This window comes from Mytilus edulis, chromosome 8 (genome assembly GCF_963676685.1).
Source record: "Mytilus edulis chromosome 8, xbMytEdul2.2, whole genome shotgun sequence".
Lineage (NCBI taxonomy): Eukaryota > Metazoa > Mollusca > Bivalvia > Mytilida > Mytilidae > Mytilus > Mytilus edulis.
Window position 1 is genome coordinate 41,159,463 of NC_092351.1, and position 72,089 is coordinate 41,231,551.

The 72,089-nt window shown below is 30.6% G+C and overlaps 2 protein-coding genes across 2 annotated transcripts; one reads left to right on the plus strand and one right to left on the minus strand.

Moving 5' to 3' along the window:
* Positions 1-14,614: 14,614 nt before the first annotated feature.
* LOC139484089 (von Willebrand factor D and EGF domain-containing protein-like) lies at positions 14,615-51,435 on the minus strand. The gene is made up of 12 exons (XM_071267815.1): positions 51,430-51,435; positions 47,528-47,634; positions 45,989-46,298; positions 45,539-45,624; positions 44,393-44,471; positions 29,534-29,731; positions 23,619-23,830; positions 21,390-21,735; positions 20,166-20,324; positions 16,463-16,658; positions 16,148-16,335; positions 14,615-14,884 (listed from the first exon to the last, which is right to left on the minus strand). Exons 1-12 carry the CDS (start codon positions 51,433-51,435, stop codon positions 14,615-14,617), a joined length of 2,157 nt encoding a protein of 718 aa, XP_071123916.1.
* Positions 51,436-56,266: 4,831 nt separating this feature from the next.
* On the plus strand, positions 56,267-58,549 carry LOC139484090 (uncharacterized). The gene has a single exon (XM_071267816.1). The coding sequence runs from the start codon at positions 56,267-56,269 to the stop codon at positions 58,547-58,549; it is 2,283 nt and encodes a 760-aa protein (XP_071123917.1).
* Positions 58,550-72,089: the final 13,540 nt, after the last annotated feature.

Here is a 72,089-nt window from a genome sequence, read left to right on the forward strand (position 1 = left end):
TTTCTTACCGTCGTCGCTGACCGTTAAATTTTACAAAAATCAACTCCTCTGAATAAACTCATCATAGATATCAAGATTGAAATTTTGTATTTGCGCTAGATTTTCATATACAGGATCTTTTTGAAAGTGTGTGATCTATCAATAGTATGATCACTATTTTGCGAGTCATATTTGCATTTAACCGTCCACTCACTATTCGCATTAACATATTTTTACCAATGTAAGGCTTTGACTGCAAATAGTTTTACATCATTTGCCTCAATAGAAATAACATTCAAGTTGCGCTACTGTCGATTAATTGATAGTTGGTTGGTTAACGTTCAGTCGCAAATATTTCATGGATTTTTACTTGAAGTGTAGAGAGCCTGGCATCTCTCAACAAGAGGCATCGGATTAAACTTCTCCACTCTGATCATCGGACGTGACTGCGTACTAGTACATCCCGCAAAAACAAACAGACTCCCGATTTTGGCAAAGGCTTGACTGCCGAGATCGGAACCAGACCTAGAGTGACGATATTTTTATTCCCCCGATCACTTTTTAGGGTTACTGTCAGGCGAGTGCGAGACCAAAGAAACAGTGATGGGTATGAAAGAAACTTATACATGCACGTGTAATAATCAAAGCATTTGCAACTATATTGTGTGGTCTTAAGATAACGCGTCCATGATAATAATTATTTCCATGTTCAGTTTACCATTTAATCCGGGTAAAACTAATTGTTATATAATTTAAACGTTTGATGGTTCAAACAGACCGAAAAACGGACAGATGCATAGACCAGTAAATATGATATTCCCTAGCTATCATAAGTTGGTCATAAAACTCAAATGATCTTTCTACTTAACAAAACTTCAATCAAATTATTCAGGTCATGTCCGTTATTTTCATACGTATTTGCATAATTTAAACCCTTTAGAAAAAAAACCTTGAGAGCGATTACGTTAATACAGGCTTTTCCTAGAATCCATACATCATTATTATTAATGATAAAATGTAAAAGAAAAAAAAAAGAAATGATTCACTGAAGTGAAATCGTATTTTTTCTTTAAGATGCTACGATTCCCGTTTCAAAAAATTCTTAGGAAAAATAACAATTTACTATCAGAAAGATGTTTCAGTATTCTGATTGATTACTTTTTGACATTTTCATCATGCATACGTTATACAAGTATGTATAAAAAAAAAAGAAGAAAAACAAGTCGTGTACAGCTTTTATCATTCCGGCGTGTTTGAAACTCTTGTTTAAATCTCATAAATTGTAAATAAATTTTGAGATTATGATCTTGCTTCAGATTCCATCATTTTTAATTTTTTAAATCCGAATTTCGATTTAGAAGTTTCAGATGATAAATATATTGGTTAAGGGAAATGACGAAGTGATGATTGGTGCATTTGATTACTGGTATCTGAATTAATTGCTTCCTTTTTAAAGGTTTTTGTCAACGAAATCAACCCAAATTTAAGTATAAAGGTTAAGAATTAAAATAGTAGCTTGTGCTTATCTAAAAATATAGATTCCAACAAAGTACATTTAATCTGGGACTATTATACTACAATAGTCTCAGATGTTAACTATAAACCAAAAATTCATAAAGTCTATTCTTCCTTCGTCATCTTTAAATCAATGTTTAATGCACAAACGGAAAGAATACCATTGAGTCGATTTGAAAATAACCTGATGTTTTGTTTTGCTACCCAAATGCTATTATCTGGATTGAATGATACAGTGTGTTAAACCTCGAAGATATACATTATAAAAGGACAAGGTATAGTTGCCAATCATTAAAAAAAACATCAAATCAAATATTCCAAATGACATACTGCATACGTTTCATAACACATAAGACTATCAATCATCTGTTTTAATGTCTAAATTTTAACATTTTGTTAACTTATTTGCTTTATGTCTATTTTTGGCATATACCGCTTATGTTAGTAAAATAGATCTTTTGTACAAAAGCGAAAATGGACCTGGTAAAATAACAATACATACCAAAGCAATATGCAGATGTACAACCTACTGTCGGTCGGAGGTAATATACATAGTAACATCCACAATTCTTTATCATTATCTCTATTTCATTCATACAACAGTTTCCATTGATATGTGCAATGCAACACGTCCTGTTTACTGTTTTATCAGGAACAGGGTAGATTGGTTCCCCATTGGTGTTTTCTATTCAAAGATATAAAAATGACGATTTATATTGTATACATTTTATTCTCCATTTGGGAGAACAGAATATAAGAAATCAATGAATCACAACCTAATACTTTCTTTCAGGGTTCCTTTTTGAGATAAATTAAACAAGTTTGTTTATTTTTTTTATCGTATATAGCATGAATAGGATTTTGTTACTAGCTGATATAATGATACATTCGACATATGTGATGCCTTTAATAAAAGTTTGATATAGGAATAGTTTCAATTTGGCATAAGTCACACATCCACACATCCACACACACACACACAAACACACACACACACACACACATTCGGATAGAATTTGATTCTTGTCATATGACCAGTCCAGTAGCCAGTAAATCAGTACTGGCATGACACTTCTGCTATTTAAATGATAACTGTATTGTATTGTAAGCTCCGACGACATCAATTGGTGGTTTGATGGTCGCAAATTTAGTTTACTGAATGAACGTTACAAACGATGTTGCATTAGAATGTTTCATTAACTAGAACAGTTATAAAAATTAGAAATAATTTTTAATCAAGGTTGTCCGGATTAAGCTATCTTTCTTATAATTTATTTGGTTTAATCAAATCTTAACGTATCTATTAGGTTTGGATTATAAAAAAAATTGACCTTATGCATCACTTTTTTTTACAATAATTGCGAAACATGCATCTGGTGCATTTACATTGGTACTGTTTATTGTTTTTTTAGAGGAACGAAACTGCGCCTTACGTCAGGCATGATATATTTTTACGAATATACAGTGGGATGAATATCAGCTCTTTTTAAAAGTATTATACATCAAACTTTAGATCGTTCAATTGGTTGGGCGACATCACATGCTCACTACACTGTTTGACATGTTATCGTTCTTAATACTGGTACACGATACAAGATGGCACTGTTTAATGGGTATCGCATGCAAAGCAGTAGACGATTTCCCTTCGACGACAACGTTCTCGCTGCTAAATAGTTATCCGAACTACCAGGATTATAATTTAGTACGCCAGACGCGCGTTTCGTCTACATAAGACTCATCAGTGACGCTCACATCAAAATAGTTATAAAGCCAAACAAGTACAAAGTTGAAGAGCATAGAGGATCCAAAATTCCAAAACGTTGTACCAAATACGGCTATGGTAATCTATTCCTGGGACAAGAAAATACTTAGTTTTTCGAAAAATTCAAAGTTTTGTATCAGGAAATTTATAAAAATGACCACATAATTGATATTCATGTCAACACCGAAGTGCTGACTACTGGGCTAGTGATACCCTCGGGGACGAAACGTGCGCCAGTCTAAAAGAGGGACGAAAGATACCAAAGGGACAGTCAAACTCATAAATCTAAAACAAACTGACAACGCCCTGGCTAAACATGTAGGACACTAATCAAATTAAGATGTATACACTCATAATTTCTCAGTGTCATATAGTCTATAGTAACGAAAATTTCTGCAGTCCACTGGTGATCTAATTATTATATAATAAAGCACTGTGTGAAATTCATTTGCATAGGTATACGTTTTGTAAATTAGTTAAATAGCAGCTTGCAGACATAAATATAATCTCAACGAACAGGTAGTAACCATTATGATTAATAAATAAATGCACGTGTCTGACTGACACTAGATAAAAACATGTGTGCAGTAGATATTTATCTGAACAGTAAATGCTTATATTCGATATTCAAGGTTGCACAGTACAAATGAAAGTCAATTTATCAAAAATTTGTTTTAGTTGTTTTTGCAACCTTTAATATTTCAAAACCACTGAAGAAATATATTTTCATATCATTCACTGTTAATCACTTTTGGTGATAATAAGTTTTAGTTACAAAAACACGCAAATGTCCGACTAATACAATAAAAATATATGTGGGCCGTTCTATTTTGTTAAACAGTAGAATCATATGATAGCTTTAAGACCAAAGCAACAAAAATTATAGTTATACAAAATGAGATGTTCACTGTGAGCCAATGCTCCGTGTAAAACGCCATACTTTGACCTATAATGGTTAAATGCATAGGATGTGCATTTCTTTATATCAGTTTGTTACTTAAGTTTAGCATTGTACTTTTTATAAATGTAAAATAAAAACACTTACTATTTGTAAGCCATATAGGAGATATGGTGCCACACTTTAATCCCTGTACTGTACACTGTGTGGGCATCTTTTCCCCTGCACAAGAAGTAACCCTGTACCAACCTTCTTTTAAAGTCGAATCACAGAGATCAAATGTAGCATTATAAGACACAGATCGATTTTCGTTATTCAAATGCTTGTCGGTAAAACAAGGATCTAAAATGAGAATAATTGTAAATTGTAATTATTAAATGGTTTTATCCAACCTTACCTTTCTTTGGTTTTAAATAATGTATCCTAATGTAAACTAGGAATTAAAAAAACCAACAGACACGGCTTTGTCTGTCTCATTTTAGACGTTAGCTCAAATTTACCAAGACCATGTAAATAAATATTCCGTATCACATTCACAGATAATACACGAGGGTCTCAAAGTATAGATTCTATGTACTGACGTTGTTTATAATCTTCATTACGTTTAATAGTGACCATTCAGTCGTCTTTGTAAATTGTATTTTATACTGTTTAGTCTTTTTTTGATAATATTCTATTGATGGGTCTCGGTACTTGTACATCACGTAATTGTGTTATTTTTTTTTTAAACTTTTTTCCTAATGTGCTTTGCCAATATAGCTTTTTATTTTTTCTTTCTGGACATATTTGTTTGTTTTTATTTTGATTAAGATTATAACACAAAGAGGACTCCGTTACCCCAATTTTAGACATTATTACCTTTTATGTCTATTGGTTTTGTTCATATATTATTTACATATAATGGAATTTTATGTAACTGTCATACAAGTGAGAGGTTTGAGGGACCAGTCATTTTTATCTACAGGGGTCGGCAATATGTGAATTTTGAATGACAAACAATAATTGACCCTCCTTTTCAAACTTGGATAAAAAAAATACCACCCACCCTTCTACTGTAAATAATAGCAGTAACATTGCCTTATCTTGACTATTTAATTTAATTTTATAGTTTAGTATCTCACAAATGATTATTGTTAAAGCCTGCAATCTCCAACTGATTTGATGGTCTAGGAGATTATCACAGTAAAAAAAATGGACAATAGATGTTGTGTCATAAAAAAGAATGGCCAACTTAGATACAAGTATCTTGTCTTAGGGAGGGATAAATCATACTTTGTAAAGAATCACTCTGATTCAAACAAAAAATTCTCTGAAACCGATATTATCAAGATGCTTGATTTCTTGATTAACAACATATTTGTAACGTTCGGAGGACGTGTTTTTCAACAGACTGTGGGCATCCCAATGGGAACAAACTGTGCCCCTCTACTTGCCGACTTGTTTCTTTATCATTATGAGGCTCACTTCATGCAGGAACTTCTTAGGAAGAAAGATAAGAAGTTAGCAATATCCTTTAACTCTACTTACCGCTATATAGATGACGTTCTTTCACTAAACAATTTAAAATTTAGTGACTATGTGGAACGCATCTATCCCATCGAATTGGAGATAAAGGATACTACAGATACAGTTAAGTCGGCTTCATATCTTGACTTACATCTAGAAATTGACAATGATGATCTGTTGAAAACAAAACTTTACGACAAAAGAGATGATTTCAGCTTTCCAATTGTGAACTTTCCATTTCTAAGTAGCAACATTCCAGCAGCACCTGCATACGGGGTATATATCACCCAATTGATACGATATTCCCGTGCTTGCATTTCCTATCATGATTTTCTTGATAGAGGGTTACTGCTCACAAGGAAGCTATTAAACCAAGAGTTCCAAATGGTGAAGTTGAAATCATCCCTTCGTAAATTTTACGGACGCCATCACGAGTTGGTTGACCGTTATGGAAGAACCGTTTCACAAATGATATCGGATATGTTCCTTACGTCGTAACTACAATCCCCTTCCCTTTCATGAATGTGACCTACCGAATTAGACTATTTACCGGATTTGTAATCACATAAGCAACACGACGGGGGCCACATGTGGAGCAGGATCTGCTTACCCTTCCGGAGCACCTGAGATCACCCCTAGTGTTTGGTGGGGTTCGTGTTGTTTATTCTTTAGTTTTCTATGTTGTGTCATGTGTACTATTGTTTTTCTGTTTGTCTTTTTCATTTTTAGCCATGGCGTTGTCAGTTTGTTTTAGATTTATGAGTTTGACTGTCCCTTTGGTATCTTTCGTCCCTCTTTTGTAAAAAGTAGAATCACAAAAATACTGAACTCAGATGAAAATCTAATCGGAAAGGTCACAATCACATGGCAAAATCAATGACAAAACACATAAAAAACGAATGGACAAGAACTGTCATATCCCTGACTTTGTACAGGCAATTTCAAATGTACAAAATGGTGGATTCAACCTGGTTTTATAGCGCTAAACCTCTCACTTTGTTGAGTCTCATCAAATTCCGTTATATTTACAATGATGCGTGAACTAAACAGACATAATAAATAGAATAGTCAAAATATGGGTACAGCTGTCATCATCGTGTAACAATTTTAAAAGGAACAATTTAACAGAACACGAAAAAAATAAACTTTTTTGCATTCTTTTAACTACATGAAAACGTTTGACCCTCCTGAATATCATTGATTCAATCTTCATAATATGTTGCTTATAATTCTATCAACATGTAATATAACTCAAAGGACATTAAATTAAGGTATTTTGAAAAAAAAACATACACAGAGACATGCATTGGGGACAAAAAAAGCAACCGATAGAAGGATATCCTGATACTTGTTTTAATAAGCTCAACACCTTTGCGGAAACAGTGTCAATATTTTTTGTCATAAATGCAATGTACTATAATATTGAAAAAATATTTTTAAACAGTAGTTCCATAATAATCCCAAATCAGCATTATGATTGCTTTTTAAATACACATTTTGTATATCAGAAAACCCCTTTAATATAATAAAATTGCATATAATAAAACAAAACCATGAGACAGTATATCATATAGTGCAAATATTATTAAGTTAAACAAAATATTCATTTAAAGTGAAGATTCCAACACCAAAATTAAATCATTGAAATGAATACAGCCTTGGACTAAAAGTATTTCCAAAATGTCAAAATTTCTTATACATTAAATACAAAACCAGATTTTAAAAGTAACAAATTTAGCTCTTGCTTCATTATTATGCATATGTTTTTTTATAACAAAACGGCTTGTTTTTATTATAAAACTTATATACATATACTTTTTTCTCAACAAAAATCTATAATTAGTTCAAATTTAGGAGAAGTTTCCAATTTTTTAATTGCTTGATAAGCAAACATTTCGCCGATATGTTTTCCGTATGCAGCGTGACCTTTTTCGTAAAAATCAGGTGATCGCAATTCGCAAGAACGAATGGAAAACTTGACGTTAAATCGCTCCGTCATCAAAATAAACTTCATCTTATTGTACCTGTAATACACGTGCTTACCTGAATATCCATGCTTCTTTGTTGTTTGTTTACAAACGGGTTACAATCGTTAAACTTCGGATTGAAAACCCGACCATTAATTAGTTGCCATATTTTCACAAAAACACTGACCGATTGATTATTTTTTTGACGATTATATAAAATTTATGCGACAAAAAAGATAAAATCGTGCACAGTGTATAAATAGTGAATTATCGGACTGTATATGTTATATACATGCTTAATATCCATGATTCTTTGTTGATTGTTTACTATAAGGTGACAATCGGTAAACTACGGCTTCAAAAAACGACAATTTATGAGCGCCCACAATTTCAATTCACAACAGACAGAGAGAGAAAAAAAATACGATTATGTATAATATGAGCAACACAACGGGTGCTACATGTGGAGTAGGGTCTGCTTACACTTCCGGAGCACCTGAGATCACCCTTAGTTTTTGGTGGGGTTCGTGTTGCTTATTCTTTAGTTTTCTATGTTGTGTCATGTGTACTATTGTTTGTCTACTTGTCTTTTTAATTTTAAGCCATGGCCTTGTCAGTTTGTTTTCGATTTATGAGTTTTACTGTCCTTCTGGTATCTTTCGTCCCTCTTTTATACGATATTTATGCGTAAAAAAAGATAAAATCGTGCACAGAAGACTAAGTTTATGATATATACATGCATTGGTTCAAGAATTGGATGAACATCATTTTTCACCAGTCACTCGTTTCATATGACTTATAATCCAATGAAAAAAATATCATAAGCCCAATTCTATGAAATACATTTCTTTTCTAAATAAATTTTCCGGAAATAGTCTAAAAATATTTTTCATCGGAAATTTAAATATGAAACTCAAAATTATCGACAAGGAAATCTTAGGAGGGGTGTTTGTGAAATACATCCCGCTATTGTGTTATTGTGCAATGGTCAGTGTCAAATTATTGTCTTTTATGTTTGCCTATGTACTTTGTCTGTATGCCACTTATGTATTCCCCATTATGTATGTTTTTTTTTGCTCACACGTTATTGTCAATATAACTGTTTTCAATGCGATGTTTTTGAAAGTATGTATAGGTCTTTACATTTCGTGCAATACATTATTTGGTGTTAACAGCTATTACAAAATAAATTAAATACTTTTATCACCCTTTATCGGTTTTTTTCTCAGCCGCCCCGTGTCAATTACATGCACTGCCTCGAATGCGGTGTTCTGCACGGTTAATATGGTTATAATTGTTGCTATAAGCTTACCTGTGTATGTCGATCCTTTAGCTTCAACGCAGTTTCTCAATAAACTTGTAACTGTAAATATTATTCCGAAAAATAACACTGTGTTCATTCTGTTCTTTAAAGCTTCAATTTCGAAATAGATTACGAATATTCTTGTCCTGCGTCTGTCACCTTTACTGTTTTACGAGAGTGAGTACGTGGGTTTATATTCCACGAATTGAAGATAACAGACTTTTATGTTTTCTACCTGTTATATTGAAACATACTAATTGTGGAGACAGTATAATTTATTATATCACATGAGCAAAGAATTTAACAGGAAAAGATTTAATTTTAGTAACACAGTATGCTAGTGACCAAATACGATTTCAATAAGGTCAGTAAATTCTAGATAAGGACGAGAGTGACTAAGACTAGAGGCTCTAAAGATCCTGTGTCGCCCACCTTGGTCTATGTGCATATTCAACAACGGACACTTTCCAACATTGTTGAGAAATAGAATTCATTAAAAAAGTCAGTTAAAATGGTCTTGTATTGTTTATCATTCTGGTACCTTTGATAACTATTATCATTAAGTCTATTTAGTTTCTTTCTTTTTACTTAAATTTTGCTCACTTTTTTTTTTTTCTAAATTAAACAAAATCTATTTAGATATTTCGTGGAAGGGCAGACTTTTATGATTGTTAAATTTAAACTGGATATCAGCCTGTTAAAGGTCGAAATTTCTATACGCGGATTTGTGTACTGCGCTCGCCACCTTTACTCTGTGATCACGGAACGTGTGGTTTTATTCCACTACGACTGACCTTTAAGATTTCTTCCTGTCATATTGATATGTATACTGAGGATTGGAAATACTTCATTTTCAGATATATGATTTTCCTGACCAGTTGATTATTCTTTACTAATCTATGTTTGTTTGTTAGATCTCAATTCTTCATGATTCGAAATTAAATTATGACGTCAAATGTACTCGTTTTCCTATGAGTTTCCTATTGAGATGTCAAGAAAAAAGGCAACAATGTTTGATGACTTTCCTTATTCGCAGATTTGTGAAAGAAAGATTAACTTTGTCTCAATATCTTTTTAAAGGATGAAATTAGGTGAAATTAAAAAAAAAAATCTTGAATCTAAAATTGATACTATTTATAAGTCAGAAGAACATTAATTAAGTAAATCAAAACAAGTTTAAATTATTGATTGGTTATGAGGCTCCAATCGATATGTTTTCTAATTATTCTTAAATGCAGGGAAAAGGCTTTTTGAACCAAAACATGTTTTCGGAGGTGCCGTCTTTTTCAAAAAGTCTACAACAAGCGTCTTAGTGGTTTTTTTAGTTGAAAAGAAAAATTATTGAATCGTCAAAACTATTTGCTGCTACAACTTATTATGTTACTCAACCGGAGGGACAGTAGCAAAATGAATGATTTTTGTGTTTGCCAAGTGAATATGTTTTTACCATGTATGGAGAGGATTAAAGACGATAAAACAAAATCCGCCTTAAACAGATAAAAGAAAAACAGTACAATTTGAAGAATAAAGGCGAAATCTCTAAACTTAAACATTAACTTTTGAAGTATTCTTGCTTTAGTTGATGAGGTCTTGCAGTCATAGCTGAATGCTGATATTTCAGTCTTTTCTACAAACTCGACCCGGTATTAATATTCTGACGAAAGTTGTAGTTTTGAAGAAAAAAAATTAGTGCCGCCGCCAACATGAGTCAAAAAATTCTTGTCTTAGTTGACAAACCCCGTGTGTATGCAATCCTTTTTACTATTTTTTTACTGTGGCTCACGTTGACAAAGGACTTTAATTCCAAAAATCAAGTCTTAGATTTTTCTATCTTTTGACGTATATAAAAGAACTTTAAGCAACAAGAAATCAGGTTTTCTGCTTAAATAAAAGACAAAGTATACATGAACTTCTGACGAACCACCAGGTATATGCAAATCTATTCCGATGCAAAGTTCGTTCATGTTCACATAAAAAAAAAACGATATGTCTATCTATTAATGTTTTTGCACTTGTTGTTATGCTGATTAATATTAGAGAAATATATCCCTTGAAATTTCTCTTGGGAGTAAAGGTATGACAAAATCAAATATACATCATGCAGAATAATGTCAGTTATGGTAATTTTAAGTGTTTGTTCTTCATTATAAATATCTTGCTACTTATGAAGTAACTGTTTTACTGTTTCGATGTAAAATAGTATCAAATAAACTCATCATAGATACCAGGACTAAATTTAGTATATATGACAGACGCGCGTTTCGTCTACAAAAGACTCATCAGTGACGCTCGAATCCAAAATAGTTAAAAATGCCAAATAAAGTACGAAGTTGAAGAGCATTGAGATCCAAAATTCCTAAAAGTTTTGCCAAATACAGCTAAGGTAATCTATGCCTTCAACATTCATCTTCCAGATATCACAACAGAATTCTAGACCAAACAAATCATGTATTCCACATCATGTATTAAATAATTTATTATAAATCTGTTTTATATATTTTTCTATTTATCTTTACATCATTTATGGCAATTCATGAATTATGTCATTTATGACAAAACATTTATTAAATTTATGTATCACTAATTTTATCTATATTATTTCTCACAATTTTTGTTATCAAAATATATATCACAAGCCATGTTTATCATTGATCACAAGTTTTGAATTATAATATATATTCTAAATCATCTTTTAATTCATTCATCACAAATTTTCTATTATTTTATTTTTAACAAATCATGTTTCATTTCATGGATCACAAATTTTGTATTTAATATCCAGTGTCACACATCTTATTTTAATACGGTTTGTTCATTTTAAATCACATTTTATTTTTTCTTGATAGTTTATTCTTATTCTCGATCCTTTTGTCTTATCTATTTTCTGACGTACTCGTACTCGTTGCTGACGTATCCAGATACAGCAGTTTGCTTTCCGTTTGAATGTATGTTGTTAAGCGTCAGGGTTGAATCCCGAATGGAAGACTTCCTGAAATATTGATAGACAAAATCATTAAATTACTTAATCATTCAGAGTATAAATGCATGCACATGCATATTTCAACTTGCAATTTGTTCTTTTATTGTCATCTTTTCAACAATTATATTTTAGATTCTTTTTTGGGGGGGGGGGGGGGGAAATGTTAAAAGTATACATCGGTATAAACTGAAAATACGAATTCAATGCAAACGTTTCTAGGTGTAAGAATGATTTTCAAAAGAGCTTAGCATGCTACCGGCATAGAGAAGTACAATAAGAAAAGTTAAGATATATATGATTTGTCTTCTGGAATGTTTTTAATAATCATAATGTAATACTATTTTAAGATAATTAATTTGTATATTTTTATAAATTAGATTCGTTTAGGGATAGTCACATGTTAAACTATATTTTCGTAGGTAGAGAAGAATAGCATATTGCACGGTTATATTTTAAATATCTAAAAACCGATATACTTTGTGACGTCCTCAGTCAATATACTTCTTTCATGTCAATATATCCTTGTATTGACCTCATATAAAGGCTATATTTGTATATTATTCAATGGAATAATAGATTTTATACAATCTGCCTTTTTCATTGCAAAATATGTCATTACTAATGCTTCCTATTAACTATCTTACCTTTTTGTCAGACTTTTTATCACTATCAAAATAACAATCACTAAAATAACTGCTCCAACGAGACCCCCAAATGCACTTCCTATATATAAGGCAATACTATTCTGTTCTTCCATGTTTCCTGAAATGTGTAGTTTGTATCTTTATCTTTTAAATAAAAGAAATACGTAAATACCTCTTCAAATGAAATTGAAAATGAAAACGGAGAATGTGTAAAAGACACAACGACGCGACCAAAGAGAAGAAAACAGCCGACGGGTAATAACACAAATCTGCAAATTTCAAGACATATTTGCAATTTATTAGTTATACTGTGTATTTATATAAAGAATAATCAGTAATTTAATGCATTATCCAAAATGTTTCAACAAATACCAAATATTTATATTTTTCAGAATCACATTTTTTTTTTAAATTATGTTTCATTGATTTTTTTTAATGCACAAAACTGTGTTTTATCATGAACAATTTAAGCAAAGTTGGGCAATTATTAACGACTCATGGTGATCTATACTTTTTATTATATTAAAAAAAAGCATAGTAAAATCTTCATTTTGACAAAGTAACAAAATATTCTATCAGAGGAAACATATACCAATGATCTGTCTTCATATGTTGACACTTGTGACAAAATGGAGATCTAGATATAGTAAGATGTGGTATGAGGGTCAAGTAGACAACTCTCTATTCAAGTAACAATATGTAAAAGTAAATCATTATTATCTAGTTCAATATTGAAGATTTCAATGTGTATCCTTTAGCAGTCATGGTAATTGTGTATTGGAAAACGGCTTTTGTCATTTTCTTTTTCAAAAACTTTCTATAAATGGTTTTCAATTGGTAATGTATTGTTACGGATCATAAAAAAATTGAGGTCCAGTTCAATATTGATGAACTTTTATCGTTCGAGAATAATCAAGCTTGAGCTAAGAATACAAAAGGTACAGTCAGGTCTTTTTAAAGATTTTCACTATTGCTGTCCAGAAGTTATTGTACTTAACAAATCAAAAATGGTACCTTTCCGTACAAATACTGAATTACCGTTCTTATGATGCTTTCAAAATTCTGTTGACAAATGATTGTCCAGTTTTAGTGCGATAACTTTCAATTTTGTCTTTCGGAATTTATGGTCCTTGATACATCAGAAAATAGGCAATTGAAAAAGACTTGATTAAAGCACTTTTTAATATACATCAAACCCAATTTTGCTGTCAAATTGACAGCTCATTCCATTAAGTTTTGTCATATAGAGAAAAGTATGAAATTGTATACCTTTCTCATGGATGCGATTGAAATCAAGTCTACTTACTCGCTTTATTTGGACACGTGCTCTGTAAAAAAGTACATAAAAACAAATATTTTTTCTGGCGATAACATAATAAGTTTTCGAACATATTTATATATAAAATAAAAAAAAACCAAAAAAAAACCAAAAAAAAACCAACCCAGAAACCTCATAAGACAAAAAGAATCTGGTCAAAATTTACCACAATAGTAAAATCATAAGCAACTGTAACATATACATTTTGAGTGGTCTAGATATATAAATCAAGGCGTTGTTTCTTTTTGATTTATGGTATTGTTATTTTATTTTTTGTATTTACTTTCAAAATAAACATATTAAATTTTTTGCTCTTATGATTGTATCATTTTTTTATATATATTTTTTAGAGTGTGCTAGAGATTTTAGTTCAGGAATTGACTTTGTTTTAATCTTAATTTTGTGTTTTTTTCAGTTTAGATTTTGCCTGAAATTCATAATATGTAAAGAATTAAATGATACTGTCGGTCTTTAAATGAAAAAAATATTTATTCGCTGATTTCGCTGATTTATTTTTTGTTCAAGAATTAGCTTCAAATCACATTGCAAATACCAAACTACTGTAGGTTAGCCTCGATTATAAACCAAAGGAATGGTACTAAATTATTTTTTTCTTTTTGTCGAATAAATAAATTTTTTAACGTAGTTCATTTATATATATATCTTTTTTGTTTTTGGTATATCCCTTGATTAAACAATGTTGACAAGCTTACATTGATTAAGTGTCTCATATAATTCTATTTCAACTTACAAGTTCTTCACATTCAAATGTTGTGCTATTACAACTGTAACATAAAGAGTCATAGATAAGCATGCTGAGTTGATCTGTAAAGTCTTTCCCATTATTTGATATTGAAATGTGGAAACCTGTTGCCAAAACCTCAATGTCTATGGAACGCTTACTTCTGGCAGCTGGTAATTCACATAACATGAAGAACGAACTTTTATAGGTTCCAGAATTAATAAAGCTTTCGCCTTCAATGGTGACTGTTGTATTTTCACTTTTTTTAACCTATAATAGATTGTATTATCCTTTATCATATTGTAATCCTTATACGGGACAAAACTATACACAAACGTTGTAGACCTTCATCTTAAAGTAATCTAAGAAAAAAATTACTTATTCTGTTACATGTTATATTTCATAACTGTATCAATTTTAATCTAATCAATCGTGCTCATAAGTTCTTGTGTTTGATTTAAACATACTAACTTGAAACTATAAGAAAGTATTTGTCAAACTATGTTCTATGCAAATTTTATAATTTGAAATTGATATTTAGGAAGTTCCAAAATTACGCCCGAACAAACATTAAATTTGAATATATAATAGCGGTAAATGTATAGGCAACAGAATTTATTATTTTATTTGTATCAATAACAACTTAGTTTGAAAAGGTTGTATCTCTATCTTTGTTCTCTTCATACACATATATATTAATGTCCTCGACGAGGATGCATTGGATTCATTGTGGTTGCATTTACGATTGCTCTCAATTCCATTTCGTTTGTTTATGCTTTGGGCTATGCTATATTACCTGACTATCTATATAAATTGAACAATACTCCAAAGGAGTAGGTTCGGTAAGACCTCTTTTTGGCCCCAAAATATAGCAGTTTTACAAAATTGTTAAAATGTAAACCTTTAGTTATTTATAGGACAGTAGAATGCTTCTGCTAAATAAATATGGGCTGTTTTTGACAATACAATGCACATATATCCGGTACTAGCACCATTAAGTCATGCTAAATTACTGAAATCCTCATAATTCTAGCATTTTAGTTAAATTTTAGACGGTTTCCGTGTAAAACGAAAGTGGCCGCATTCGTGTTCATCCCTAATATTGAAATGTAAGTTGTATTTTATGATAATGCATAACATATATAAAGGTTGAGGATGAACACGGATGCGGCCACTTTCATTTTTACCAAAAACCATCTGAAAAGTGACATTTTAGGTAGATTTTTCATATTTGAGCTTGAATCGGATCGTTTTTAATGACTAAATCTGTTAAAATCTTTCACATAAACTAATTAATTCAAATAAAATAGACACTTAAATGTTTAAAAAGTGGTCAAAATCTTTCGTCAGATGAACCTGAAATTTGAGGCCAAAATCGGTCCTTAGCGGACCTACTCCTTTTGTTTCAATCAATAATACATCCATTTGTAGAAAAATCGTAAACTGAAGTCAATCGTTATTTGTCAGAATAAATATTTAGTTAATTGTAGATATCGTACATATTCCGACTTTGCTTATGCTTCTTTTACTTACAGAAAAAGGAACAAATTTGCAGGACAGACTATTTCTGAAGAAATCATATCCTGGTATGATAAACTTCCTGCATGCTTTCTGTGAACTGTCACATTCTCCTTCAAATGCTTCCTTTTCTAAGAGGGGAGGATTATTTTTGTCAGTAGAACAATCATCACCCGAATAACTTGTATAACAATGACATTCGCCTACAACAAATAAAAACTTTAATGCGATTCATGCATCAAGCAAAATATTACTCAAGACTAAGAACAAAAAAACATAATGTTATAAGTATCTTGTTTTATGCCTTTTAACACTATATAATAAGGTTACCTTCTGAACATATTCCGTGACCAGAACAGTTTCCCGGACAAGTTGTCTCCTCAATGATTGAAAGTATAGATTTTTCAGCACCAGTCGAATTTGTACTGTTTGTTAAACTGAAAATTTCTGTCCTTATTGCTTCTTGTTTACAGGCACTGGCAAAGTTATCAATGGTTGCCCTTAGCCAGATGTCACTTCCTGAAGACTAAAAATGAAGCAGATTGTTATGTTTTATTATTATTACTTCTTTAATACCACTTTAGTTTAGTATTACGTGTTTGTGAACTCATTCATATTGAATATGTTCTGTTTTAAAATTACAAACATTACTGAATCGAATATTTGCGTTCAATCGTTTGTTTTTGAGTTTTCGCAATTATTATGATCGGACTATATTATGTTTTGATACGATAGATACGTTTTGAGTATTTTTTTTATAGTTATTCTGTTATACAGAATAATTATACATGTGTAAGTATTATAGCGAAATAAACAAAATTCAAGCTGATTTGAGAAAAATATACCTATTTTATTAATTTCCGCTCCACCCAAAAACGTTTGCATGATCCTTCTCCCCAAACAGCATGATAGGGAATAACCAGGGTCAGGTCTATTATTCCACCCAATACCACGTGAGGCTAATTGTTGTCCCTTGTAGGAACGTCGACGACGTCAGTTGAAAATTAACTATCTATTAAAGGATAGTATATAGAATAGAAGATGACTGCAAATGAGACAACTCTCCACAAAAGACCAAAAATGACACACAGTTCAACAAATGTAATGTTTTGTGTGCAATATCGCCAGTGATAAATATTCAACCTTTCAAAGTATAAATTTCTGCCCTTCCTCCTATGATTATTCCCCCGGAAAATCGATCGGAAAATTGTTAAAGGTTGACAAAAGATATTAAATAGATATAAAAAGATGTAGTATGAGTGCCAATAAGACAACTCTCCATCCAAGTAACAATTTATAAAAATAAATCATTATACTAGTCGGTCAAAGTACGGTCTTTAGTACGAAGCTTTAACTAACACCGAACAGCAAGATGGAATAAGCTCTATTTAAACATTTGTACAATTAGATGAGGAGTAAAAATTTTTTTCAAAGTTTCAATCTGGATTTACTGTTCATCAGATAATCGAAATACATCATGAAATTATTAGTTGGGTAGTGGGAGGGATGTAAGGTTTGTTTTTTGTGATGTATCTAGAGAACACTTTTTGTGCAAACTCTAATCACCCTGTGAAGTATAACCAATAGTTCTTATTCATTTGCCCTTGGTACAATGACGTAACACAGATCCTACTTGATTCCATTTACTCCAAAGGTGATAATGTTAACCTACATATTGAATTATAACTTTTTGGAAACAGATTATTTCATATGATATGCATATTGCTATTTTCAAACCTGTTCAGGAATATATCAGTGACACTTACAATGTAACTTGTTGTTTAAGAAAAATTCTACACTTCTCCACTTCAACATTAATTCATTTATTCCACTAAGCAAGCTTAGTGTCTCTTTCAAGCCATATATATATATTTCTAATGACTTATAAAGGATATTTGCATGTTTCAAGGAACTTAAATAAACGATTAGTAATTGCCTATATACTATAATACATACTTGACATTTGATAAGTAACACTGTAAACATATATGTGCTCATGTGTGCTCATGCCTGTTCCATTATATTACATTGTTTTAAATACAGTTGTTAATAATTGAGTTAAACCTTGTACATACAATATGGAGAGAGCTTATGTTTAAAATAAGAAAAAATAAAACAGCAAGCTATAAAGGGCCCCAAAACATTGCTAGTGTGAAACCATTCAAACAAGAAAACCAACGGTATAATCTATATAAATAAACAATAACCGAGAAGCACTTATTAACCACATCAACAAACGACAACTACTGAACATCAGATTCCTGACTTAGAACCGGTGCAAACAATTGCATCGGGTTAAAAAGGTGTTTAATGGTACCAAATCATCTCCCTTATCTGAAACAATAGTGTAACATCACACCATATGAAGTCCAATAAAAGAAAGAAGAGAAAGATACAACAGGGACATTCAAACTCATAAATCAAAAATAATCTGACAACGTCATGGCTAAAATTGATGCTTAATAGCTTATAGATGCACTGGTTTTTAATGGCCAATTTTAAAACCCTTTCATTTCAACATAACACACAAATGGTAGAACATATTGGAAAGACTTCGATAAGACAGCAATAAATTGACATACATAAATTATCTGAGAAATGTATATCTCAAGGTTACGAAATCATTTTTAATCGAAGCTGATAGCACCTTTATTTTTGGAACATTTTGAATGTTATATATTATTGTTTATTTCAGTACATTATTTCTTAGGAAGAGTAACAGCTTTTCTAAAAAGATTGTTATAAGACAAATATTAGCTTTTCTAAGCAGCTTGTAATTGTACAATTAGTAATCTTGAAATAAGATAGGTGTTAGCTTTTTTAACAATATCTGAAGAAAAATCCGTCCCAATGCTGATGATGTTGAATATTATCAACTTAAGATTTGCATTGCGTATTGTGCCATTATCAAGTCTGATCTTATGACATCAAGAATTCAAATCAATGAACGGATTTGCGCTTCCATAAAATGTTGGCGTACATATCGACGCAAATGTGAGTGGCTAATTACACAAGTAGACCCTTTTCCAAGCATATACAGAAAGGAATCTGGTTTTATCTGAAAGATTGAAAAGAAATCTTGACATCTGCTTCTCCGTATACCACTTTTAATGTTGATAAGAATATGAAGAATGTGGCAAATAACAATATCTTCAATTTCTTCGATACATTTGCAATCCACCGGATGTTCAAGTTAAATAAGCCAACAAATGAAGATGTCATGATTAAAATCATGCAACACACTCTAGTTCTCGTGGCAGTCTGAACTGCCCCCATTCAATCCGATATACACATTTTGAAGAAGAAAAAAAATCGTACAGAATTAATGTTCTCATCATTAGTTATTGACACTGGATGTTAAAGAACCACATAATCAATTATTATAACTTTAAAATCATACAAAATCACATGTTGATCGAATCGACTTTGGACGTCATGTGGTGCCACATATACTTGTATAGCATGCAAGTAACTTTCATGCACTATATGAGAGAAAAACAAATAAACGCATAAATAAATAAGATTCTATTTTAAAGATTGATGAAAATTTCAAAAAATAAATATAATTGAAGGTTCTTGTCAACCTGCACTGCAAAAAAAAAAAAATAAACTCTTTTTTATTATAATTTAGAAAATATCACCGAACAAGAAAATGTCCGTGGTAAACGGATGCTCAACTCCACTATCATTTTCTATATTCAGTCTGTGAATAGGATCAACACTCTAATTTGACATAACAATTAAAATTATTATATCATAGAAACATGTGTACTAAGTGTCAAGTTGATGTAACTTCAACTTCATCAAAAACTACCTTTAACTTAAAGCGACACACACGATCAAACGGACGAACGGAAGAACAAACGAAAGTCCACACAAACCGATAAATATTTTACTCCTCTGCTATCGTAGGTGGAGAATAAAAAGATAAACCTGCAACTTTATCTGATCTGAGTTAGCCGATTATAATGTAACACTTACTTAGGTTAGTGTCAGAAAAAAGTCTAACAACTATTATTCAATGAGCACTTACTTTTATGTCAAGTATACAAGAGTCTACGTAGGAACTGCTTTCTACTGATGGAACATGTTCTGAACACGGACCAAAGGCTGGTGCACTCCGAAACTTTTCTGTACAATGGTTCTTGGCAGTTTCTTCAGTCCACCCATTCTGCCAAGTTTCTGTTGGTATCTAAAATGCATCAGCCTCATTTTTATTTTAATTAACAAATAAATGAAAAATAATTGTTGTAAAAACTTAGCATAAAGTCTTAACGACCACCATAAAATGTTTGTGGCTAAATATTACATGGTTTATTAAACAATATCATAAAGATGTTTTGCCACAAAGTGTCATACCTTGATTTCTTGACTATCAATAGTGAAGCTATTGCAAAATCCCTGAATTCGGTGAAACAATTTTCTATAGCTCATAAGATAAAATTGAGAATGGAAACGGGGAATGTGTCAAAGTTTCATCAATTCGACCATAGTACAACAAATAGCTCAAGACTACCAATGAATATTCAACACAGCGAGAAAAATCCCGCATTCGGAGGGGTGCTTTAGCTGGTCTTGAAACAAAAAAATGTAAACTGGTTCAGTGAAACAAGCAGTAAAAAAGTAAAACTTGGAGCTGCTATTCACTGATGATACCCCCGCCGAAATATTTTGGTTAACAGGAAGTTGTAGAGTGATGAATTTGAAAACCAATCTCATGGTAAAAGTGACTTATATAAACCTTGAAACTAAATTTCAGAAATCCTTGTAGTTCCTGAAAAATGTGACGAAAGTTTTCAACTTGGCTACCGTTTTTAAAATGATACAAGTGTTCGGTGAAAGGGATATTGTTGAGTAATAAATCTGAAAACGCATCAAACAGTATAGGGTTGTAATCTCAAATGAAAACTTCGAAGGTAATTTAATTGTATGGTTGACGAGTAAAACTGATTTTTATGTAATAAGGGGAGCAATCTCCAATAAAGAGTGACCGAATCACTTCGACTTAAACGGGATGAAGCTGCGCCATATCATGAACAATATTTGGAAAACACATCTTATTATTAACTGTCATGGTTTCTTTGGAATAAAAATATCCAGCAAAGTTCAAAATTTAAAACATGATCTTGAGCTGTGACCTTATTATCAATGTTCTTAAAATAAACCAAGGGGGCTTACATAACCATAAATAGTATTTAACTATGTGTAAATATAAATGCATTTAAAAACACTATACCAATACTTTTCATTTTCTTACAATTTCTAGACTTCCTTGTTCTTCAAACATTGTAAAAACTGGAGGTTTTTCATCTTCGTCACTTAATTCTGTGTCTCTATTTTCTCTTTTTAATTGATCTTCTGTCATTGTTTCTCGTTTATTTCGTAATACTTTATTTGTGCATGACGCTGTATAAACACTTGATTTGGTAGTTGCACTCCTACATGCTAGGGTTGCCTTGGTCCAGTCGCAGTTCAATAAAGGTTTAGCATGTGGGAATACGTCTTTCACCCTGCAGGTACAGTACTGTTGTCCATGATATACAGGAGCTTTCAATTTTCCGTCTGGACTGAATAACGTGTCCTCCTGAGTGCCACCTTTTACTCTTGAATTAGAAATAAACTACATTGCTTTCGTCATTTCCCGATTTGTGTAAATTTCAAAGTTTTAACAATCTTGATAACAATAAACTTTGGGGATTTTAAACTGCTCAACGATTTTGAAAGTTTGATATATAGACAATAACTGTTTAGTGTCTTTAAATATCAGCTGCATTTGTACGAGGCTAGGAAACAAGGTGTATGCGAGCTTTTAGCGAGCTACTATACCTGTGTCGAGCCGAGTACAAATACAGCTGATATTTAAAGACGCTGAACAGTTATTGTCTTTATCCTGCAATTAATTCTGTATATTATTTGTGTTTTGAAAGACACAAAAACACATGTTTTGCATTTATTTTCGATTTGAAATCCCTTGAGGCCCGTGTAGTAATACGATACAGTAATCACACATTCAGCTGAAAACGGGTTCTCAAGAAAAGAATCCCGAATGGTCAACAATAATACAACGCTCAAGGTAAATAATTATCTATTTTAACACAACAACTAATTTCAACAGTAAAAACAAATAACAAAACATTGTCCAATTTGAAACAGGAGTGTGCGAATTGTCCTACGCTTCAGAATCGACATTCACTAAACAGTCATGCTGAAATTGACATGGTTGTTTTTAATACACAATCATACACATTCACGTTTTGAAATTGATAGTTGAACTTGTCATCGTAAAAAAGACTGCTGTTCATGTGTGTATGTTATCAGAAAATTGGTGTGATTCTTATTGCTTTAAAGAAACGAACAGAACGTTTAAAAGTAATCGTAAATTCGCAATTAGTACGTTATTTGAATGCAACTGCAATACACATTTTGAGATCACGCAGGTTCATATAATACTTAGTTCGGCAGTGGGCGGAGCTTTAAAGCGATATCTGTATAGTATATAGATACAGCACATCAATATCTGTAGGGCTGTATCTGTATAGTAGAACACCCAATTGTAGGATAAAAGATAGTATGTGACAATCCACAAAACCGTCTTTGAATTTTTAAAGTTTTCATAAAATTAAAAAAGAAGGTATTAAAATTGTTTCGGAATTTATTATTATAATGCATATTATTCATCATTCAGTCAACATTCCACAGTGGAAAAAAGGACACAAAAGGTAAAAGTACAAAACGACCAACCAAAGATCTTAGATATATTAAAATAAGTTCATAAGTGACGAATGAAGGAAATTTCTTATTGGCCAACCAATTCCTGACTGTGACCATTACATTAGTAGTGTCGATTCCAGCCGCTCTCCCTGATAATTCTGCTGCAGCAGTTTTATTGTTAAGAAAACACCCCTGTTTATGAAATCAGTATGCGAAGGTATAACGTATTAACTAAGATATGTTTACGCCACAGGATGAAGTTTTTTTGTTGGGAATTTGAAAAGTTGCAACCAACACCTTTGTGAAAGATTTGTGCTTGAAGTTGTCAATATCAAGAAAAGATCTGAGAGAGTATTTGTGTCTTTTGGTAATATCATTAAAGATAAGTTATTTTGAAAAAATGAAGGCTATCCCATATAAGATTAAAGCACTCATTGCAATGTGAGTTATTGAGTGACATATCATCAACAATATATCTGAAATTGAAATGAAAGAACGTAACCAGATGTTTATTCGCCAAACAAGTCGTGATACACAATTTATATATACATTTGAAAACGGTCTGCAAAATCAGTCCAACAAATCCAATAATATTTTTTGTCTAAAAAGTCCTACAATTTGATGAAGATGTCATTTACAGTGTATTTGTAGTATGAACAATTGTTGTTCTTCACAAGGTAAGTATTTTCCTTTTGATATATACAATTAATCTTAAACTAGATTCGGTTTACAGAAAGGAACACAATAAATGTTACATTGAAATGTTAATACATACTGCCATGATTGTGCAAAAGTCTTGATATCTGCTGGTAGATTTGCATTGCGTGGCGTAAAATCATCTTTGCGATTTCCGTTGTATTTACCACACAGTCCAGTAGTTAACCCTTTGTCGAGGGCTGACGGAATAATGTTAATTCCATGAATTCCATAGAAACTGGAAATTCTGCCGTGTGAAAAGGTTATCTTTGTTCCGGTTGGGAGAATTATCTAAACGACACTGACAAATTATATTTTCAATTTGACAAACATACTCGTTATCAAAAGCTACAAAAATCATATACAACCTGTTTCGATTGTTCAAACGTATGTAGGTTGCTTAGCATTTTGGAAGCATTTGCAGAACAAGTATTCATCGAAAAGCCAAAACAAGGATAAAAATGTTGGAATTAAAATATTTCCTTTTTCGATTATTTTTCAATAATTTAATTTGTAATGTATCACGTCTTCTGATTAGTTGAAAGTGTTTTGTCCAACAGCTTATATACATAATTTATGTAACCGCGACACCATTAACGTTTTTACATTATTTACTAATTTCTAGAATTATATTACAAGGAATATCTATATTGTTTTCCCTGTCTATTCGAAATAACATAAAACTGTGGTGCACACTTTTACCGCTACGCCGGTTATTCAGTGTGGACGACATTTTTTATGTAATTTTTTCATAGACAGATGAAATACTACTGTCGTTCCTTTAATACTAATTTTCTAGATATTACAAGGTATACATTATTTTTTCTAGCTGATGTGATAAAAGCATACATTTGAAGTTAATAATAACATTCATCTATTTATATGTATATGTTCATTATGTGTGCCTCTTTTTTTCCCCATGTAACCAATTTCTTTGGTATTTTGATGAACATATATAATGCAAATGTAACAACTGATAATCGTGAAAGGAAAACGATAGTCATAAATATTTAATGTTGATCAAATGTAACCTATGCTAAATAGATAAAAAAAAACACAAAAAAACATTTTGTACTGCATGACTAGAAGTATTTGTGCTAAAGATATTGATGAACCAATCTGGATAAAAATAAATGTATGAATACATCTATATATATAAAGTATTTCAAAACACCTAATATAAAATTGTTAGAAAAGGCAAATAACCTGAACACAGAAATCTTAAAACGAAAGCCAATGACGATCAATTCCATTGATACTAAACCATTGAAATGGAATATAAGACATGTTAAGCCTCTAAAAGTATATCATCATATCCTTCTAAAAAACCAATGATAATATAAGTCCGCGATTAATCGTTTCAAAGCAGGCGTCGACAACCCAAATTCTAATAAACATGTCTGTCCCGAGCTTAACCTAATCCGATAAATAGAAATGCATATTTTACTAAAACATGTCCACATCCGAGATGCAGAGCTGGTAGCAGCGAAAACTGTGATTTTTAAATTTAAAAAGAATTGAGAAAAAAGGCAAAAACTACTAAAAAACTTTGATTAATGATATGTGCTACCAGCAGATAAATTAAATGGATCTAAATATAACAGTAACACATTTTGCATCTGGAGACAAGAAAAAAAATCACATTCAGGAGAATTTTGGTGCGTGGTCAAAGAGACAATTTTAGGAAATGCCATTCTACAAGTCAACAGTCAAAGTTACGTCTTCTGTAAACCAAAACGAACTGGCACAACATTTTATCAAGCTTTAATGTTTTGTTGTATGTGAGGATGGTTTCTTGTTTGGATTGACAGTTTCATTGTTACTTTCATTTGGTTTTTGTAAAGTCTCTATTCTGTCCTCTTTTTGGTTTTCCCTTACATTATCCTTGTAATTCCAGTTCAATTTTTTTGTTACTCTACAGTTCGTCTGCATGTCTTTTTATCATTAAATACCATCTATATATTTAAATCAAAGTTTATTGTTTGTTGGATATAACTGCTAAATTATTATCATGAACCACTTTATATTCTGCTTGAATGGTATTTTTTCCTTTTTTTGGATCTCAATTGTTCGCAGAGGAGTTACTAAATATTGTTTTTGTAATTTCCTCTTTGTTTATTGAATGTCCTTGGTAATCTCTAAACCATTTCATACGATGTCTTCTCACGACTTCGTCCAAGTTAACTTCGATTAACCAAACGGACTAGGTATGTTTATATCTCATACAAATAATTTAATTGTCAAAACTAAAACCATTGCATAGAAATCACCTGTCAAAGAAGTGACGTACACAATAAACTCAATTCTTTAATGCTTCTATTCATCACCATTAATCATATGCGTACACTACAAATTATTATTATATCGGTACTATATGCTAAATGCATTTTTGGATATCATAAATGTCAACCTCTCTTATACTGTACCAATAATTAATTTTCAAAATAAGTACTTATAATCAGTAAGGACACTTTTACATTAAAAAAGGAATACACTTGTGTAAATTGCCTCATTGCACTACTTTATGTCTGGTTTTTGCCTTTTCTGTATGGGGTCAATTGCAAAAACAAGTTCATGTACTGAAACATATGGACCTTCCGAATTATCTTGGGTATATGAGGGTATATATTGAGTTTCAAAGTAAATTGTCAATACCTAACTCGTTTATCAAGCAGTTAATGTAATGAGTTTTACACACAAAAACGAAGTTAATTAGGGCTTTATCTGCGGGTCAACAACATATTTGTCATGGAGGTAAGATAAATGTTTTGCAACATTTGGGTCTTTAAAGAATGACGTAGCATGGGTATTGATAGACCCATTCAGTTTCTTTATTCTGATTTGTATCACCGACCTCACCGCCTTAATTCACTCGGAAAGTGTGTCTACGCCTTCCTCCTCGCGTTTTGTAAGCCCACTGCCAGGCATAATCCTCGACTGAATCCATCAAAATTTTACAGTGCGGACTGGTTTGAAAAGTTTGTGACTTGTAATATTCAAAATTATAGTAATAAGTTTGTATTGGTTTGAATGAGGGTTTGTAACCATATATTAAACAGAGAATGAAATTTTGAAAGGGGTAATGAATACAGTTTGGTGCGAATGTAATGAATACCTAACGGCTTTTGAATAAATGGCAGCAAGTCATGAAAAGAGACATCATGCAAAGTAGGTGATGTATACTGAGTGTCAATGGAAACGCAACACTTGGTTTTTCGAAAATAAAATTTATATTAGAAATGGTAATGTTTCAAAATAAATTGTTCTGAAAATTACAATTTTAACAATAGATCGATATTAAACAAAAATGTTTCATATCATCTTTCGTGCGCAATAGTTTAACGAAACATCCAATGTCGAATCATCAACTCACAGTCCTAACAAAAAATGTTACAACTCAAGCTGAATTTATGTAACCACCACTGACGGTTTTTTGTACATAATGAATGATTTTTGGTCTACAGAATTCGATGTTGACACCAGACGGCCGTTTAGATGCCACTAAGGAAAGACTGGTGTTCTTTAACAATTTCTGGGCAAATAGTATTTTACTGAAATTGCTCCAAAGGTTTTACTGTGACCACTATTGAACTCTCGTGACCTTTGAACAGCCATTAGAGTCGATATCAGATATGCTAAAGACCAAATGTATCGGTCTTGCTGAGCATTTCTTGCTTTTTGTATCCTGGGATGTGGATTATCATTAAATGATCCATTTTGGTTGAATTTGTGATTGATTTGGGTTATTGTTTGGGCTTCAACTTCAGTCTTCTCGTAATTGTATGCTTTGAAAGGCTTCATTGGATTATGCCCAAAACTGTATGTCGCTGGTTGTCAGAAAGTCCTGGAATTTACTCAGATGTTTATTGCAGTTTCTTAACAATAAGGGCGGGAAAATTCATGACATAAGTCAAGCTTTAAATGACAAAATCGTGAAAATGGTGCGTATGTTGAAAAGCGGTGAACTCGGTTTATGTCCGTTCAAAACAACTCTTTACTACGCATTTGTTCCAAACATCACTCAACCGTAAAATTGTCTACAATTGTCTTAAAAGTAATTTTCAACCAACTATATACCAAGCTCTAATATAAATAAAAAAAAAATTATAAGATTTTTTTTTAATAACAAAAGTGTTGCGTTTTCATTGGCACTCAGTATATAATGACGATGACCACGACTGCGTCTACGTCGAGGAGTAGAGTTGAACATATTCATCACATTTACCGAGATACACGAAGGACTAGATAAATACATATAACCTCAATTTTGTCATTGCAACCATATGGTGTCGCAGTTCCCAATTTTTTAATCCAGTAGTTCTCTTTTTGTCTACGAAGAGGCGTTGCAGGATTAGGATTTTTAGTGCTATGGTAAATTTATATGGTATATCATAAAAGACTTCAAATAAATTGAGTGCTGCACTATTGTAACCAAGACGATTAAAGATAATAGCTAGGTTTCAATTTGTAGTACAAAAACTATTAGATAAATTTCGAAGTTAGATATTATAAATACAGTCGACTCTCGTTATCTCGAAGTCAGCCGGACCAGAGAAATATTTCGAGATACACGTAGTTCGACTCAAACGAAAACCGGAAGTTTGACAGAACAAGGGACACAACTCTTGCTTAGCTTGGTAAAGCTAAAATAAATCCGGGTGAATATGGGAAGGGGATCGGTATTCTGATATCAGATCGATGTACTTGTAGGTCAAGGTCTTTCATTAACATAATAACATTACTTAATATTCAATTGTTTCAGTTATAACCTTTTCCCATGGCTTTTATCCGAGAGAATAATTTCCAATCGATAGTTCCGTTATTCAGGTCAGTTATAGTTGACAAAATTGTTTATTCTCGGATACAAGAAACTTTAGAAAATTTAGATTCCTCTTCATTTTGTTTTATCTCACTCTTTCTTTTCAAAAGAAAATACAACAAGATTAAAGACGCCGATTGAGTAGTTTTTAGGTGATCATCAACGGAAGTTTTAATCCTTACTTTATACACACCCAAGCTCATTAGTGTAAATTACTATTAATTGTTTTGTAAACATTTTAAATACTTTTTCAAGAACATTAACAATGCATCACTAATTATTTATAAAAAATCTTAGGTAAACACGCATGGAAATAGCATGTCATAAATCAATACAGTGGTCAGTGACTGGAAATTTAATTACACGTGTATTGTCAGATTAACTCTTCAATCCATTTAACTGCCGGAGGTCATGTTTTGACATATGTGTATTAGTTCGAGATAAATAATGAATTTTTAATGCTTTTGTTAACCTTGGGATCGTAAATTTAGTTCGACTCAACCGAAATTTCGACTCATCCAATTTCGAGTCATCAGGAGTTGCATTACATACATTTATATGGAACAAAGTTCGGGACCACGTGCAAACTTCGACTCATCCGAAATTTCGAGTCAACCGAGTTCGAGACAACGAGAGTTAACTGTAGTTATCAAAGGTACCAGGATTAACATTTAATACACCAGACGCGCGTTTCGTCTACATAAGACTCATAAGTGACGCTAAGATCAAAATAGTTATACATCCAAACAAATACAAAGTTGAAGAGCATTAAGGACCCAAATTTCCAAAAAGTTGTGTCAAATACGGCTAAAAAATTAAGTTTGTTTTAAAAAAGAAAGGATTTTCATTATACCAGGCATGGATTACCTATGCCTGGGATAAGAAAATCCTTCTCTTTTTTTTTTAATCATAGTTTTGAAAACAGGAAAGTTATAAAAATGACCACATAATTGATGAACATAGCCGCCATCAAACCGTACACAGTATCTACTTATTATAATTGCATATCAATGTTAACAAGACAGCTGATTATTTTTGATAATAACAATGATCACCAACAGATCTCTCAGTATAGTATACATAAATTATACCATATTATATCTATCGTTTTACAACTATTCCTAGTGAAGTGCTATGCTAGTTTAAATCGTATCGTAAATAATCGGCACACTTACCGTGTATGAATTTCCACTTTCAGTTACTATTAATTTTTGATCATCGCACAATCTATTTATAACGTAACGGTTAACTCTTCTTTTGCTTTTATACGTTGTTTCACAAAAATTCGCCACAAATAAACTGTGTCCACTTCTTGCAGCTACTCCACAATTGCAAAGTATTGTATTGTAACATTTTTTGTAATATGCATTTATCTGAAATTAGGAAACATATATTTTAACACAGTTAATTGGACATTAGCTTTATTTCAGAAACAAATAACATACAATTCATTAAATGATAAAACCGGAATTTTGAAACAGTATTTTAACGAAAGCAGTCGTTTTTTCCAAATGTTCAAAACATCTCTCTGATGAATTACGTAATGTAATTATTCAAACATCATTTGACCCCAAACTCATGTAACCTTCAATTATTTTTTAAGCCGGTAATCGGTTACGCATGTATACGGTGTTTGAAGGAAACGTTTTTCAATATTGAGAGAGAACAATAGCTGAATAATTTGGTTGACTGCTTCGATCTAGAGTAAAACATTCATGTCCTAGTAATCACGATAATAAACATATATTTTTATTCAAAGATGTGAAATCAAACAGATCTAGAACAATCGCCGGTTTAAGATTCCACGAGGATATTTTTTTTTTACTCACATTCATATTTATATAGGGTCATTCACCCTTTAAATTTATCATTAGGAGGTAATTTTCATATATTTATACATATTATTGAGACCATGAATTGTTAATTGTTTCTTACCTTTTGCAATTCTTTAAATGTTCTGAATTGTATATGAGAATATGAGTTTAATTGGTAAAAGTGAAGAAGACAGTATATGTCGCGTATTCTAATATGACGTTCTTCTTTAGCTTTGGGTACAAAGCCATGTTCTAATTCGAATAGAACATGGGCTGCACGTAATTGACGTCACAATTGAAATTGCAACGTCAGATGAATTTTGAACAAAGCCAGAGATCAACATGGACATTTTTGTTGGTGTTGCTCGCTACGAAATTAAATAAAAACATTCTAAAAGTAAGTTTAAATGTTTCTGTTCTTTTTTTATTGATAAACTGTTGATTTTTTCATAACGTTTTTGTTCATGAAATCAAAATGGCGACATTTCGAGCGTCTACTTTAGGTCCGCTTCGAAGTACAAAAGTTCAAAATATTCCTATTAGAATCGAAATAATTCTATCATGCCATGCTCTATGCTCATTTTAACATGGGTAGGCATTATATTTGTAAACATTTAATACCTCGGTAACGTTCGGTATTAAGATATTAACAAATATAATGCCTCCCCATGTTAAAATGAGCATAGAGCATGGCATAAAAAAATTATTTCTTAAATCTAAATACATGTATATGAATTGTATTTGAATTAAAAGAAGTCCATCTTTCAATGATAAGTAAGAATTATGTATCCATACTGCAATAACGCATATATTTATAACACAATTTGTATAATGTCTTTCATACAAGTATTTAACAATTTCAAAACAGATAATATTTACGTCAGGGCCCCCAGATATCCCCTATTTCCAATTATTTTTTAGATTCGTGTTGCTCGTTCTTTAGTCGTTGTGTTTGTGTACTGTTGTGTTCGTTGTGTTCGTTTCGCTCGCAATAGAGAAGATAGTTTAATTTTGACGTATTAGTTTGCATGATCCTTTGGTAGTTTTCACTGGTCTTCAAGTTGTGGTGTCATTTATATATGGTTTGTTTGATAAATGTACATTTGTTTTATCGTGGTTGAAATATTTTTACTTTTCCAGTATGATATTTTAAAGGGTTCTTTATTGTAAGGATTTTGCTCAATATTGTGAGAAAATGATGCCTTCAAGTTTCAAATATTAGATACCTTATATTTTCAAAGCAGTTTGACCGAAACTAAAATTATGATATCAGATTATTCATCACTTGTTGTAAATACTTATAAATGGTCTTTTAAACATTGTTAGGGCGACATTTTATATTCAAATGTATAATTTCGCATACGAACATTTGCAACAAAAGAGGGACGAAAGATACCAAAGGGACAGTCAAACTCATAAATCTAAAACAAACTGACAACGCCATGGCTAAAATTGAAAAAGACAAACAGAAAAACAATAGTACACATGACACAACATAGAAAACTAAAGAATAAAAACACGAACCCCACCAAAAACTAGGGGTGATCTCAGGTGCTCCGGAAGGGTAAGCAGATCCTGCTCCACATGTGGCACCCGTCGTGTTGCTTATGTGATTACAAATCCGGTAAATAGTCTAATTCGGTAGGTCACATTCATGAAAGGGAAGGGGATTGTAGTTGCGACGTAAGGAACATATCCGATATCATTTGTGAAATGGTTATTCCATAACGGTCAACCAACTCGTGAAATTTCATATTCTTGTTCTAACAAATTCTGTATAAAATTGGGTTGTATTTAGTAAATTCACACGATGTGTCTGTTATTTTTTCTTGTGTTAATGAACTGTATTATCATGTGTTTTGTTATTGTTTTTATATGACCCGTGGTTCTGTTTATATACACTAGTATAGTTCTCATTTTCAAAACTAATATATAAATTATTTTTTGTTGTTTAATTAACATGCATGTGTCATGCTTACACTAGCGTGATGAATCGTAGTAAGTAACATATGGCTCTAAATAAAACCAAAGTATAGACTCTACCTCTTAATTCATTTTATCGATAATAGGATTTAAAAATACTATAAATATAGGACTGTTTTATTGCAAAATTAGCTCTGGTTGTGTAAAAACTGTTATTAAACATACTGTTAGTTTTAATGATGTACTTTTTGAAATATGTGTAAATTTAGAGAAATGTAAAAAGTAAATCACAAAAATACTGAACTCAGAGAAAAATCAATTCGGAAAGTTCATAATCACATGGCAAAATCGAATAACAGAACGCATCAAAAACGAATGGACAAGAACTGTCATATTCCTGACTTTGTACAGGCATTTTCAAATGTAGAAAATTGAGGATTAAACCTGGTTTTATAGCGCTAACCCTCTCACTTTGATGACAGTCTCATCAAATTCTGTTATATTTACATTGATGCGTTAACTAAACAGACACAATAAGTAAAATAGTCAAAATATGGGTACATCAGTCCTCATCGTATAACAATTTCAAAAGGAACAATTTAACAGAACACAAAAACATCTATATAAACACATTCATTGATTTGTGTGTCTGACGTCAGAAAATTTTATACGTCACATAGATTTGTCGTTCAATGTGCATACAAACAATTTCAAAATTTACATAGGCAATTTTAGCATATAGGGTTAAAAAATCAAAAGTATGTAAGAATAAATTTCAGAAATAGACCGAGATTAAAAATAGTTATGGATACTAAGTAAATAATCATACTCTGGTATTGTATCATTTTATATGTTGTTATATAGATAATATGTGGCGATATAGAAAGTAATCCTGGTCCAGGGGGCACACCAAACTCGCCCGAAAAAAATATTGTCAATTTTCCACGGTAATATTAGAAGCCTAAAAAACAAACTGATAATATTACTGACATAATTGAAGATTGGGATATATTTTTTTTACGGAATCACATTTAGATGTCAACGTTACTGATTTGGATATATCCTTATTGGGTTCTGAGACACCAGTTGGAAATGACTGGAATGCCAACGGTGGTGGCATAATTATGTATTATAAAAGTTTCATTGATATAATTATTCGTCGGATTGATTTAGAACATGATCAAGTTGAAAGTATGTGGTTAGAATTAAAGACGAAACTTCGGTCAATACTGATAAATATTAATTATAGATCAGAACGGCAGTCTCCAGTTTGTTTCTGGCAATATTTTGATATGATGTTGAAAATGGCCTTAGATGAAAATAGTAGTATTATTTGTTTGTGAGATCTGAACAAAAATTTCATGTCAGATATATGGTCAAATATTAGAGATATTGTTTTCATTAACGGCCTCATTAACATTATAGATAAGCCGACGCACTTTTATACACGTACAGGTAACACTTCGTTGCTTGATCTTATTTTAGTTATTCGATACCTGTAGTCGATAAAGACACAATACCTTGATAGAGGGATCAGTGATCAGGATGGAGCATATGTAACAATTAATTGCGGATTGATTTTGACCTCATGAATCAAAAGGTGTTAGGTACCAATTGGGAGCATTTGATTTCTGACGCAGATAACATAAATGTTGCTTGCACTTATTTCACTAAATCACTCATTGACATAGCATCAGAGTGTATACCTACAAGAGAAGTTAAAGTACAATGTGATAACATGAAAAAGCTAGCAAAAAACACTTTTACGCTAGTTTAATGAAAATGTAGATGGAATCAAACAAGCAAATCCGAAACACTATTGGAAGATTGTTAATATCCACATTTAAAGCGACAGACGTGTTCATGACGTACCACATTTGAAGGATCCGAATAAAATTACAATTAGGCATATTAGAGTACTGAAAAGTCAGAAATTTTGAATAAATATTTCTGTTTTATAGCTAACTTGGAGAATCCAGATAAAAATTTACCAGTCTTTAACGATCGTTGTGCTGATTTCCTGTCATTGTAGTTAATTGAACAAGACGTGCACGATGTAATTTGATGTTAATAAAGCGGTGGGGCCTGATATTATAAGCTACATAATGCTATTTACTGTCAGAAATCAAATTTTGCAATAGGTCATTACGGGATAAAAAAAATGCACATGTTATTTCATTATTTAAAAGTGGTGATAAATCTTTGTTCTCAAATTATAGACCTGACTCTTTATTATCTTGTGCTAGCAAACTTCTGGAAAAATACTTTTAATCATTTGCATTCACATAATCTATTATACAAGTTTCAATCGGGATTCATTCCCAGACATTCTACTACCCACCAGTTGATTGAGTTGTATTATCATATTATTATTGAATTAAACGACAAACAAATAATTACTATTATAATTTTTGGATATAAGTAGAGCTTTTGATACAGTTTGGATCAAAGGTCTTTTATATAAGCTCTAAAAATATGGCTTTAGTGGAGATTTATTATGTTGGTTGAAAAGTTACCTATCGGGACGGTCACAAAGCGTGATTATGAAATATTCACTATTAACATTGGAATGCTTAAGAGCTGGTGTGCCCCAGGGGTCGGTAATTGGTCCATTATTATTCTTGGTTTGTATAAATTACATTGCAGATGATATAAGTGGGTTCAGTTGACTTTTTGCTGATGACACATCTATTGTTCTAGACCGATTTGTTCTGTAACTATAATGCATACATTTACTGATTAACATTAGCTTTTTATTGATTTTGCTATTTTCTAAAAACAATTATACAATATAGAGACAGAAAGCAGTTCCCATTCAAAACAGGAGATCACGGACAATTCTATTGCGCTCATTTTCACTTATTTTGTAGTTGTCAGACATCCGTACCTGTATACACTTGTAAATAACGGTTTTTCTATATTTTCGTGTGCCTTACTAAGATCAACGACCCTTCTATGTCCAGTAATCAACTTTTTTCAACATTCAATACATTCTACTTTCAATTTCACCAAGTTTGACGAAAGTTTTACATCTTGAACTATTTCAACCAATCAACGTTTATTTCGGTAGCTAGGATCTTTAATCTTCTGTGTCATACAGAATGAGATGGATTATTATTTATATTACATGCAAGGCTTTGCAATAAGTGCAATGCACTTAGCGCGGATTTATACAAGGCTAATTTAGTACAGGATGGATATTGTGCATGTGGTTACACTAGTGAAAGTGTTGAACACTGTTTATTATATTGTAATAAATTTGCACCGCAAAGACATGTTTATTGAATTTAAACACTTAGACATTCTTGTTACAATTTATTTGTTATTATTTGGTAATGATTACTTAGATATAAATGCAAATTTTAAAATATTTTCTGAAGTACTTAAATATATAAAAGAAACACAACGTTTCTAATTATGATAGCAACCTTGCTGGTGATTGTTTTATTAACTACTGTACAATACAGATGTTGCATTGCTCGAATGGTCGATTTGTTGTTCATAACGGTTAACATAATGTTTCACCTCAATGGATTTCCATTATTAAGTTCATACAGAAAGGATACTTACATTAGATCCATGTTCTTGTCATTCCATTATTCGTATTTTTAACGTCAAAATTAATATCCGTTTCACAATAGTATACATTTCATGTTACTATTACTCAATTTATTTCACTTGACTGGGCGGTGTTTAACCGGTTCGCTCATAATAATCCAGTCCATCTATAGATAGGTGTTTTAGAATAAACTCATCAATTAAGTGTCCAGTTATTCTTTTGTAAATTCCATTGATAACACTGATAGGTGATTAGAAATCAGTAATAATTATAACGGCAATCATCCTTATCAAACACATCTTCAAATGGACTGTCCTTATGCAAATTAAAACGTAAGCTCCGCCCGATCAGTTGAAATAACATTGGTATTATTTACAAATTATACAGGTAAATACAATGTCATTGAAAACACTAATATCAATAGGTGTTTTCCCTTTTGACCGACGTTTGGATGTGTTTGATTATTCAAAATTAGAACGTTTGATATCAATTGAGCCGTTTCTATTATTTTCTTGTGTATAAATATAATAATAACAATAGATGTTATTTATTTAATTATTTTTAATGCCTTCATGCTTATTAGAAATGACAAATTTGTGTAATGTGCTATATAAATATTATGTATATTCATGTATATTATGAAAAAGACGGAACTAACTTAAAAATACTTGTGTCTAATCCATTTGTTTTGAACAATACAATATGTTTAAACTAAGCAACGGGGTCATTAATTTGTTTTTGCAGAGTTTTCCTAGGGTTAGTTTTATTATTGCGCTATTCATTTGGTCTGCGGTGCTTTTAACACGACCAAGGATATGTTTCTGCTGTATCAGGTTAGCTTCAAAGGTGAGCCAGATATTTTACAATGATTAAGTCAGTACCAAAAATAAAAATCCCTGAATTTTTGTCATCGTTTCTTATGATTTTAAAGAAAATCGCTATTAAAAAAAGAAAAATATCCAACGACTGTGTGCAGAATTATTATGTTATCATATGAGAAAATTGACGGACCATTGGCAAAAAAAAAACCAACATCCAGCAGCTATTTTTTTGTAAGAAGACACTTACATTTGTGCAACTTTGTATATCTGAGAGCTCATTTCTTGTCAAAAAAATATTTAAAACATTTGAATGGATATAACTCAATTTTGGATGTGTTTTTCCAAATACATGTACATGTCAATTTTTTTCGACACGTACTGTGTATATGAAGCGTTGAAGGAACTACGGCTACCTGTAATTAGATTGGTTATTTCTTTCTTGTGTATATGAATAGCTGTACATTGGCAATAAATCCACATTAATTTCATATGACAGTCTAACAAATATATCTAATGTGTGCATATTTAGGTCTATCCACTTTTCTATGGAAAGTTCTATTGGTTTTCTTTTGATTATTATTTTTTTCTTCCGCCACTTTTTTTCTGACTGCTTTTTCGTTTCTTAAGATGTCGCTTAGATTTTTTGTATATGATATCAAACATTCATTGCAACTTTAAAAATGACCCTGTTGGGACCGAACACTTTTTATTGTAAGAGTTATCTCCATAAACACTTCTTATCTTGTGTAAACATCTCCTTCGCAACTGTAAAGATTATGACAAATTTATGTCACCAATTTGCTCGTTATATCCTTAGGATCTTAAGAATAATTTTGACCGAATCAGTCCGGAACCTAATATGAGAGTTATCTCCCCTTCTGTTTTTAAAAAAGTAAAATGTAATTGTAATTGGTAACCCATAAGAGACTGAGACATAAGGTGTGTTGATTTGAGTCCTTGGTAAAAAACAAACGCAAAAAGGGTCAAGGTCAAGGTCATTTCTGAAGATGTATTTTTCCTTATTTTCACAACTTTTCAAACACGATATATGATATCGACAATATATTTTTACTTATTTGTTTGTTGCGAAATGTCGTAACACATGCATTTTTGTTTCAAGGGTACGCTTACAAAATTTGAGCTTTCTCTCCCCTCTTTATTTAGAAATATGCAAATTGTGATATAACTGTTTAACCAAATATGATTAAGACCAAGGGTCTTTTGATTTGACGTTCATGGTTGGGCTAAATTGACGTTCTCAATTTTGACCTTTGCTTTTACCTCATACAATGGGAAGGCCACAAGTCATTTCTGCGCCTCCTTCTATATGACATCACGGATAAGAATTCAAGAACGACAATCGCGATTTTACATAGACGGCGACAGTATCGCGCCATCTCGGTAATTTGTTCACATCTTGCACGTGTGATTATTCACGAAATTATTAAAAACTATTAAACCTCTGTCATTTCATCATCGATTAGTTATAAAGGTAATTTGTACAGGTGACCATGCTATTTTTCTTCTAAGGAGTTTTAATTGCATAGAAATCAAACATCTGAAAATGACAAGTGTCGTTATTATTTTGGAAGATGAAATATATGGCGGGTGTTTTTTCTTTGCACTACGAAATGACTGTGGTCTCGAACCAAATTATGTGATTGTCCAAATAATTATGACGTATTGCAAGGCTAATTTTTTTTCTGGAACGCCTTTCTACGACGTCCCAGAAAAAAATAGCCCAGCCAGACGTCATAATAATTTGGATTAATAATGTGCGAGAAAAATGATGGACAAAAAGTATAAGAAATAGAGAAAAATGACCTTAATAAAGATTAAATGATAAAGAAATGAAGAACACCCCATCCAGACCCCTGTTTATGTGAACAACAGTGCTATTAGTTGAATAGTGCATATGGGCATAAAACTATCTTTAACAGATTTCAGTTATTTGAAATATTAGTAGGAAAGTGTTAATTCTGCCCCTCCTTCCAAGCTAAAAAACACAAATTATGTGATTCATTATTGAACTTTATTGCCACATTTGGTAATGGCTAGTTGTTGTGGCCAGGTTTTATTGATGGTGGATACTTTCAATATCCTTTACCGGTATGAAGAATTGAAGATATGAATAATTGAATGAAATTTTACCTTTTAAATAACAGGTACATGTAAGATAATACAATGTTGCGTATGAAGTTAAACTTTATTTTTAATATAACGTGCTTCTTTCGCTTTGTGAATAAACACAGGCTCTAAATCCAATAAAATTTGTTTGCACATGCGTATATTGACTCCTGCAGAATGATGAATTTTAACGAATTGGCATGCATTTAAAATATTTCATTATCTTAAAACACTTCCAAATTCTTAAATGATGCACATGTTGTTACTGATTCATTTATAATGATTGTAATGTGTTATTTTAGCCCTCACTCTCACTCGGGCAAAAATAGTCACGAATACAATGCCTACCGACGTTAAAACTACAATAAAGTATAGTTTGCATCAATTATGTCGATTCTAATTAAGACATTAGTTATATCTATTAAAAAGATTGATTTGTTATTATAGTGATGAGTTTTAGATACTGAAGTAAATGAATAAATGAATAGAAAATATGATCAAACATCTATTGCTGTATATAATGTTGACCTTTTCTTATCAGACATATCATATACAGTCATTGAAAATAAATTATTTAAATACACCAAAAGTCTAAAATCATATAAACACCCTTTAGTTATTTAAGATTAAAATAAGAATAATTCTAATTTTAAAAAAATGATATCAAACATCTGAAAACAATCTTAGTATATATATTATGGGATTTTTTCATGTTTGAATGCCTAAGTGTAGTATACAATTGCTAATATATCCCCCCCCCCCCCCCCCCCCCCCGTTTGAGATTTGGGGATAGTTGTCTCATTGGCAATTATTCACATCTGATTAGTTTTCCATTAGTGCAATTCAAATTAGAAATATTCAATTTCAATTAAAATGTGAACCTTCTCTTCTTGGACCACACAAGAATCAGTAGACAATCAAAATATCTTATAATTTCATAATTTCATATAAAAACTCTAGAGAAGTTGGAAACTATTTTCATTTAATAATATCATCTGCATAAATTATGTATATGTTGTGTACAAGTTGTAATGTTGTACACATTATAATTTGTACAGACATTTTGTACAAGTTGTCAGTGTTTTATGAACTGCTTAACACACATGGATGATGCAAGCATACAGTCTTTTATTTCGCATATTTCTGTCATATTTTCACAACTACATGCTACAATCTAATACTGGGCATTGCTACACGAAATATTATAAGACCACAAACAGACTTTTATGGATATGAATAAGGTATCAGGAGAAAAATAAAATTAGAATTTAAATCATTCAGGTATCCTCAGTTCCATTTTGAGGACAAGGAGAATAGCACTAAATGTTAGGTTTAAGTATATAAATTTGAATTTAAAACACTAAACTGGTACATTTTTGAAGATAAACCTGTATCACCTGGTACAAAAAGATGTGTGTCAAAAAACTTATAACTTGTACAAAAACCCTGTACAAATTATAATTTGTACACACTTACATCTTGTACACAACATATATACAGATACCAATAGGAATAAGAAGAGCAGGAAACATTTCCATTTTTAGGATGTATAGAACAGAGAACTATTTGATTTGATGTTATTTTTACTCAGATTTTTTAACACTAATACTCTTAAATTTTAAACTTAATTGTATGCGTTTGTGTTTTTGTTACTTCCGATGTATTAAGTCGCATTTAATTTTGTTTATTTGATTAAAGCTTATTTACTTTAATTTTTTTTTAAATATTTTTACATATGTTTCATTTTAACATTATTTCTATGCATTTGTATTTATTTATCATTTAATAAACTGTTATTTCTTAACATTTTTATATTTTTAAATATACAATTCGAAACACTCAATCATTTTATATTGATTATGTGGAGTAAATATACACGAGACGATGCTGCTGTTACAATAAAATAAAAAATAATGTCATTGAAAAACCTGAGATTTATAAATGCAAATCTAGCATATTCAGAGCCACCCTCCCCTTTTCGTAGGAAACAAATGGCTGATTACATAGAGAATCACTGAATCGTGACTGGAGCAGCCCCTCTTGAGTCAGTAAGCGCCCCAATCTTTGTTTGTTAATCATGATTTATTGTAATCCAATCATGAAGTTAATTAAATCACTTTACAATTTAATAAATGTAGTTCGTGTATTGCAATTATTTTATTTCAACTAAAAATTTATTTCATTCGAAAAATTAATAAAAGAAATAAATATGAATTATTGCAATAAAAACGATAAAAAAGTTCTCGATCTCCACTGATATTAGCCATATACATTTTTGTAAATGTATGTACTGTAGTATTTGAGACATAAAAAGAAAACGATATAAGAGGTTCAATTTATTGTTTTTAATGATTTATTAGGTGTGAAAGACTTAAACAGAAAGGTTATACAATCGTTCACTCCTCCTTGAGGTAATGCGATATCCTTGGAGTCTCTCAAATGTCCTATCATGACATGACTTTTCACTGTTTTACTGCCTGGAAGATTTTGAAGTGTGACAATTCCTACACCTCAATAAATCATTTTCAGTAGTTTAATATCTCTTTTTTCAGTCTATTTGATGAACAGTTTAAACTAATATACAAATTAGAACAATGAAAACTGAACAACTTGAACAATCAACATTCATGTCTTGGTGCCCTTGTCAATGGGGATATGTAAACACCATACGAAGGGACAGAGGGTATGTTACAGCTGAGAGATATGGGAAATTGATAATTGGGAAGTTGTTATCGTAAAAACTATCAAAAGTTCATATTTTCATCATGACCTAGACTTTTGACTTTTACCTCAAATTCAATGTAGGGGTCAAAGTCCAGGATATCAAATCTGAACTGGATGAGTAGTTATCCCCAACAAAACACACGAATACAACAAAACAAGTACAATTTACAACTACTACAAACGTTAAGACATTTGATGTTGTGTTTGTTGTTGTCATCGGATTTCTCTAGGTTTCTATAACTTAAAATTCATGTAGGATTGAATTTTGATTATGGACATTTTTACCACGTGTTAGATTGTGGTTTTCCATTATGTCGTCTGATCTTTTTATTACCGAACGTGACCAGGTGACTTATTTCCGAATGTGACTATTTTGCTGAGTGTGAATTCGTATTGCTTTAAGATGTAGCACGGTACTTTTCCATCAAAAATTAATTTGTTGGGTTTTGATGTTGCGTTTGTTGTTGTCATCGGATTTCTCTAGGTTTCTTAAAATTCAGTAGTAAAATTTATACATAAATGTTAAGATTGCAGAAAGGGAAACAACTCTTACTTGAAGTCTTCTTATCGCTTCCGACAAATTAAACAAATTATTTTAAGGATGTGACAACAAATTTGGAAAAAATAAGTTTGACCAAAAAAATGCAAAATGAAATAATAAAATAAAATAGCAAAATCTGTCCAACTTTGACTGAGAGGGTTGAAACCTTAGTTTCTTTATTATCTCAAAATTTATCAATAGACAATTTTAGAAAGGATTGCTATAAATTATATCAAGTACTGATTACTTGGCTTATAATATCCTATGGGATTGATTCTCCAAGAGTAAAGGTATTGAACAAGTGATTTAAACATTTAAAAAAAAAAAAAAACCAACAACACATTATATAAATGTCATACGTCCGAGGCTTTTTGTTCTGGGTTTTCCATTCACCAAGAACATTCAAAGACACAGATTTGAAAGCTAAGAATTTATACGAACCGAAACAACTGAAGAGCTATATGACCAAAATATCCTGATAAAAATGCCAAATCCATCTATGGTCAACTATGCCGGATAGAGTAAAAACCTTTGTTTCTTATAATTTCAAGTTTATGAACGAAAAATGTTAGGACGGATAGTTCTAAATTAAATCAATACCAAACTGTTGACTACTGAATTGATGTTACCCTCTGAGACTGATAGTCCATCGGCGGTGGAATCGACTCAGTGATGTTAAAAGAAAGAAAATAACACATCATATAAATTTGTATGCGTCTGAAGCGCTTTTTCTTGATTTACAGCCTTTAGGAAAGCTAAAAGTCAAATATGTGTAAGCCAAAAAATTAATAAGAATCAATAAAAATGAAGTGCTTTATGATGAAAAATAAATCTTTTATAAAAAACAAAATCAAAATATAACCAACTTTACCTCTGGAAGTTAAAATCTTAGTTGTTTTATACTTGCAAAATTCATAAACGGACAATTGTAAAACCGATTGCTATAAATCATGTCAGTACCAAAGAATTGACCACTAAGCTAACCATAAACAATATAAATGATTGTCCACCAACAGTGATAACGACCCAGCGATGTCGAAAAAGAAAAAAAACAACATTTACAATAATTTTATTTATTCAAAGGGCTTTTCTGGATTAACCTTCATCAGGAACGCTTAAAGCCAAATATTTGAAAGTCAAAGATTATACGAATCGAAACAAAAAAAGTGCTACATGTATATGAAGAAAAATTACAAAATAAAAGGCAAAATCGAAAAAGCCAATTTTGCTTGAGTGAGTAGAACATTAGTTTCTAGATAATTTGTAAATTTATGAACAGAGAATTTGTGTGCCTTAGATAACTATTTACACCACTGGGTCGATGCCACTGCTGATGGACGTTTCGTACCTTGGGTATCACCAGACCAGTAGTCAACATTTCGGTGTGGACATGAATATCAATAATGTGGTAATTTTTGAAAAACAAAGGATTGTCTTATTTCAGGCATAGATTACCTTAGCCGTATTTGGCTCAACTTTTTGAAATTTTAGATCCTTGATGCTCTTCAGCTTTGTACTTGTTTGGTTTTATAAATATTTTGATATGAGCGTCACTGATGAGTCTTATGTAGACGAAACGCGCGTCTGGTGTACTAAATTATAATCCTGGTACCTTTGCTAACTAATTATACCTTGAATATATTACAAACAATTCTATTGGATAACACATTATCATGTCTGTGACATGGAATAATTCATTTAATTTTCATTTGATTGCAATTGAGGTCGAATAACCCTTAAAATGTACACCAGCGGTGAATAATCCTATTAATCACCGGCGAATAACCATTTGAGTGTCTATATTTACCTCCCATTAAATGACATCACAGACGTAAATAAACAAAATGGCAGCGTTCACGTGACACTGACAGCCCACCGAGAGACGAGGAAATTAGGAGTTGTAAGTGAATAAAGTGCCAGTAGACGATGATAAATCTCATAGAGTAACGGTCCTTTTCATGGCCAGCAATAGTTTACAAAAAGATTCTACCTTTCTTGTACATTCGAGAAATTCTAAATCACAAATGTAGTACTTTCAAACGTCATTTGTTTGTCAAGTATAAAATATAGTATTTACTCTAAGCGTCCAAAAGGCCCTTCCACTTTTAGTTCGGTATAATCAAAAAATTGTGGCCAGAATTGTATATTGTAGACTCGGTATGAATGGATGGTCGCCGGGTTAAATTTTCATTTTTTGTCATCTGTCACTAACAAATTAAATCAATTACGTGTAAAGATAAAAACGACAAACGGATTTTGAAAGTCACTACTAGTCATGAATATGACAGTTCTTGTCCATTCGTTTTTGATGCGTTTTGTTATTTGATTTTGCCATGAGATTATGGACTTTCCGAATTGATTTTCCTCTAAGTTCAGTATTTTTGTGATTTTACTTTTTACGTTGGGACCAAATATATACCACTACAGCAGTGTGTACCATTATTTTACCCCATTTACTTCTACATTGCTGAAATCAATGATAGATTTAAGAGCAGATGTTTGAATGCATAAGATTCAATAAATACCTGAATTGGTAGCCTATCATGCATATATAAAATGTATTCTCCTTCACTCAGCCCATTACTTATCTGTAACTCATACGTTCTGAAGTAAACGAAATGTACAACTATTATTGTCTTCAAAATGTCTTCGTTTTTTAACGTAATAATATCTTTATTGCATATTTGTTGTAACAATTTACTAAGTTTACAGCTTGTAACTTAGTATCCCTCATGTTAGTTTAGTACCTTATAGTTTAGGGAAGCACTATTTGGTAAGATATACCTTATTCATAATATTAGTATCTATAGTATAATTGATTCCACAATTATATAAAATAAATATTGTGAATACACATACAGATCTTTGTAATAGATTTCTTTCCTTTTTTATACATATCTTTTCCGGAATCTATAAAATGTCTTTAAAAACGAAAGATGCATAATGTTTTTTCTTTATAAAAATCTTACACAATTGTGTGGATTGGATGCATATAAAATATGCCTTTTAACTGCATCAGTTGATTGGGTTGGCAATAAACTGTATTTTTAGTGTTACAATAGTGTTAATTGTATTTTGTATTATAGACGTACGTTTTTCTCTAATAACACGCAATCGTCGCGTTCACAACTTGTTTAAACAATAGATCAAACATAATTCCAATCTTATTTTCAATGAAAAATTAACATTCAATTCCCTTACCGTTGAATTGAATTGTCTTATTGATTAAACAATATAATTGTTATGGTTAATAACTTTTTAAAAGTTGTTTAATGAAATTGTGGCCCAAATTAAAGTGTTGAAATTGATCAATTTCTAGTGGAGAGTTATTGAAATATTTGAAATCCAATGTTTATAATGGAATTATATTGATAGGTCTGATATCGTTGAAATGACTGATTGGTAACGTAAACTAAAATACCATGTTGATGTTTTCTCAATCTGATTTAAGATTAATAAATGAAATCAGAATTAAAACATAAGATATGATATGTAATTAAATCACCGACTCCAACGAACGTAAAGTTGTAAAAGGAAACCAGTTTATAATAATAAACGATTGATAAATTGTCAAACATGAAGAGTATAAATAACTTAGAACTTAAAACGACTTATGCATGAACATGTGCTAATGTACTACGAACGTACCTAATTTGTTCTAACACACGTACCTTCCATCAAATGTCCGCATGTGAGGGTCATTTTGCGAGTAGCAAGCAGTTCCTCTAGTAGAATCATCTCCATCTTCGACTATAACCTTCGTCAAAATATTGATATTTTACATTTAGCTAAGATAAAGTGATGACAATAAATATGTTAAGTGTATTTTATCCTTTAGCATGTTTAGCTAGTAACACATGATCTGGACGTTTCTTTGTTTGATGTATGTTTTTGTAATACGTTCGTTAAAAAGGTAAATAAAGGCTGAAATATATGTATGTTTAGTGTTATCAAAGGTTGATTTTGACAAGAAAGATAATCTACTTTACTTGGCACAGGTTGAAGTTTTGTCTGAATGTGTTTGTCTAGATAGGCTTTACATTATATAAGAATTCATCTCAATTTGTTTAATTTGTTGGATATGAAACGTCTATGATATTGTCTTTTATCGTTATATTTACCTTTATATCAGGAAGATGTATCCCAGTCCAATAATCTAAAAATCCGGTCGGCCTAACTCTAGTATCGTCATTATACATCCTGATAAATGATAAACGATATCCATTGTTTATCATTCCATCTGATTCTCCCCAGACTGTGATATATTTTGTCGTTTCCCAATCTAAATGATTGAAGTGAATACCACACAGTTCTGATGAAAACTTAAGACCGTCTTTCGTAATTCCATTTTCACATTTATGACCGTCATTCTGATATTTTGGTATACCATTTAGGAGATTAATCCGACAGTTCTTCTTTACATCGTCAGAACTACAGAAAAACATATACTACATTTCCGATTTTTAATAATAAAAATACATTAAATGTCTTAAGTTTTGATGAGTTTTAAAAAGTTTGTGCTATAATCCCTGCTTTTGATACTTTACTCGTGTATATCAATGATTGAGAGAAACTACATACGATTAAGCACACACACTATTATTTCGCAAGTATATAAGTTTTTTTTATGTTTTTCCAGTTCCTTTTCAGTATATTTTGACTTTCGACTTTTGATTTAAAGAACAAATTGTTCTCATTGTTATTATGGTTCACGTAATACAGTCTGACGTCCAGATTTTCAAGCAAAATTAATCGAGAATCATTAAATGCGTTTTCTCTATAAAATGTTTCTGTGTTTTTTTTTATAATTATTGTTTAATTGAATAAGGTAATTATGGAAGCATATGGAAATATGAGGCATCTTATACAGTTTAATACGGCAATATTTGAAGCGTGTTCTCATTATATAATGTTCAGAATGAATCATCTATGATAAAAACACATATGAATGTGACCAACCAAGAAATGTTCAGGTTTTTTTCGGTACCGTCATAAGGAGAAAATTGTCTATGTAAAATCACTTAATGTAATCGGTGCACCTGCTATCTAATGTTCAATTGTGCCATGCGGCAACATAAAGTTGCACATTTTCTTGTCTCGAGTAATTTTGAATTTCATAAAAAAAAGATTTTTGACCTCAAAATTAATTTATGTAAAACTTCCGTTTAGTTCTTAATTCACACAGTTAATCTTTAAGATATTATTTATTTCATTGCATTGATCTGAATCTATTCTCAAAATTGTCTAAAGATAAACTTCGGATAATTGTAAGCATTTGAAAGTGCAGATTTTACGTTTTTATCTAATTCGTTGTTAAATCCTGAAGCATGCATGCGCACCCATTTTTCATAAAAATGCAATACCAAACCCATTGCCTCTATAAGCCTAAAAATAGCATGGCTGATCATATATACGATTTATTTCTTTTGAATATATTGACCAATAAAACAAATGTTTTATCATGTTTATATATCTAAAAAGTATATGAAACTTTGGTATGTGTGATTTCTTTTGTGTCAAAAAGAACATATCCGTAATCAGTTTTGACAAAGATGTTTCATAATGGTCACCCAAACGTTAAAAGATAATGCACATTTTGACTAGATTATTTTTATTTTCAAAATAAATATATTGAAACATGATACTTTGTAACAACATACGGGTCTATTGTTTGCCATTCGCAAGCAACAGGCATGGTCATTTTAACTGGTATATCGAGTTTTTCCTTTTCCTTGACAACAAAGTTCTTGCTATCTTGTTGATCAATCTGTAAAAGAAAACAAGTAACATTGTTATGTTTGAATTTGTGTGATAAACTCCTGTTTTAACGGTTTTGATCTTGATATCACGAAAAGTCTGAACAAAGTCCAAAAAATAGTCAGTCATGTTTTTTTTCATTCCATTTTTAATATGGTCCACTACTTTACATTAGTGCTTTTCAGACAATTCTCTAGCGTTTCAATCAGTATCAGTAGCTTTTCCGATAATTCAGTGTGACATTGGTAAGTTTGATAAAAAATCAGCTTCTTAACTGATCAAAAATCAAGCTAATCTTATTTGACAGCAAGTTTATCGTTTGAACAGTACTGTAATTACCGCAGTGGAAAGGATTGAATTATGCACTGCTGGTGGACGTTTCGTCCCCGAGGGTATCACCAGCCCTGTAGTCAACACTTCGGTGTTGACATGAATATCAATAATGTGGTCATTTTTATAAAGTTCCTGTTTACAAAACTTTGAATTTTTCGAAAAACTAAGGATTTTCTCATCCAAGGCATAGAGTATCTTAGCCGTATTCGGCACAACTTTTTCGAATTTTGGATTCTCAATGCTCTTCAACTTTGTACTTGTTTGGCTTTATAAATATTTTGATATGAGCGTCACTGATGAGTCTTATGTAGCCGAAACGCGCATCTGGCGTACTAAACTATAATCCTGGTACCTTTGATAACTTTTTACACCGCTAGGTCGATGCCACTGCTGGTGGACGTTTCGACCCCGAGTGTATCACCAACCCAGTAGTCAACACTTCGGTGTTGACATGAATATCAATAATGTGGTCATTTTTATAAATTTCCTGTTTTCAAAACTTTGAATTTTTCGAAAAACTAAGGATTTTCTTATCCCAGGTATAGATCACCTTAGCCGTATTTGGCACAACATTTTTTGGAATTTTGGATCCTCAATTCTCTTCAACTTTGTAATTGTTTGGCTTTATAAATAGTTTGATATGAGCGTCACTGATGAGTCTTATGTAGACGAAACGCGCGTCTGGCGTAATAAATTATAATCCTGGTACCTTTGATAACTTTTAACATGACTTAACAATATGTGTTCAGTTTTTTAAGAGCTGTTCAGGTCAAAATTACCATTTCAGACCAAAATTGATATAGAACTGCAATTCAACACATAAAACGAAATCATAATTGGTTGTTATTAAATTGTGATTTAGCAAAATAGCCAGAAATTAAAACTGTATACTTGTTCAAACGAAACTGCAAACAATGCTCAAAAACGTTCTTCCTACTATGCTTTCATGAACGCTGCAGAATTTTTTTTTCTTGTGAATTGTTTAATTTGTTACATGTAACTGTCATAGAATTTTTTTACTTTCTTATACTTTAAGACATGATCAAATCAGTTTCACAACAATGCCTTCTTCGTACATGTATACTTGGCAGAGTTTTCTAATTTAAGACTAACCTGATGTTAACCTATATGTATGTGATGTGGTTCCTTTTACTTTATTTTAATAAATCACAAACTATTAAGTTGTAAGATGTTATTTTTTTTTTGCTAACTGATAAAAAGAAACTATATTTTGTTTGTTTCAATTTTTTTAAATTTTTTTTACAATTAAGATGCTCTAGTATTTAACCATCATCTATAGCATCGAAGTTGCCAGACAATCTTCTTCAAATAACCGTATTAAGGAAATTTTATATCTCGCATTATGTCTAATTTACTCCAGAAATAGGGAAAACCACATGCTTTTAGGAGTGTCCCCCACGTGGTGTCCTCTTTCATTTTATGACAATTGCATTTAAGTTATTATAGAAAAAACAAGACAATGCGAAAAGCTTTATTTCATATATCACTTTACTTTAATGTATTAGTCAGTCGGTTTTATTCATAAAAGTCAATTGTGATTCTGAAAATTACTTTCGAGAGAAATCTTTTGAATATTGATTTGGATAAACAACAAGAGGTTCCAAGGAGCCCGTGTCACTCACATGGTATTTTTATTTACAATTGATGCATGAAATAATTCCACCCTTTTACTTTTGTTTTAGTTTTTTTTTAAACTAAATTCCTTTATGCTTAGTTGTGACGACGTTTATTTAAATTTGTCTCAGTTGTTTCAGGAGAGGACTTTTGTAAAAGATTACAAAATTTTACAAAAAATTGCAAAATTTGACTTTAAAGGGCAATAACTCCTTATTAGTCAATTTACCATTTTGATCATGTTGACTTATTTGTAGATCTTACTTTGCTGAAAAGTATTGCTGTTTACAGTTTATCTAGAATATCTATAAAAATAAATCATGGTAATAACCCAAAACAATAAGAAATATAAATCAATTGCTTTAAAAAAACCAATTGTGAACGGTCTTTTAACCCCTTTGAAACATAATTGATTGATATGTGTGTGTGTGTTTGTTTGTCTGTTTGTTTGTTTGTTTGTGTAAGGGGTTTAATTATTGTTTTACCGGAGAAGTTTCATGTTTAGTTTAAAAAGTTTTTTTTTTATTTCAGGTACAGCGCGCGACTCTCGCGCCAGATTCAGGAGACATCACGTGACGCGGATTTATTATAACGAAAACTAATCTTTTTAGGTGGGGATGTTGAACAGACAACATGTATGGAGACGGAATGTACACAATGTATTTCTTTTGTCATTGTAGGAAACTGACATTTTGATCACAGTTCATTGGCAGTGTATGCTTTGGATTTTATTGATCTTGTGTAACTTTAAAACACGTTTAATGAGTATTTTCTTATAATTCACATTTTTTTCAGCACCCGTTTGTAACACAGATTAGTATTTCAATCTAGGAGCGGACATTATAGTGTAGGGTTTCACTGAGATTTACGGACCTAGCAAGCGATGTTTACGGCATTGCCATTTCTTTTTTTTAGGAAAACTATTGAAAGATATCTGCACCACGTTGTTTTATGAACTTGCAGTACATGTATGCCCTGCTGACTGCAAATTTTGGGGTCGATTGGACTTGTAGTTTCAGAGTATAACAGATAACAAACATGTGGATTTTTTTTCCAGAAGAGATGTAAAGAACAATATTAAAATTCAATTCTTCTTGAATAATTGAGAGTTTATTCCTTCCATATTGTTTTAAATAAACTGTCATACATATTGCTTGATTAATAGCTTGATTGATTGATTGGTTGGTTGGTTAGTTAGTTGGTTTATTACTTAAACACTTGGGATAGGGTCTCTTGGAACAAGCGGGAAAAAAATGAGACCTTGGACCCCGTATAAAACACACGAGACGGCAACATGATTGATTAGTTGGTTATTTGATTGATTGATTGATTGATTGATTGGTTGGTTGGTTGGTTGGTTGGCATTCAAACACGCATAAAACTCTTCAAGTAGTGCCAAAATTACATAATTTGTCCCTTTGTACGTGACCTTGACTTTTAACCTTGTGCTCTTTGTCAAGGTCATTACAAAAGACCATATGGGTCAAGGACATTTTGTTTAAGAATTTTGTCAAATAATGGCTTTATATAAACCATCAATGGGGATTATGTCCGTTACACAATGGTAAAACCAATACAGTCATAATGTAACAAAGTTGCCCCTTGAAGTACCAAGCATTTTTCACTATGTAAATTTTCTGTATCTTTAACCATTCCAAAGTCATAGGGAAATCAAAGACAAATAAAAATCTAAAATACGACCTTGACCTTTGACCATGACCTAATTTTTATTTTTTTGGACCAAGGATCTCAAATCAAAAGACCCTAGGTCTCTATCACTTATGGTTTTCCAGTTTAAAATACATTTCAAAATTTCAAATACAAAAGGGGAACTTACTCTCATTTGGAATCTCTATACGGCTTCGGTCAAAATAAAAAAGAACATCCAAGGATATAACGAGCAATTTGGTAAAATAAATTTGTCGTTATCTTTTACGGTTGTGAAGTAGTAGTGGCCACAAAAGAAACAGTGTTTGGGGAGATAACTCTTACAATGTTAAGTATTTTGTTACGCGGTTGTAAATTTTTAAAGCGAATAAACTATGTGATATCATATTCTAAATATGTAAGCGACATCTATTTATTGTCTGCACACCCTTTCAACCAAAATATACAAGTACGGAACATGTCGCAACTAACAATTTATGAAAAAAGATTTGTCAATATGTCATACGGTATTTGAAAATCAGTGAAAATAAGCAAAAATCTAAATTTAGAACATGACCTTGACCATTGACCTTGACCTCATTTTCCTTTTTTTTGGACCAATGACCTCAATTCTGAAGACCCTAGGTCTTTGTCATTTATGGTTTACCAGTTGGAAATGCATATCAGTTGAATCAAATGAAAAAGGGGAATAACTCTCATATGGAGTCTCAAAATAGCTTCGGTCTAAATGAATAGTCTTATCCTGAATATGTAACGAGCAATTTGGTAAAATAAATTTGTCGTAATCTTTTACGGTTGAGAAGGAGTAGTGGCCATAAGGAAAACAGTGTTTGGGGAGATACCTCTTACAATGTTAAGTATTTTGTTACGCTGTTGTAAATTTTTAAAGCGAATAAACTATGTGATATCATATTCTAAATATGTAAGCGACATCTTATGAAACAACAATACTACCCAAGAAAAAAAATTAGGCGGAAGAAAAAAAAATAATAATTAAAAACCAATTGTTCAGAGAACAATTAAAAGTCTTTCCACATCAAAGAAATTTTGATAAGAAGATAGAATCTTCATACCAATGCGATAAATAATTGTTTAATTATATTTTTCAGTGTACAAGGGAGATAAGTAGTATAGTACTTGAACGACTCCAGCGCGCCCCCCCAAAAAAAAATTTGACCCCCAAAAAATAACCCTCATTTCAAGTAAAAGAGCCCTAAATTTTCATAAAAAAGGCAAAAAACACCCAAAAAACACCAAATTTTCTTACTCCCAAAAAAAATTTTTTTTTACTTTTTTATGAAAAAAACCAACAATAAAAACACCCAAAAAACAACAAAAAAATTAAAAAAAAAAAAAAAAAAAAAAAAAAAAAAAAAAAAAAAAAAAAAAAAAAAAAAAAACCGGGAGAACTGACAGTGAAAGAATTCTGTGGGATTTAAGAGAAAAATAATTTCCCCAGTGCGCCCCAACCTTGATTTTTAATTAATTTTATCAATATAGTCTAGTAATAAAACGGATCAATACTACTACAACTTAAATTGCTTTTTACATTTGCTATTTAATAGGACATGACTTTTAAATAGACTAAATCGATCATTGCAAATATTTACATGGTTGTCAATAGTATGTTTACATGTTGCCTAGACAATGTTGTCATCACATGTAAACATATAGCAGACTGGTGCGGTCTTTCGTTTCAAATTAACAGTGGTGAGAAGACGTGAATTAATGTTTTAAGAAAGTAATTCTACAAAAATACAAATGGAAATTCAAGAGTGTCAGGCGCAGCCTCAACCACAGAACTGGCCATGGAGTTTAGAAGAAAGTTACATTTTGAAAGAAAATATCAATTACTATCAGAGAATGATTGAGACAATCGAAAGAGCTAAGAGTTTGGGACCGGTTGAACTTCCAAAAGCTCCGAAAAGAAAGGTGCAGGACTTATTTAAAGAAAAACTGGGAAAGAAAAAAAAGCAAACTATCACGACCCCTGAAGAACTTCACACCTTTCTAATAAGCAGAAAGGCGGATTTATCAAAGACAATTTCGAGGCAGAAGTTTATTTTTAATAGAGAAGATGACCCTGTTAAACAGTTACAAGAGGCATACAAACACTTGGTAAGACATAACGCCCAAGGTATGCTGTTTAACATTACTTTCGGTAATTTCCTTAATGATTTGAGAGACTGGTTTATTTCGGCAAAGGTCAATACAACGTGGGACACATGGTTATCAACTCAGATAGATATATCTATACCTCATGCTCGGAAATTAAGACAACTTGCTAATCTACTTAAAGGATTTAATGGTTTTCTGAACATTAATGTTTCAATCAATGATATTCTTTCAAAACAAGAACTTATCAAACAAATGTTAGCAATTGATCAGTTTGCCACCTTTTGGAGACAGGTAGACTATATTCCAGCAGATGATGAACTTACTCCGTCACAAGAAGTTTGATATGTATGTGATTTTCTTATTTTATATAAGGAGTGATCATACATGATCAGTAGGTGGGACAACTCTTTACTATTGATTTTCTTATTCCATATAAGGAGTGATCATACATGATCAGTAGGTGGGACATAGTAACGGTTATTCATAACCGGGTAACTTTTAGTGGATGTGACAGTTCTAACTTTGAACAGTGATATTATGTTTATAGTGTTTGATTTGTATGTATTCATTGCACTTTTGTTTTCAAATTAAAATTTTGAAACTGATTATTGTTTTGGTAATAAATTAACCGTAAGTAAATAAAGATTTAAAACTTAGTCATCTGTAATTCTTGTTCATAGAAAGAACCTGTTATTTCTTCGCCTTTTAAATCAATTATTTTATAAGTAAAAGGAATTGTATTTAAAACTTTTTCAATTACAAATATTTCTTTAGTCCAACGAGTAGTATAACCCTTTTCAAATTTACCCTTCTTTTTTGTTATTCTTACTCTAGTACCTGCTTTAAATTTAGGTTTTTTAATGTTCTCTTCTTTTTCTGGATATAAATTTTTATACACTGTTAATTCATTTTTTAATTTACTTGCTTGAACAGGTGTCATTTTAATTGAAGAATGTACTGTATTATTATAATTTTTAACTAATTTATCTAATATATCATAATATTTTAAAGTTTCATTAGCAGTAAAGTATTTATACATATGTTGTTTCATTGTTCCTATCCAGCGTTCCACTACACTGGATTTTTCTTCATTCTCAGTTGAATATAACTTTATGTTATTATCTTTTAACAATTCTTTTACTTGTCGATTATAAAATTCGGATCCTTTATCTGACCAAATATATATTGGTTTTCTTTCTTTAAATAATGTTTTAAAAGCTTCACTGACTGTTACTCCTGTTTTATTTTTCAAAGGGATTAACCAACCATATTTACTAAAAACATCTATAACTGCTAATAAATATTTATAGTGTTTATTTTGTTTTGAATATGGTTGCATATCTATTAAATCAACTGCCCATGTTTGATCTATTGAATGAACATAAACACGTCTTTTAGGAAAAGATTTTACAACTCTATGATGTAGTTCATCTGCTAATTTATTTGTTAGATTTGTTTTAGACATTTTGAAGTAACTAAAATGTTTTTTTTTAAAAATGGAAATGAGAAAACATTGTTCAATTTGTAATGAATACAAGTTATTAAGTAAATATTATAAATCAAAAGACAAACCACTGGGAGTTAAATCTGCATGTAAAGAATGTTTAAAACCTTCAAAACAAAAACATTATCAAGAAAATAAAGAAAAATATAAAAAAGCTTTTAAAGAATTTATGGAAAGAAATCCTTTTTATTGGAATTTATATCCAAGAAAATAATATAATTAAAATTTAATATTACAAAATGGGATCTAAAAAATCCTTTAAAGATCTTATTACTGAAACTACTATTGATGATATAGAAGAAATCAATGCAACTAAATACATAAACTTATTAAAAGATAAAATAGTTATTAATCAATTTCCTTTAAAAATAAAGATAATAATAACAAGTGAATTTACAACTCCTATGGCATTTGATAGAATAGAAAGTCATTACTCTCATCCTGTTGAAGTTGTCCTAACACAAAACAATTTATCTACATTTTACAATAATTTGTTAGATAAATTTAAAGCTTGGGTAGATAAATTTCAAGAAAGAGGATCTGGTTTTGTTTTCGATGGTATCAAAAGTGTAAAAGTAAAACTATATAAATATGAATATCAAAGAGCTTCGTCTTATATTCCCCTTCAATTTAAATCAAGTAATATTATTAATGTCCAAAATAAAAAGGATAATAAGTGTTTTCTTTGGTCAATATTAGCAAGTTTATTTCCAGCCAAGAAAGACAAACAAAGAGTAACAAAATATAAAGAATATGAAAATGAAGTTAACATGAAAGGAATTGAATATCCTGTAAAAATAAAAGATATTCCAAAAGTAGAAAATAAAAATTATTTAAGTATAAATGTATTTGCTTTAGAAGATCAAACAAATAAACAATCTTTATTTCCAATTTATATTTCAAATGTAGAAAGTAAAAACGTAATTGATCTCTTATACATTGAAAGTAACGAAAATACTCATTATTGTCTAATTAAAGATTTAAATAGTTTTATGTGTAATAAGAATAGAAATAAATCGTTTATATGTAGAAATTGTTTGCAAGGATTTCAAAGAGAAGAAACACTAATAAAACATAAAAAAATATGTTATGATAACGAACATTGTAAAACCATAATGCCAAAACCAGAAAAAAATATTCTTAAATTCAATAATCATCATTTTAAAAATAGATTACCATTTGTTATATATTGTGATTTCGAAGCATATAATATACCCATGCAATCATGTACTCCAGATCCTAATAAATCTTATATAAAACCAATAAGTAAACAAGAAATAAATAGTTATGGTATGTATGTTCATTCTGATTATCCAGAAATATATAAACCACAATACTTTTTTATGTTGGTGATGATGCAGTAGAAAAATATGTGGAAAAAGTAATGAAGATATACAAAGAAATAACTTATAAGATCTACCTTAACGAAAAGAAAAAACCAATATTAAATAATCATGAAGAAGATGAATTTCAAGAAGCAACTGGATGTTATATTTGTGGAGAAGAATTTAAAGAAAGCGAAAAAGTAAGAGAACATAATCATCTTTCAGGTAAATATAGAGGAGCAGCGTGTCAATCGTGTAACACAAAAGAAGGTAAAGCAACAAAATTAATACCCGTGTTCTTTCATAATGGATCGAATTATGATTTCCACTTTTTAATCGAAGAATTAATGAAATATGAAGATGAATATAATAAAGTAAAACTTCTTTCTAAAAACTCAGAAAATTATATTTCTATAGATTATGGATCAAATTATAAAAAATTAAGATTCCTAGATTCATATAGATTTATGTTAAAAGGCTTATCAGATATTGCCAAATCAATGGATGAGTTTCCTATTTTAGAAAAAGAGTTTAAAGGTAATATAGCTCTTTTAAAACAAAAAGGATTCTATCCATATGAATACATAGATTCTATAAAAAAATTTGAAGATAAAAAACTTCCTGAAATAGAAAAATTTTATTCTAAATTAAAAAAAGAAACAATTACAAAAGAAGAGTACAAACATGCACAAAGAGTCTGGGAACATTATAATTGTAAAACTTTATTAAACTATCATAATTTATATCTCAAAACAGATGTTCTTATCTTAGCCGATGCATTCGAAAAATTTAGAAATTTCTTTCTAGAACATCATGAAATAGACCCATGTTATTGTTATTCTGCTCCAGGTTTAACATGGCAATGTGGATTAAAATATACAGGAATAAAATTAGAATTGTTGACTGATGTTGATATGTTACAAATGTTTGAGAAAGGAATAAGAGGAGGATTTTCTGGAGTATTAGGTCCTAGACATGTAAAAGCTTTTAATAAATATACAACAAATTATAATGAAGATTATAGAATAATAGATGAACATGAAGAAAAAGAAGGTTTAGAATTAATAAAAGAAGGAAAAGATTTAGATAAATTTTTTGAAGAAAAATTTTTGTTATATCTAGATGCAAATAATTTATATGGTTGGGCAATGTCACAAAAACTTCCTACAGGAGATTTTAAATGGGAAAAAGATCCAAATTATTATAAAAAAATTCCAAAAGGAAGAGGATGTTTAATTGAATGTGATTTACAATATACAAAAAAATGTAAAAAGAAAACATATAAATATCCTTTAGCACCAGAAAAGATGAAAGTAAATAAAGAAGAATTATCTGAATACCAATTAAATTTACTTGGAAATAAACCATTAGGTAATGAAGAAAAATTATTTTTAACATTGAGAGATAAAAAAAAATATATAATTCACGATAGCATTTTAAAAAAATATATAAAACTTGGAATGATAGTAACAAAAGTTTACAGAACAATTTCATTTAAAGAATCAAATTGGTTAGCAAAATACATAAATTTCAATACAGAACAAAGAACTAAAGCAAAATCAGATTTTGAAAAAGATCTTTGGAAACTGATGAACAATAGTTTCTATGGTAAAACATTAGAAAATATCAGAGGAAGAAGTGAAATAAAATTATTTACAGACAGGGAAGAAGTAAAAAAATATATAAAAAAAACAAATTTTAAAGACTCAATAATATTTAATGATAACTTTGTTGCAATTGAAAATAATGTTACTTCTGTTAAATTTAATAAACCTATTTATTTAGGACAGGCTATATTGGATTACTCAAAACAATTAATGTATAGCTTTTATTATGATGTTGCTAATGAATTATGGGAAAAGAATGAATTAGTTGCAAGTGATACTGATAGTATGATTTTGAGTGTAAAAACCAAAGATATTTATAAAGACATGGAAGAAATGATAGATGAACTTGATACGTCTGGTTATCCAAAAGATCACCCTTTATATTCAGAAAAAAATAAAAAAGTAATTGGTAAATTTAAAGATGAACTTAATGGGAAAATTATGAATGAAATAGTTTATTTAAAAAGTAAAGCATATTCTTTTACATTAACAGATTTAAGTGAAGAAAAAAAATTAAAAGGAATTGGAAAAACTACAATAAATAAAGATATTAAATTTGATGATTATAAAGATTGTTTGTTCAATAATAAAACCAAAATGAATACAATGTGTACAATGAACTCTAGCAAACACAAAATGTTTGTTAATGAAGTAAATAAAATAAGTATGTCTTCATTCGACGACAAAAGATATATTTTAGATAATGGAATAGATACTCAACCTTTTGGATTTTAATTTATTTTATTACCCAAACAATAAAACCAGTTAATGCCATACCACCAACAACAAATGCAATTTCTCTATTTTCTGGTCTTCTGATGGAATATAAAAATCACTTAATGTAGGTTTAGGTGATAATGAAGTCAATTTTTTATTCGTCACACGATAGTATAGTTTCATTGCCTGGTCAACATCATCAAAAGTCTGAACCGCATGATGTTCCTTTTGTAATTGTTCATTTATAAAATCTAATCTTTGTATTCTTTTTTTATTCCATTCTGATTGTGCTTTTTCTAATTTTTCTATAGCTTTATCATGTCTTATTTTCTCTTCATTTGCATTACTACCCATATGTGAAAATAAATAATTACTCCCTGAAAATGCAAAAGCATTTGTTATTGCCCCACCAAGCATCATTGTTAAAGCACTTGCCATTTTATAAAAACAAAAATTACTTCATAATATCAGCAGGTATAATACCTTGCTTAATCAACATATCTTTTGTTGCCATTGCAAGTAATATATCAATGGATAACATTACAACATCATTCATATTAAAATCCACTTTTGGTGCTGGCCTCCTTAATACCTTTTTACCTATTTCTGCATATCCTACTGTTAACAATGTTTCCACTCCAGCATGATATAACATATTTGCTATTTGTTTTCCGTCTTTTTGAGTTGTCATTTTAATGTACTAAATTTAATTAAATTCAAAAGGATCAATTTCTTTCTTTTGTTTTTCTGGTTTTGTTATTTCTTTAATCATTCTTTCTGGTTTCTTACTTTGGTTGTAAAAAAACAATCCCAATCCAACAATACTTATAGAAAAAAGTACAAATTTATAATCAACTAGGGAACTGGAGTGTTTCTCAACCGAAGGAATATGTTCGTTTGATTCATAATCTGTTTCTGTATCAGAATCTTTTGTTATTTGTTTGATTTTTGAATTTTCTTTTTTTAATTTTTCTACTTCTTTTTTTCTCAATTCTGCATTTCTTATTCTTACTTCTGCACCTTTCTTACCAGCAGCTACTCTTTTTGGGTCTTTTTGTTTGGGTTTTTTAAATACTTCTATTTGTTCAGGATTTTCATTCATCATTTTTTATGTCATTATTTTCATCTTTTTTTCGGAAATCGAGCGAAGCGAGTGGTTCGATATGTCTTGCTGTTGTTAATATTGCAGTAAAAGGAGCAAGATACATTCCATATCTATAGTACAGTTCACAACATGTATTAGTTAAAGCATTATTGATAAAAGGATCTTCCTCTAAGTCTTGTATCAAAATTGGTGGATTAACAACTTTGAAAAACTTTGATACACCCATGACATATAAATTTATAAAAGAGTTTCCTAATGTCTTGGTCATACTAGCTCCCAATCTTGCTTCATATTTACAGTATAGTTTGTTTATTTGTTCTGTTGTCATTTTATCAATATCTGACAGTTGTAATTCTTTACCCAGATATTGTTTACTACTCCCACCAGCAACAACAGCTGATAATCTTTCGCGTTTTTTTTCTTGAAGGGAACCGTTCACTTCGCTCGCTTCATCATCAATATTTATGTTTTCCACAATTTGCTCGCTTAATAATTCTTCAGCATTCATTTTATACGTTTCAAAAAACGGATATAATTTATTTTTAACTTTAAAAAAATTAAATACAACATATCCAACCAATGATAAGACTGCAGTGTTTGTTGCAATTGTTAGTATTTCCAACAGCATTGCTTTTTTTATTGCTTATTTTTGGTTAAATTACTTAAGAATTACTTATTTTGGTTAAATTACTTAAGAATTACTTAAGCATTACTTAAGCATTATTTTGCTTATTTTGGTTAAATTACTTAAGAATTACTTATTTTGGTTAAATTACTTAAGAATTACTTAAGCATTACTTAAGCATTACTTAAGCATTACTTAAGCATTACTTGAGAATTGCTAAAAAAAATCAATTAAGTAACCAATAATCAGTAGGTTGATCTGTCTTTAATATTAATTTACGATGTTTCTTTTTTTTAAGTTCTTCCTTTATTCTTTGTCTTTCTTCCAAAGTAGGAATAACATCATTTTCTCTTAGGCAATTATCAAAACTATCTCTATCTTTTGTGTAGAACATGCATAACCATTTTGTTTGTTCTCTTAAATCTTTTAAAACAGAGTTGTATCTCTGTGAAATGACCCACACTGATTGTTCCGCATGTCTTCCTGAAAATGCAAGCTCGGACAGCATATCTTTTTTCTTTGTTAGTTCTTTTGTTGCACTGCAGTCATCAATTATATATAATGTTGAATGACCAGCATATTTTTTAAAGAACATTCTTAGTAGTTCTTGTAGCTTCTCTTCTTCATAAAGGGAACCGTTCGCTTCTCTCACTTCAACAATAGGATTAACAATTATTAAATTTTTTGTTTTTGGTTTTCTAACATCATCAATCCATTCACGATTTTTGTATGCTTTGTTCCATTGGATGGTTGGACAAAGTATGACTATATATTTGAAAACTCCACTATATTCTCCTTCTAATAAATCAAGAACAAACTCTGTTTTTCCACATCCTGTTTGTCCACATATAATAGCACAATGGGGATATTTTGGTAATTCATAAAGGGAATCGGAGTGTATCTCGCTCCGCTCGTTTGTTTCCATTTTTTAAGGGGAACCGCTAGTAATTAACTTCTTTAAATCTTCCATCTTCAAAATTAATTTGTGCATCTTGTATAACAAACAGATAAACATTTATTAATTTATTTGCTCCTGCTGTTTTAGTTATTTGGATAGTAATACCTTCAGAAGCATTTTCAATTCTTCTACCTGAACCGTGTAACGAATTGTCATCTGTTGAACGTAAATCTAACCATAATGCATAATTAGTTGTAAGATATTTTTCTAATGTTGTATAGGATAAATTTAAATCCTTTAAAACTTCTTCTGTTGTTTTATTTCTTTTTGAATTTAAAGCAAAGAATTTATTTATTTCATCCCATTGTTGATATGCTTTCATTCCTTGACTGTATAGTTGATTTGGAACACCTTCTATTGTCATTTCTACTTTTGTTATGTTAGGATTATAATAAGTTTCGGTACTTGTTCTTTCAGGATCTTCGAACAACATTAGAATTCCTTTCATACTTCTAGCTGGAACATTTAAATTTATATTCCACAATGTATCAGATTTGTTTTTGGTTATTTTTCTATGTCTTAGTATTCTATCGTACAAAATAACCATCTTACCATTAACTTGTTGTCTTATCTGTCTTGCTAATTCTGTATCAGTAACCATATCAAATTCTAAACAAATGTTTTTGATTGTATAACTTGCAGATGTATCTGTTGATTTAATAACATTGCTATAATTATTAAATGTAAGTTCATATTCAAGTCTATCACCAAGACCTGCTTGATAAAAAGGCATATGAGTTTCTAATAGTTCAAAATCAAGTGGGATACAAAATCTTGCACCATATGCAGTTGCAATTGCTTCATCGCCTATGTCTGATGCTTTATCATCCGCACCAACTCTGTGTTTTAACATGTTTGTTTCACCAATACCTTGGTATGCCATATTTAAACGTTCAGATGTAGATTTCCATAAATCAACATAACAATGATAAATATCACTATCATCAATTGACATAATTTCATTTCCACTTATACGAATTGTTGTTTTTTTAACTATTGCTCTTCCTATGTTTTGATATATAGTTGCATTGTCGTCTGTAGATGTGAGTTCTATTTCAAATGCCAATCTGGTTGTTCCAGGAACAATAACATCATTATTGCTTAGATTGGGGAATCTCACTAATAGCTGTTGATTTTGATCAATAGTTGAAGGATTATTTGTTATTGATACACTTTGACGAATACCTTTCACACCACGAGGTTCTCTTATTTTTCTGTAAGGATTTAATTTGTTTCCGTAAGCCGACATTTTTAAGGATTAAATTTGTTATAAAAATAATTCAATTATCACTGATACTAGAGTATTGATACATGTATAATTATTAGTCATACTAATAAAACTTATTAAATCTCCAGCCTTAACTTCAAAAGGTGTATAAAAGTTATTAAAACCGTGTGTGACACCATTATCCAAACTCATTATGTAACTAGTTGACTTATCATTAACAATCATCTTAATGGCTATAATATCTGTGTTTGTTCTTAAACTTACTAAACTAATACCCAATATTTGTCCTGGAAAGTTCATTACATAATAACCACCACCAACACCAAAATTAAACTTTTTATTTCCATGTATTGGACCATCAATTCCAGCATATATACTTATTATTTTTCTGTCTGGTTTATTTTTAATATTACCAACTATATTTTCAACATTTAAAACTCTGATGGTTAGGGCAGCGACACTCCGATGTAAATTTTTATCCTTAGTATCCATTGTTTGAAGCTCACTCTTCATATTTAATATTTCTTTTTCTACGTTTTTTTTTTTGACACCAAGTATGCTCATTTTATTAAATAAATTATATAACTTCTAAAACACAATTAATTGGTAAATGATTAATTATCTTGTTATTATTTTCATCTCTTATTTCTAATTTCAATTCTGTTATAACATCATTTACTAAACACTTATATTCCGGATGCTCAAATCTCGCTGTTATAACTTCACCAAACTCTTTATTCTCGACTGGAATAACAGCCAATAATGTACTTGGCTTACCATCAAGATAATTATGAGAAGTGCTAACTTGTTCCAAATGGATATATAATGATTTATGGATAGCAAAATCCACAAATTTGTTTCCATAATGTAATTCATTAGGTTCGAATTTACGTTTATTATTAAACCCTAACATATTTCCCAACTCCTTACTTATCCTTAACTCAGTAGTAGTGTTTAATGAAGCTATACCATTTGCTTCATTTACGGATAATACAATATTTTCTTTTTGAAATTCATCCACTATTTGTTGAAAACTATAATAACCATTCATAATCCTTTTCTGTGTCTCTCCGGATTTCTTTATAAACCCATGATAAACATTATACCAACATATATTGTATCTTATAAATTTCAAACCAATACGTTTATTTCCATTTCTGTTATTTATGTATTGTTCTAAGTTTATTGTATTATCAATATTTGAAATAGTATGAAACATTTTTAATATAAAAAAATGATAACAAAAGAATTTAAATATAACCCAAAAACAAAATATAATCCAGGTATTAAATATTCTGAAAAAGATCATCAATTAAAAACAAATCTTGTAAATCAAACGATATTTGTAAATCAAAAAGAGAACTTTAAAACATCTTTTCCTGATTTATTTCAAAACTATCAAAACCCATCAATACACACTAACGAACCATGGAATACATGGATTCATTCTTCATTTGATTGGTGGCAATGTCAATTAAACTTTGCAGTATGGTGTGCAAGTACAGGATGTGGTGTTTCTTATAATGATCATATACAAAATACTTCAAATCTTACAAAGTCTTTTTATATGTTTCATTTATATTATTGCATTGCCAGAATTTTAAAAGAACTTAAATCACCTTTACCAACAGATTCTTCTTTCTGTTATTACAAGAACCCATATGACAAAGCTGCATATCAGAAATTATGTGATGAATTTAATATTTCTCCAAATACAGATTGGAGACAAAAACTAGAATCATCATGTCAAGGATTAGGAAGTTTTGAGCAATATTATAAACCAAGTGGTAAATATAGACAAAATCATAAAAAGGATGGTCCATTCTTTAATATTCGTGATACAATTTATCATGAAAAAGATATAAGTATGGCTTGGACAACATTTATTTTAGATAAATCAGAAGGTTTTACACGAGCAGGTATTGAACGTATTAATGAAAGTATTAAAATTTACGTATGGGCTTTGTTGGGTGCACAATCTCAAACAAAAACAGAAATTTTAAAAGTAGGAACAGGATTTGATGCACAAAAACAATTCTTAGCAAATGTACAAGATGTTATTAATAGTCCTATTGATTTACCCACTCAGATATCAAATTATGAAAATGTTTTAAAATATGCAAGAAGTAAAGTTGATTATGCTTATGGACTTGGTTTATATATGTCTCCCAGTGATATGGTTTTACAAATTGGAACTATTGTTGGTTATAATAATAAAATTATAATTGCAACAGAAAATCAAACACTTGGGTTTAATGATGATTTAAATAATAAAAATTTTGATCATGTTAATTTTAAACCAAAAGAACCTGTAAAACCACAAGAACCTATAAAACCTGAAAAGCCTAAAGAACCAAAAATAGATCCAATAAAAAAAATTGAACATGAAGATCATGAAGATAATAAACAAGCAATAATATTTATAAGTATTGTAATAGGATTTACAGCACTTTATTTTCTCAAATAATCTCTAGCAGCAGTAAACAATAAACTAACAACTAAAATAAGCAATGCCCATAAGTTGTTTGCAAACCAATTTACTACGTCTTTTGTTGCAGACAATAACCAAGAAACAATAGAACCTATAATACCTGGTAATGCAGCTGCTAATTTTCCTGCAAGAAAAGATAATAATTTTCCAAGATTTTTTAATTGTTTTTTTATCCAGTCTTGTACACCACTACCTTTTGATGGAGGAGAAGGAGAAGGAGCAGGAGAAGGAGAAGTAGTTCCACCAGTAAATGTTTCAACAATAACACCAATAATCATTCCAAAAGCAGTTAAAACACTAACTATTGTTATTCCTTGTTCTCTGAATAATGTTCTTATTCTTTCAACTAATGTTTTGTCTTCGTATAACACTTTATTTATTGTTTCTTTAATTCTGTTTACTTGACTACGTAGTTTTTCTTTATTAATATTAATTACTTCTAGGTTTGCACTTCTCTTAGATTCCAACTCTCTTATTCGACTACTTATTCTATCTATTTGAAATTCATCATTGTCTTCTTTAGCTTGTTCTAATTTGGCATTTTCTTTTGCTAAGTCTTTATTTGTTTCATTCAGTTTTGCTAATTCATTTGCAATCTCTTCTTTTACTGATGTCATTGCACTGATTATACTATTCATCTCTCCTTTTTTCATATATGTTTGTGTTTCTTCATTTATAAAAGATGTTCCTTGTTCAATAAATGAAGTTTCTATTTCTTTCACATGTGTTTCTTCATTACTTGCTATTTCTAATAATTCTTGTCCTTCTTGTTGTGTAGATATTTCTTGTAATGGAATTTCTATATTATCTAGTTCACGAATTGGTGCTTTTATCTTTTTTTGAAAATCTTGAAATATTGATCTACCTTCTTTTAAATAATCAGATATTTTATAATCATCTACACCTAAAACATCTCTGACAAAATTAACACCGTATTCTTTTTGAAGAGTATTAAATTTATAAAACTTTAATACTCCTTTTTTAAAATATGTTAATGCAATATTATTACCTTTTTCATCTTTTACATATAATATTTGGTTTCCTTTATAATCTTCTCTAACTAAAAAACCTATTTCACTACGTGTTGTTTCACCATTTTTTTTATAGTTTCTTTTTTACGAATTTTAGCATCATTTTCTGATAAAGCTCTTGAATTTTCAAATTCTTTATTTATATAATTTTGAAACTCTTCATCATCATTATCTATTAATGGTGTTTTTTCTTCATTATCATAATCATCATCATAATCATTTATTTCAAAAACAGGATTATCAAACTCATAACCTCCTTCAGCCATTTTATTCATCTAAAATATTAGATAATAAACAATAAAAAGAACCTGTTAAAAACAACTTAAGATAAAAATAATTAAATTTTTTATTTAACATTATTTTTACATTTTTTACTAATTTTTCTTTTGTTTCACTTTGTGCTTCATCCATTTATTTAATTAAAAATTGATTCATAGTTTGGTGGATTTCCGTTATCAACTAAAATTCGTATTACGATTTTATTAAAGAAAATCAAAGATTTTCCATTTTTTTTTTAATTCGTTTTTTACTCTATTTTCTGTTTCCTCAATTAGTTTTTTTCTTTCATCATCTGGTAAACTTTTTAAAATTACTTTTTTTTAATTTTTTTTCATCTCATTAAATTTTTCTAATTCATCTAAAATAAGTTTAAATTCATCTGCACTTATCTGTCCGTCAGTTAAAGATTTTGATATTAAATCTTTTATGCTGTTTAACTTGCATTCTGCCATTGTTTTAATTTCATAATGTTTTTTTGATTTTGTTGTCAACTTTCTTCTAATTAATTTAACTAGACCTCCTAAACTTCCACATACAACAGCTGTAATTTGTATGGGAAGAAAGATAGGAAAAGCTATTCCTATACCAGCTAAAACAACAGATGTCGAAATTAAACTTGTATCAACACCATCAGTAACATTTACTCCACGTTTATATTTTTTGTATAGTGATTTACGTTTATCTCTCTCATTTATTAATGTTTTTTCTATTTCTGTTATTTTTTGTAGTCTATAATTTTGTCCATCTTCTATAGGTAATTCTGGATATAAATCAGGAGCTGTAGGTTGTTTCATTTTTAAAAGTAAAAATTGATTTTTTTTTTCTCTTAAATCCCACAGAATTCTTTCTCTGTCAGTTCTCCCGGTTTTTTTTTTTTTTTTTTTTTTTTTTTTTTTTTTTTTTTTTGGAATTTTTTTGTTGTTTTTTGGGTGTTTTTATTGTTGGTTTTTTTCATAAAAAAGTAAAAAAAAATTTTTTTTGGGAGTAAGAAAATTTGGTGTTTTTTGGGTGTTTTTTGCATTTTTTATGAAAATTTAGGGCTCTTTTACTTGAAATGAGGGTTATTTTTTGGGGGTCAAATTTTTTTTTGGGGGGGCGCGCTGGAGTCGTTCAAGTACTATACTACTGAGATAATATGTTACTTTTGTGAAATGAATGTCACTTCCGGTCTCATATGATAGCTTCTTTCACACTGATTCCAAAAATATATAGTTTCTATATACTTTTGTATGTAGAATGGGAGATAATTGGCCACTTCCGATTTGTTGGAAGTCATTTTTAGTCTTCAGTAATAAGTTTATGTATCTATATGACAAAATTTATGGATTTTTAGTACTTTTCTATGAATTTTTTTTAAAAAAGCTACTTCCGGTTTTCTCAAGGTCACTTCCGGTAGTCATTTTTCAAGGTCATTTGTCACCTAACCTTTTGAACAAGGTCAAATGCCTTTATAATGAACTTTGTTTAAGTTATAATCAAATAACCTCATATCAAGACATTTCAGAGGCACCAAGTACTATAAGATGCCATTAAATTGTATAAGACTACACGTAGCATATCTTTATTACAATAAAGCAGACATTTTGAACTTGTTCTTTTATATGTATCTTTCAAAGTGTCCGAGAAAATGCGAAAAACAAGCAAAAGTCACAAATGAGAACTTGACCTTGACCTTTGACCTTGACCTCATTTTCTAAGTTAGGACCTAGGGGCCAGAAATAAAAACATTCCAGGCTTATACGGTTAACGGTTGATAAGTTGAAAATACATACCGACAAATTTATTGTGTAGGGGTAAATAACTCCTATAAAATATCATCGAATCGTTTCGATCTAAATTAGCCAAAATTCCTGAGGATGTAACGAACAATTTGTGAAAGGAATTTTGTCGCTATCTTTTTTTGTTACGAAAGAGATGAACACACATGATAAACAGTGAATAGGGAGATAACTCTTACAAAGAAAATGGTTTGCCTTAGCAGGGTAAAATTTAAAAGCGCATAAACTATACGATACCATATGAGAAATATCTAAGCGACATATTGCGAAACAAACATATATCGCAAGAACAAAATTTGGCGGAAGAAAAAAAAATAATCAGAAGAAAAACAATAAGTCTTTCCACAGAAAAGTGGAAAGACTTAATAATCAGAACAAAATCAAAAGGTATTTCTACGGAAAGGTGGAAAGACCTAATAATAATAATAATCAGAACAAAATCAAAAGGTCTTTCCACGGAAAGATGGAAAGACTTAATTCCTTAAAATTATTAATTCAGGGACAGCATCTTACCAACAGTTAGCCTGATTCGTCTGAAAATTTTAGGACAAATATATCTCAGCCTGATGAACATTTTTATCTATGTCAAATTTGCTGTAAATACTTTGGTGTCAGAGATATAAGCCAACAACTCCATTTTACCCCTATTTTCTAGTTTTAGCCATGTCGGCCATGTTGAAAAAGAGGAAAAGTTTTTGTAAAAATTAACAGACGACGACGACGGACGACGGACCCAAAGTGATGAGAAATGCTCACTTGGCCCGTCTGGCCATGTGAGCTAAAAAAAAAAAAAGGAATAAGAAAACATCTTCGCTGTCTCTTTTGTTTTTCAAAAGGTAATCAAAAACGAAACTTACACAATTGCTAATTAGAAAAGTAAACAAAAGCGGACCTTTTGTGTAGTTAAATCTAAATAAGGTATGACCTTTGCTTGCAGGAGATATAAAAATGCCAGCCTTCAACAACGTTTTATGTATTACTAAATGTTTTAAGACAGGTTTCTGTGATAATGTATATTCATAAACCGTATCGTTTGAACATATAAGACAAAATTGTTAAGACTAGTCAATATTTTTGTCTTTCAATAGTCTTTCCATTCAGCCTGTTTGAACCAATCTAGATAGATTCAGTGTTATCATTGTTGTATCCCATACTTGTACATTGTAACAATTAATCAAATAAATGTAGATGTTAATTTCAGAATATTTCATTGTAATACAAGATGACGAAAGGAATCATGATCATATTAATCAAATACAAATTATGAATCATTGTTTGTAACGCCAGCAACATTTTGTCTTTTCGAAACCTTAAAAATGTTAAAGTAGGAATTTAAGCAATACAAGGAAGATCAAGGAATAAATAAAGAGACAAACACAAATACACGGACGACTATTTTTTAAGAAAACTATTTTTGAAAGATGTGGCATACAAAAATGCATATCTACTATTCACATTTGTTCTAGAGACGACATCACAGAAACAGTCATGTATTCAACTTTTACTGCAAAAACAAATCGATAACCCGCAAAAGCCCGTCATGTTATTACTACATGACTATTTTAATTCTTACCTTAAATGTTCGTTTCTATAACTCGTTTTTTTTTTTGCCATTTTGTTGTTAGTTTTATTGAACTAATGAGGTGAATGTCCCTTTCATAGTTTTCGCTTTTCTTTTACGTGTATATTCGCACTACACGGACTTTATAAATTAAGTTGTTGCCTTTATGCAAAAACTAACCAAACACAGTAATGAAGAAATAGGACCGACATCGACACTACATACATTGTGTGATCACCTTCACAAATTTTTTGACCGAAACGACGTGATGCGTCGAAGTGTCAACTCACTAGAGATATTTTTGAATTTGTCTGATACCTTTTGGAGCCACTTTAGTCGTCTGCTGTGTCGAGTTTGATACCTACATGGAAGTCGTCGAATCCTGTCTCGCTCTTTTTTTGGTATTCATGTAATTTCCTCAGTCTTACTTTTATATATTGATTTGTCTCCTGCTTGTTAATTAGCTAGATAATGGCATTGGTAAATTTTATGCATATTATCTTTAATATTCTGACAGGAAATTGCAATATACATACGCTTAAATGGTTTACTTGTAACATAAAACCCGTTGTGTGTGTTCAAGAACGCAGATTCACAGTTTAGTTTGATATAGTTGTTAGACCCATATCGACGTCTGGCCTCTAATCGACGTCCGTACCTCTTCAAATCTATTCAAATTGACATCACATTTACAAATCGACGTCCAATATTTTGATAATCAAATCGACATCTTATTTTACTTTTTACGATATGTATTGAAAAAAAAATTATCTGATCGATAACAGGACTTGTACATATTTTGTAGGGTTCAACATGATCATGACGATGGCAAGTAAATTTTCAAACATTTATAAATACTTTATATATAGACTTTTTTTTAACTCGGAAGAGGAAACATGTATATCACTATTTATCTTGATAAAAGTTAGTCAAATCAATCTATTTTGTAGTTTGTCATTCTTATTCATATCAATAAATGACATGCGTGTAAGTGTAAGTCAATTAAAAAAATCAACAATACACAAAATAAAGAAGTACAGCAAATCGTTTTGTAATTATTATTTTTAGAACTCTGTTTACAGCTGGAGTGAAACATATACGCAATAAATTGGCATTATGTTTATGGTGTGCGAGGAGGGTTGATGCTAACACACATGTTTAATCCTGCCAATTCTTTGTGTGCCTGTTGTCCAGTGTTTTTTGTTGGTTTATTTATGTCATGTTAACTCGGAATTGTATTGTTATCAAAAAAGGGGCGAAATATATTATATTAACATGAAGAAATACATAGATCGAAAATAAACTGGCAATGCCATTGTTTAAAAAGAAAAAGACAGACACACAATATTCCACAATACAAAACAAAGAAATTAAAGAATAAGCCACACGTACAATTTAACCTACTAAAAGAGAGACGAAAGATACCAAAGGGACAGTCAAACTCTAAAACAAACTGACAACGCCATGGCTAAAACTGAAAAGGACAAACAAACAACAGCACACACGACACAACATAAAAAACTAAAGAATAAACAACACGAACCCAACTAAGTCACACTAAATATCATCGTTCATCCATCTATTAACATGTAACAAGAGAGAAAAATACAGTAAAATAAAAGGATTTTTCAATGTGCCGATAAACTATTCTACCTGTTTCTGCTCTCATCAAGAATGTGCACGAAATATTTTGCCTGGAAGATGTATTCCTTTTTTTGTGTTCAATGAACACAAAATCAATAGTCTTGAATTAAACCAAAAAATGTTTTGTTTTAACCTAACTGACAATGTAACAATGTACTCAACTTAAAAAAAAACTTATGGTATTCAAATACGTAGAAAAAAACAACAGATTGCTTTTTATTCAATTTCCAACATATTTTGTTTAATCTTTCTGAAGAACTGAGAATTTCTATAAACAATATGATATATTGTGGATTACAAATGTGTCTAGGTTTGTGATTGGATAACAACACAGAGATGTCAGTATATATTCAGGAAACTGCCGGGGTTTATTCGACGGTTTAATACCCAATTGGGACCTCAAAAACGTCATCAAAACACCGGTTACTATGTGACGTAGTCAAAAGCTATACAGAACACTAAGGAAAGTCAGAGGCTCATAGAGGGAAAATAATGACGTACATCAGTCAATAATACATTTTAAATACAAAATCACGCTATTTACACTTTAGATACTTAAATTTAATGTTAAAAGTAGAATAAAAGAATTTTTCAATGTGCCGATAAACTATTCTACCTGTTTCTGCTCTCATCAAGAATGTGCACGGAATATTTTCGCCTGGAAGACGTATTCTTTTTTTTTGTGCCATTTTTATGACCCACCTACAATAGGAGGCATTATGTTTTCTAGTCTGTGCGTCAGTCCTGTCGTTCGTTCGCTTGTTTGGCTGTTCGTCCATCTGTCCCACTTCAGGTTACAGTTTTGCACTTATAAATAAAACTGTTAGTTTTCTAATTTAATTTATTTACATTATTCAT

Excerpts from the sequence above, each read along its gene's own strand:
- LOC139484089 (XM_071267815.1), bottom strand. Across the intron at positions 46,299-47,527 it reads GAATGGCAAACAATAGACCC|TTCTGACGATGTAAAGAAGA; the intron begins GTATGTTGTTAC and ends GTTTTTCTGTAG. Across the intron at positions 29,732-44,392 it reads ATGATAGGCTACCAATTCAG|ATAAATGCATATTACAAAAA; the intron begins GTATTTATTGAA and ends TCCTAATTTCAG.
- LOC139484090 (XM_071267816.1), top strand. The coding sequence starts at position 56,267 with ATGAAGATATACAAAGAAATAACTTATAAGATCTACCTTAACGAAAAG.